General features: G+C 37.5%; 1 protein-coding gene across 3 annotated transcripts; it reads right to left on the reverse strand.

Annotated features, from left to right (window-relative positions):
- Nucleotides 1-6,540: 6,540 nt before the first annotated feature.
- On the reverse strand, nt 6,541-43,002 carry SREK1 (splicing regulatory glutamic acid and lysine rich protein 1). 3 transcript variants are annotated; one of them, XM_050793745.1, is made up of 12 exons: nt 42,313-43,002; nt 33,592-33,725; nt 27,383-27,498; nt 24,775-24,939; nt 24,456-24,634; nt 23,131-23,261; nt 22,157-22,271; nt 16,724-16,843; nt 15,943-16,311; nt 11,869-11,964; nt 9,752-9,893; nt 6,541-8,715 (listed from the first exon to the last, which is right to left on the reverse strand). In XM_050793745.1, the coding sequence occupies exons 1-12, from the start codon at nt 42,471-42,473 to the stop codon at nt 8,566-8,568; spliced, it is 1,878 nt and encodes a 625-aa protein (XP_050649702.1). In that variant the 5' UTR covers nt 42,474-43,002; the 3' UTR covers nt 6,541-8,565. The 3 variants fall into 3 exon arrangements, with proteins under 3 accessions (XP_050649702.1, XP_050649701.1, XP_050649703.1); XM_050793744.1 differs by having other exon boundaries at nt 9,752-9,896; XM_050793746.1 differs by lacking the exons at nt 33,592-33,725; nt 42,313-43,002 and adding exons at nt 27,785-32,087; nt 33,134-33,563 and having other exon boundaries at nt 9,752-9,896.
- Between the last annotated feature and the right edge of the window lie 29,087 nt (nt 43,003-72,089).

Consider the following 72,089-nt stretch of genomic DNA (forward strand, 5'->3'; position numbering starts at 1 on the left):
ATTCCGTCACATCTTCAGGCTCCACTTCTAATTCTAGTTGTCATGCTATTTCTACATCTGCAGTGAAGTCCCTCACTGAAGTCTTAAGCCCCTCAAAGTCATCCATGTGGGTTGGAAGCAGCTTCTTCCAAGCTCCTGTTGATGTTTTTATTTTTATTTTTATTTTTTGAGACAGTTTCCCTCTATTGCCCAGGCTGGAGTGTAATGGCGCAATCACAGCTCACTGCAACCTCCGCCTCCCAAGCTCAAGCAATTCTCATGCCTTAGCCTCCTGGGTAGCTGGGATTACAGGCATGCACCCGCCACGTCTGGCTAATTTTTGTATTTTAGTAGAGATGGGCTTTTGCCATGTTGGCCAGGCTGGTCTCAAACTCCTGACCTCAACTGATACACCCACCTCAGCCTCCCACCATGCTAGGATTACAGGCGTGAGCCACCCCGCTTGGCCTCATGTTGATGTTTTATTCTCCTCCCATGAATCACAAATGTTAATGGCATCTGGAATGGTAACTCTTTCCTAGGTTTCCAATGTACTTTGCCCAGATCCATCGGAGGAATCGCAATCTATGACAGCTATAGCCTTATGAAATGTATTTCTTAAATAATAAGACTAAAAAGTCAAAATTACTCCTTGATCCATGGGCTACAGAATGAATATTGTTTGTATAGGCATGAAAGCATTAATCTCCTTGTACATTTCCATCAGAGCTCTTGGGCAACCAGGAGATTGTCAAGGAACAGTAATATTCTGAAAGGAATTTTTGTTTTTTGTTTTTTTTTGAGCAATAGGTCTCAAAACTGTATTTAAAATAGTAAATAAAGCTGTAAACAGATGTGTTGTTATCTAGGCCTTGTTCCGTTTATAAAGCACAGGCAGAATAGATTCAGCACAATTCTTAAGGACTCTAGGATTTTCAGAATGATAAATTAGCGTTGGCTTCAAGTCACCAGCTGCACTAGCTCCTAATAGGAGTCAGCCTGTGCTTTGAAGCTCTGAAGCCAGGCATTAACTTCTCTCTAGCTATGGAAGTCCCAGGTGGCATCTTCTTCCAATATAAGGCTGTTTCATCTACATTGAAAATCTGTTGTTTCATGTAGCCACCTTAATCAATGACCTTAGCTTCTAGAAAATCTACTTCTAGATAACTTGCGGCAGCTTCTTACATCAGCACTTGCTGCTTCACCTTACACTTGTTAGAGATAGCTTCTTTCCTTTAACCTCATGAACTAACTTCTGCTGGCTTCCAACTTTTCTTCTGCAGCTTCTTCACCTCTCAGCCCTCACAGAATTGAAGAGAGTTGAGGCTTTGCTCTAGATTAGCCTTTGGCTTAAACAAATATTGTGGCTGGTTTGATCTTCTATCCAGACCACCGAAAACAGCAATACAGCTGTTTTGCTTTCTTATCATTCATGTGTTCACCAAAGTAGTACTTCTAATTTCCTTTAACTTCTTTAAATTCAAACTCGGCTTTCATGCCTGGCTAACTGCATTGTACAAGAGGCTTAGCTTTCAGCCTGTCTGGGCTTTCCACATTCTTTCCTCAGTAAGCTTTATCATTTCTAGCTTTCAAGGGAGACACGAAATTTTGTCCTTTCCTTGAAAACTCAGAGGCCATGATAACATTATCAATTGGCTTAATTTTGATAATGCTGTGTTTCAGGGAATAGGAGACCTGAGGAGGGAGAGACAGAACTGCCGGTCAGCGGAGCAGTCAGAACACAAACATTTCTCAATTATTTTGCTATCTTATATGGGTACGGTTTGTGGACTCCCAAATCAATTACAATAGTAAGATCAAAGATGAATGACCACAGATCACCGTAAGAAAAAGTCTGAAACACTGCAAGAATTACCAAAACGTGACAGAGACACCAAGTCAGCACACGCTATTGGAAAAACAGTGCCCACAGACTTGTCAGATGCAGGGTTGTCACAAACCTTTAATTTGTAAAAATACAGTATCTGCAAAGTGCCATAAGATGAAGTATGTGGCTGGGCTCAGTGACTCATGCCTTTAATCCCAGTATGAGGCCAACGTGGGTGTATCACCAGAGGTCAGGAGTTCGAAACCAGCCTGGTCAACTTGGCAAAACCCCATCTCTACTAAAAATACAAAAATTAGCCGGGCATGGTGGTGCATGCCTGTAATCCCAGGCACTTGGAACACTGAGGCAGGAGAATCGCTTGAGCCTAAGAGGTGGAGGTTGCAGTGAGCCGAGATTGCACCACTGCACACTGCACTCTATCCTTGGAAAGAGAGTGAGACTGCATCTCAAAAAAATAAAAACAAAAAAATAAAAAACTGTATGCCTGTAACGATGGCAATGTGGAATTAGAAAAATGGTAGTGCTGGTGAAAGACAATAAACAGTATAGGCATACACTTGGGATTGGAAATTCAATGTTTTATTTGGAATGAGATGAGTTTAGAGTTCTAGCAAGATACCCAGTACTGTAATAGCTGATATTCAGTGAGTTCTTAGTGTCAGATAGTTGAAAAGGTGACTGAAGCTCAGGAGAGAGGGAAACATGGTACTGAAGGTCATGCCTATATAATTTATTTCATTTACCACCTCTCATCATCAATTGTGGCTATTACTACATTAAATACAGTAGTATACTTTTTAAAAGAGATACTTTTCTGCAAATCTTAGCATGTTCTTCCCAAGGTAAGAAAATGATAATTATAAAAACTAAATTACTATAATGGTACTCCTTAAGTAATTATGATTTGGTAGAAGTCTGCTGTTCAAAGCAGCTCCTATTCCAACCTGGCATTGCTTTTAAGAAGTCCTGTGGAGAAGGTCACACACACAAACCCAAACCCACTACCAGCAAGGGGTGCATTTTAAAGGCCTCTGCTCTCCCACCCCTACACATGCAGTTTAACACATCTGAAAACCAAAATGGCAGCTGGGCACGGTAGCTCACATCTGTAATCCCAGCACTTTGGGAGGCCAAGGTGGGAGGCTCACTTGAGGCCGTAAGTTTGAGACCAGCCTGGCCAACATGGTAAAACCCCATTTCCACTAAAAATACAAAAATTAGCTGGGCGTGGTGGTGGGCGCCTGTAGTTCCAGCTACTCAGGAGGCTGAGGAACGAGAATTGCTTGAGCCTGGAAGGTGCAGGTTGCAGTGAGCTGAGACAGCACCACTGCATTCCAGCCTGGGCAACAGAGCAAGATTCTGCCTCAAAAAAAAAAAAAAAAAAAAAAAAAAAAAAAAAAAAAAGAAAAAAAGAGAAAAGAAAACCAAAATGGCTCATGTCCTTTAGCCACAGAAGGCAGCTAAGATAGCTGGCCTATGTAGATAAATCAATATGCATAGCCTCAACATCTCTAGGCCAGCTAAGCCAACAGGTCAGGCAGGATTCTAAATTTATCTAACAGGTAATTTTTTTTTTAGACTAATAGGCTAATAGGCTGTCTTACCTAAGTGACCACCCTGAGCACACAGCTCTTTCACCAAATGGAGAGTTACACCTGTTATAAATGGGAGAAGGCATTCCACCTGCTGTTAAAAGACAAAGTGATAGTTTTCATTGTACAAATATCCTAGCAAGAAGCTGAATTTGTGGGGGCTGGGGGGAAGGGAAATTCAGAGAGCAGCTATCACTTACTTGGGTACTGCAAAATGTTTAATATGAAAAGCCTTGACTAGAGTTAACTGCCACAGAACACGAAGATTGCCCAGTATGCAAAACCTTCCATTTTTGGTAGTAATCTTGAACCCTGGAAAAGCCTATTATCCCCTTTCAGTTACAGAAATAAGATGTAAATATGCAAATAACTGTTCCAGAAATAGTTGAAATTACTACTCAACAGTGGCAAGATTTTAAGATTTTCATTTTATTAAAAATATAGCAACATAATAGCAGCATCATTTGATAAATCTTTACTAGTACCATTTAAAAGTAGTCCTACTCACAAATAAACACCACCTATGCAGCATGTTTATGTTTACATTCCAAACTCTTCCCTTGATAATCTAACACTGTTCTATTAACCTAATCATTAAGGAGGTAATTTTTTAAGCATTAAGTTGATCTACACAGCTACACAGTATACTCAAATTTCATACTTAAATCTACTGTAGAAATCAGAAATTCTTTAGTTTATTCCCCAACAGTGTGTTACCTACCAGTACCCTCAAAATGGTTGAAATCAACCTATTCTCTCAGTGCAATTTTTATGAATTTATACTTACATATATAGTTATGAAATTATGTCTAGCAAATAAAAATAAACCAAGAATACAAGGTACTACTCCTCCATACCAATCCTGGAAAAATAAAATTTAGAGGTAAAATATGTGAAATCTCCCAAAAGTTGGCAATTTTCAAAATTAAAATGTTAACTAGATATAAATTTAAAAATCAGGCAACAGACTTAAAACCTTTTATAAACATTATATTAAGAAATGTTATATCTGATATAAGCTAATTGTAACAAACTAATTGCTAGAAACTATAAAAGTACTTTAGAATGGAAGAAAGCTAGTTAGTAGTTACTAAATCCAACTGACTGAATATAACCAAAGTCATAAATGGCTTAGCGTTCACTTTTAAAATAATGTATTGCCAGGTGCAGTGCCTCACACCTGTAATCTCAGCACTTTGGAAGGCTGAGGCAGACGGATTGTTTGAGCCCAGGAGTTTGAGACCAGTCTAGGCAACATGGCAAGACCCTGTCTCTACAAAAAAATTCTACAATTAGCTGGGCATGGTGGCACATGTCTGTGGTCCCAGCTACTCAAGAGGCTTAGATGAGAGGATCATCCATGCCCAGAAAGGTCAAGATTGCAGTGAGCCATGATCATGTCACTGCACTCCAGCCTGGGTGACAGTGAGACCCTGTCTCAAAAAGAAAAGTAATAATAAAAACATATTACTCTTCACGCAAAACCACCAATAAAAGTGTACTAAAAACAAACTCACCCACAAACCCAAGACTAAGTAGGGAAGTCAATTTTATTTTAAAATTTTATTACATTTATACTAAACTCCTGCTTCCAGAAATATAATTTAGCTCTTTTAAGAGCACTAGCTTTTAAAATTTGAAAATAAACAATCTAATTTTAAGTGAAAATTACATTAGTAAATAAACATGAGAAAATAATATGTATGTAGTAAAAATAAATTTAAACACAAGAAACACATGGGCACTGCACATTTACTTCGTAGGAATGGCTCTACTTCATAATGCACCCAGTTAAAATCAGATACTGTCTTCCAACGAAAACATAAATGATTCACTGAAATCGTAAGTTATTCAATGCCATCCCTCCAAAGGGATTCATTTTAATTGCTAATTCAACAATAATTAAATCATGCTCTTTATTTCTAATAAGACTGAAAAAAAACTTAAAGGCCTATTACTCTACATTATAACTCTTGAATCTACACAGTATCTTCACTTGAGAGGGGAGTTTGATCAGGGTTCTAAGTTTTAAAATAAAGATAGCAACATAGACATAGGAATGACTGAAGGTCTTGAAAATTAATACTATCACAAAATAAATTCTCTTGGACCACCCCTCTGCCCCCCGCCGGCAAAAAAAAAAAAAAACCTTTTCATTATAAACGCCAGTGTTTATTTTTAATTGAGCATGTCAAAATTTAAGCCTCCGGCACTGCCAAAGATCAACATAGTAGGTACTGAACCTCTTGAAGAAAAGAACTTGAAACACAGAGATCACAAGCTGACTAGTGTTTGCAATTATAAGCTAATTAGATAGAAAATAACTAAGACAATAACTGCAGAACTTCAGGATTTGAAAGTTGTGACACAAAACCGATGCACTAGCTTATGAACTGATGCACCATCTTATGATACTAGTTCAGTATACGTTGCTGAAAGGCAACAGAATTTGTCTACAATGATAAATAGCAACTACAACTTAAGGAACAGAGTGTACTCTACGTAATCAAGCTAAAAAAAGATAATTACAGAAAGTATCAAGTATAAAATGTCTGTCTTCTTGGCCTTACCTCAAGTTTATCTGACAACATCTACCTGGGATTTAAAAAAAAGAAGTCTTAAAGAAAAAAACAAAATACCCTGAAAGAAAATAAACGAATGAAAATATGAGCTCTTTTAAGTCAACAGAGAAAGTATGTCTCAAACAGATACACACGTGCGCACACACATCCCTCTAGACCTCAGAATGCCTTGCTTCCATAAGCCCAAATAAGAAAATGTTAAACCCCAATAACAATCTGATTTGTTTCTCCAGATCTCTTGTATTCCTACTCATTCTTAGTTTTTACAAATCAGCGTTTCAAGATTATAGTAAGATTATTTTAAAGCTGAATAAATATCAGCAAAGAAAATAATTAGCAGCAGGAACCAAATTAAATGTTAATTACCGGCATAAAAAAACATGTAATAGGTCCAGAGTACAAGAAAACACTCATACCTTAAATGACTTGTTTTATAGACACCACACAAACACACACTCTCCACGTCACAACAATCTCAATGCCAACTAAAACAAGCAGGATAAAACTAAAATGCTTTTTTGAAATGCATAAACAAATATTTTCCTCTAAAATACTTAGCTTTATTAAAGAAATGGTACTAAAAATAACAGATTCCAACAACATTTGCTCTATTTCTACTTATATATCATAAATAAGACAGCTGTTGATGCAAGACACACTCTTTCACAATCTTTCCATATGCACCCAAGCATTCTTGTATCAGAATAAGCTGTTTACCAGCCAACCATATGTGGCTGAATGATTAAAATGACCATCTATACTTTACATAGTAAAGCATCTTCCAAAATTTTAATGTACACAGTGACAAAAAGGAAAAACAAACAAAAAAACAGTAATTCTGAACACATGAAGAGTGATTAAGCAGCTTCATAATCAAATCAGGCTTCATTACTTGCAATAAGGGCAACTCTTTCCATTCCCCACCAAATACTAAAGTTTCAATCTTATTAACATTAAAAGAAAACTCTAGTTGAAACCAAGTAACGAACATGCTATTCAGCTTTTTAGATCTAGAAAAGAAACTCTTCCCATGAGGTAAGGCAACTGAGTAATCTGATTGTATTAGATTGCATTAAAATAATTATACTTAATTTTTTAATACACTAATTAAAAGGTATTACTTTTTTGAAAATACAATAATAATGAGTTCAGAAACCACAAGTTATAGTACTGGGGAAAAACATTAGCAGTGTTGTCACTTTACTGTTTGCATACTTTCTGTAAAAAGTGAGCCTAAGAATGATGGATGACCTGTATCTTAAACTCAAGTAAACGTATCCTTAAACATAAAACCAATAACCTCCCATATACTCCTAAGTCCTTAAGTACAATTTCTGCACATCATTTATGAAAAGATGATTGAGAGGTAATAAGGCCATCCAATGTAGAGAACTAAAGGGTTTCCTTCTATTTAAGGAAAATAAGAACACGTTTCATTTTCAATTATCACAGTATAAAACTGATGGTCCCAAAGCTGCATGACTCTAATGTCATTCTTGAAAACAGGACTTCCTTCTCGTATCAGGTGAAATCAGTAAGAAGCTGTTCTGACATACCACTTACACACTTCTCTACAGGTATGAATGAAATATCCATCTAGATTCCGTATGAATTGAGAATGACTAGCACATATAAAATTCTAGAAAACAGTATACCACATTGTAGAAGGCACTAAAGCTTCAGCTTGTGCTCCCATAGCCCATTTTGAAAAGCCAGTTTTCTTTTTATAAGGGCACCTTTGCCACCTACAGCTGACAAGACACACTGCAATATTATTCATAATAAGCTTGGAAATGTCAAGAAAATTTAAAAAGAAATGCTCATTTTGCAGGTAGACCCAATGATTCTAAACACTGAATACTAATTCATCATTATTAGTATTCAACACAGTTGCTCTTCCTTTTGAAAGAGAACAGTAGCATGCATTGTCAGTTTTTGAATCCACTTATTTAAGCAATTTTAATCTGCAAAACTATTTTAAAGAAAAACTGTCCTAAACAGTGAGCCAAAGAAAACACAATAGTGAGAATTTAACACAATCACCATAAGTCCTGTGAAGTAAATGTTAAAACTTCTTACATACTTTGCACTTACAAGGGTGTGTATATATTTGCACCAATTTCAAGCACATCATCAAACTGTATATACTGAAATTAAAAAAAAGTAAAACAATACAAAATTCAGTAACTAGCATTTTTTAAAAGAGCCTCCAATGCTTATCTCCAGTCTTTAGGGATAGTACAAACTTGGATCTTTGATGTTCAATTTATTTGCAATGGTTCTTGGCAAACACTAACAAATCACATGACAAGTGTGTCAGCCACCATGGAAATACACAGATTTTTAGAAGATGAGTTTGGGTAACATCTGTTATTTTCATGATGTCCATGCTTTATTTTCTTACTCAATAACAAGATGGTCACAAAGTCATCTAACAACTGGAAAAGCTGTTAGATCCTATCTTTACGCTCAACTAGATTTCTTTCCTGTTTACATCTTGTTGAGAGAATTAAAAGCTTTGGATTTGATTCCAGCATTGAGTGCAGAGGTACACTTGTCGGTCCTATACTGCTTCTGTTTTGGTAGAGAGGTTTTCTTCACTCAGCTGACAATTCCCGTTGTGCTGTACTTTGTTTTCCTCAGTCCTTGGTGCATCCTTGTCATCTACTTCTTTGCTCACACTTGAATCTGGTTCTTTATTGTGCTCCTTCTCCTACAAAGAGTAATTAACGTATGCATTTACTATTTTCCTCAAGAACTGCCTCCTATTATGACAAAAATGTGAAACTTTATCTTTTGCGAATTAAAAAAACTGGGTATTATTTTCTCCCATTACGTTTTCACATGTAAAGAATACGCAAACACTATCAATTTCCCCTTTGTATTCTCATAAAAGATGGACAATCCATGGAAATTAAATTAGAATTGGTGAAAAGAAATTTTAAGCAAGTGCTCAATAAATGTTGCTGACAGACTTGAAAAAGTGAGACAGATCTATTGAAAGAGTGAAATAATTTCCAAGGATGCCAGGATATATTTTTAATCTGGAAACCAATGCAGCAAAAATAAGGAAATGTAGAAAAGGAAGTCATTATGCCTCCTGGAAAAGGCTGTTCAAGAACACTCCAATTTCTACCCTCAATTTAAACGAGAATTAAATAAGAACAAACAGTGCCCGGAACATCGTAAATGCTTAATAAATGTTATCAATGTTATTGATGATGATGATAATCCTCTATCAGTATTATAGTACATAAAACTGTAAGACAGATGTTCCAAAATTCATAATTTCAAAATACAAATATAAGTAAGTAACTTAATTCACAACTACTTATTTATCCAAGTGACAAAAAAGCTCACTTGGTGGAATGTGGTTTTCCATTAGGTATTCTAACACAACAAACCTAATGTTAACCACACAAAGTCTTTTCAAATTTGTTAAAACATAAATTGAGGAAAATGGCATCAGGCAGAAATACTATCTATATAAAATCAAATACATTTGTTACTGTTGATTTCTTAAATTTTTCTTGCATGCCACGTTATGATTTAATTTAGTTTTATTTTAGTTTTAATTGGCTCTTATCTCTTCAACATTTAGTTTTTTTAATTACCAATTAAATATTTTAAATATTTTAAAATGCCAACAATGTACAAGACACTGTTCCCCAAAGAGCTTTCAGTCTAAAACCATTTGTATGCAATAAAGAACAATCTCAAGTGCCAGACACCGAATGACTACTGCTTACTTTAAGTGAAGTACTGTTCTTCTCCAACTTCTCTTTCCCATCTCTATCATTAGAACTCTTTCTCATAGACGTTGAACGTTCTCTCTCTCTTCTTTCACTGATGTGGTCCCTTTCTTTTTCTCTCTTTTTATCCTTCTTATTTCTGCTATAAGAATATTGATATGTCAGTTAAATTCTAAGCAACTGAAGATCGATTATGTTCTTGACAAGATATCCTTTTCTAACACTGGATATCTAAAATAATGCATTGTTAATAAGCATTAACAGTAAGCTGGTTTGCAAAGTAACATAAATGAGACCTACAACCTGACCTACTCCACCCTTACCCCAGTTAGTTTCTTAAGGATACACAAGTCATTTTGGCAGAGGCACCATACATTCTCATAAAACACTGTTTGGTATAGCCTATTTAATAGTTTTCGAATATTCAAGATTTGTTTATGTATTGCAATAAGGAGAAAATAAAACCAAATGAATATGTATCTGCCTCATTTTGCAAAGAGAAACAAAGAAAAGACAATCAAATGATTTGTCAATTACACAGGATGAATGGGAACAAGGCAGAAGGAATGGAGACAGGAGTGACATTTTCTGAATGTATCTTTTTGTGTAATTTCAGTTTGTAAGACAAAAGTTTTGACTTTCCTGGGTAAAGCATTTGTTTCAAAAATACAAATATGACCTGCATCTACAGTATCCTAAGCCTTCCGTTATTCTCACAAAAGCCAAAAACCTATATAAACAAAAGATCCCTCTGCTGGAAAATCACAGAAAATCATCTAAAAAACCATAATCAATTAGTAAGGCAGTGGGATTAAAAAAATAAATATACAGAAATCAATAACTTTCCTACGTACAAACCTAACCTCCAATTAAACATAATGAAAGAAAATACCTCATTTCCAACAGCAACAACAAAAATTTCTAGGAATTAAGACATGCATAAACCCTGTATGAAACAAACGCTGAAATACTCCTGAAAACACTAAGGATGGCCTAAATAAGATATACCACATTCCTTGTCTACAGCCATTATCACCCTGAACGTGCCCAGTCTCATCAGATACACCACATTCCTGGACAGAAGACTTGTCATCATAAGTCTATAAAACCACAAAAGTTCAAGAAAAACAAAAAGTTCTATCATAATCTTGGAATAGGAAAAGTCTTTTATCAGTTTTTGACTCACATAAGAAGTCATAGAAGAAAAAGAGAAAGTTATTTTAAAAATGAAAAACCTTTGTAAAATCAAGTCTCACCATTTTTTAAAAGAAACAGCAAACTGAGAATGATATTTATAATCACATCACTAAACAATAAACTCCCTATAATAAAAGAGTTCTTGGAAACAGAAAAGGAAACAAAAAGGCCAACAGAAAAATGGTCAGAGTATACAGACAATTCGCAGAAAAAGAAATACAAATGGCTTTCAAATGTATGAAGTGGTCACTTCTCTCATAATTAAGACTGCAAACTGCTGCAAACCCTTGTAGAGGATAATTTGGAAATAGCTCTCAAAAATTACAAACATGCTTATTACCTAACCTAACAATGCCACTTCTTCAGATTTTTCCTACACACATGCACACTAAAAACAACTTAAGTCCAAAGTTATTAATTATAGCATTACATAATTTATGGTAAGAAAATTCAAAAAAACCCCTTCTACTGTAGCCTAGTTAAATAACCAAGGTACTGCCATACAATGGAAGCCTATGCAATTATAAAAAGGAATTGAAGAAGCTCTCTCTGACCTCGTCAAGTGACAAAAAGACTTCCTGGTAGTTAAATGACAAAAGCAAGTGCACAACAGTGTGTATTTTGTGTTACTTTTTGTATTAGAAAAAAATGATACATGCTCATCTTGTTATCTGTATATGAAACTGGAAACATATACAAAAAAACCTCATGAAGTCATTACTTATGGGGACAGTGTAGATGGGCACGAGTGGAAATTAAGACTTCCTGATATATAACTTTTTATCTTTAATTTCTGAATGATGCATATATATTATTCATTCAAAATATAAAGTTAAAAAATAAAGAGATAAATTTAAAATATTTAAAAATATTTCTTGCTTTCTCCTGTTTAGTTTTAGCACAAGTTTCCAACCTACCTCCTAGGGGACGGAGATCTAGAAGATTTCCTTTTTATGGTTTTTGACGTTCTTGGTGATCTGGAAGAACTCCTGCTCCTCCTCCTACGCCTTTCCCTGAAAGCCAAAAATACATCATTTTTAAAAACAGCAATTAAAATAAAGGGCAATTCAAATATACAAAAGCAAAAGGGTCCTTGATATTCTCATATGAACAGTATTTTTTAGAGGCCAGTTTAAACTTATGTCCTTTATGAACATGTTCAATTACCTAACTTTAGAGTGGGTCAAATTATGAATCATAAATTTTACAGACTGATGAAAACATCATCTAAGACTTCATATTAGGAAGGGTAGAAGACCTCCTCCTTTTCACCTCATTTATTCGAACAATTTCTTCAGTAGAAAAAATATTAATGGTGTTTCTGCTTCTCTCAAGTATGTTCTTTCTCAGTAGCTAAAACATGTTTTGTTTATCAAATACTTTGTCAGGTATCTAGCTCCTCACTGCCCCACTGTGGATTATAATGAAGTAACAGGCCCTTTTCAAGAACTGAAACATAAATTGGCTTGTAAAATGTGAGCTTTCTATACCCAATTAACAATGTCTACTTTAAAAAGCATTTACATTACTATCATTTTAGAGAAATTGTTTTTCCCTCCAACCTCCTATCATTTCATTACTGTTGTTCTATTAATTCAAAATTTAGTGTAAAAGCTGCTTAGATTTAAGCAAAATAGTTACAATCTGAGATGTAAGTATGACAGGAATAATTATAAAATAGATTACGTTTTTATTATTAACCATTTTGCTTATCAGACTAGCAAATGATACATATTCTAAACTACTTCAACTCAAAAACAAGGAACTTCACTAGGTCTATAATTTAAGGGATATGGTATGAGGACATATCCAATGATCTATCTCACAAGTTCTGATAATCAGTGACCACATAGCTGAAAAACCAAATCCTCTGGAATTCATGTTATCCTTACCATCTCAGGAAACTGATTCTAAGAGACAATAAAATATTTTCAAAGTTTTTCATTTCTAAAATAAAAAACACTCACACGGTATATATAATAAGACATTAAAATACAAAGTTCAAGAACTCTGAGAACAGAAGTCAATTCTACCTCTACCTAAGACTCTCTCCTCCACTTTTATTCCCAAGACACTCCAAAATTACACTTCCTAAAATGGAAATTAGATACCTTATTTCATTACATCAATGCCATTCTCTTAACAGCTCAGCCTAAGAACCAAAAATACTTTTTACATAGCATGTGAATGTCAGTGTATTCCAGACTTTAAGATTACACAAAATGGCTCTGCCTTGATCAGTGTAATTGTTTTACTTATTTGTTCAGAAAGCAGTATGTACAAGTGGATGTCTAATACCCACTAGCTGATGGTAAGGAGAGGAAAGTCCCCATAGACAACAGCAAGCTAGACAATTACTTGAGAAAGAAATAGTATTAACAGCTAAAGTTGGTGAGATTTAGACTTAAATTTGAGTTATACACCTTACCCAGCTACACAACCAGGATCATATTACTTAACCTAATCTGTTTTTTCAACTGAAAAATAAAGACAATTAATAATTTAAGTCTTACGAGGTTGTTGAGGATTTAGGATAAAATCTGTAATGTACAAAGCATAGAGTGTGACACAGAGTAGGTGCTCAATAAATACTGTTTTCTCCTTCCCTTTCTTGGTATCACCTTTATTGACAGTAACTTTTAATCATTAAAAAATTCTTTAATATCATTTTCTTTAAAAGTATAAATTAGGAGACAATGTTAGAAATAAGAATATTAACTATTTTTTGAACAGTTAAAATATTTTTCATTTAGTAACAAATCAACATCTGAAATGCAGAAAAATGCTAAAAGACAAGAAATTGTAACTCTTGGCTTGGCGCAGTGGCTCAAGTCTGTAATTCCAGCACTTTGGGAGGCTGAGGCGGGTGGATCACCTGAGGTCAGGAGTTTGAGACCAGCCTGGCCAACTTGGTGAAATCCCATCTCTACTAAAAATACAAACATCAGTTGAGTGTGGTGGTACACGCCTGTAATCCCAGCTACTCAGGAAGCTGAGGCAGGAGAAATCGCTTGAACTGAAGAGGCGGAGGTTGCGGCGAGCAGATATCGCACCACTGCATTCTAGCCTGAGTGACGAAGTGACACTCTGTCTAAAAAAAAAAAAAATTCAAAGAAAGAAATTGTAACTCTTTACCAAGCTCTTCTGAAAGCATGAAATATTCCAAATTGCTGCCTTTATGAACTAATGTCAGTCATCTTTTATTCTCAAGGCCCCAGATGTTATTGAAGAATACATTTGAGCCAGGTGCGGTGACTCACACCTGTAATCCCAGCACTTTGGGAGGCCAAAGAGGGCAGATCACTTCAGGCCAGGAGTTCAAGATCAACCTGACCAACATGGTGAAACTCCGTCTCTACTAAATATACAAAAATTAGCCAGGCATGGTGGTGCACACCTGTAATCCCAGCTACTCTGGAGGCTGACGTACGAGAATCACTTGAACCGGGAAGGTGGAGGCTGCAGTGAGTCCAGATCATGACACTGCACTCCATCCTGGGCAACAGAGCAAGACATTGTCTCGAAAAATATATACATATATATTTAGGAATGAATGTGAACACTTGAACTTTCCTCTACACCAAACAACTTAAAATGGCCCAAGAAAAAGTTAAATATTCCCATGTCATCAGGAAAAGTAAATTCAAGTTATTAAAAAGGAATTAAAATAGTATTTGGTGCTGTGAAAGGTAATGTCTAAACAATCACAGAAACACAAAGGCACGTGTGACTCAGAATCAACAAAATCACTTTGCAGTAAAGGTGCAGTTACAAGGCTCAAACCGATACCCACAGCAAATGAGGTTACATTAATTCTTCAATTTGTGGTTCAACGTGCTGAAATAAAGCAGTGATCTGTTTATTTTCAGCCTTGTTTTAACATATACTATTGCTTTCAACTTTGCGCTTCTGAGGTAGTCTTTAAAAGTAAGTACCAAGTACTAGTGAGAGAATTCTCAAACTTAATCTCTAAAATAAACTAAAAGGATTACTATATTTCTTGTACAGAGCGTCAGCTTCCTCATGTTTTAAAACAGCGATGATAATAATCTTCTCCCAGGCCTGTTGTGAGGATTAAACAAGGTGAAACATGAAAAAGTCTGCTGACATGATGTCTGGCATATAGTAAGTGCACAATAAAGGTCTACGATTATCTTTTATTATCTAGTCAAAGGCTGGTATTAAAAATAAACTACTAAAGCACAAGTTTTAAAAACGGGAAACATATATTCCTTTATCTCAAATTATTTTCTATTAAAAAACCATCTTAAGAATATCTTTAAAAACGTGCTAATATATATTTAATATTTTTAAGATAGTATAGTACAAGTTAGGAACTTCCATTTATAGTCATGGTATCATCTGAAGTAAAGGATGTAGGTTTAGATAATCTCAAATCTCAAGGTTGTTCTCATTGTTCAGCTGTTACTATGGCAACCTGCTGCCACCTGGTGGTAGTAAACCTATTAATAAACTGAAATCACAGTCCTAAGGAAAAACTCCAACCTCTAAAACTGACAAAATAAAACATAACCAAAATTTAAATGTTATGCACTTAACAAAATAAGGATAAAAATTAACTTAGGTGACAAAGAAGGCTAACACTGCAACTTCAGAAACCATTTTACATATTAAAATTAATCACACCATTCAAGAAAAGTCCAGGAAAAAGCCTAAGAGGCAAATTCTTACTGTGCATTTTTTAAAAAGTAACCTTTCCCTGCCATCCCACCTTCTAAGAAAATAACAATTATTATTACTCTATTAAAATAGTGGTTACAGAGAATAGCTAAAACTTTTCAAATAATGTCCAGTATCATCTCTTTCTCCACTCTGCTAGAGAAATGTTTACTCTGAAATTAGGAGAAAACGTTTTTATATTACTTTACAGGTTCCACTTGCATACAGTAACCTTTTCTCCCTCCGTAAAAATTTTTGTTTCCAATTGTCATCAGCAAATCCCTTTGTAAAAATTTTAAGCATCATCAAACCTGCTGGAACTACGAGATCTTCGCGATGCATTATAACTCCTGGGTGGTGTTCTGGATTTTTTATCCTTCTTTCTTTTTTCATCTATCTCTTTGGATCTGTCTTTTTCTCGTTCCTTTTCTTTGTCCTGTTCCTTTTCCTTCTCTTTGTCTCGATCCTTTTCATGCTCTTTTTCCCGTTCTCTCTCTCTGTCCTTTTCCTTGTCTTTTTCCCGGTCCTTTTCCCGTTCCTTGTCCCGGTCTTTATCTTTGTTTTTACCCCGTTCCTTTTCTTTTTCACGTTCCTTTTCCCTCTCTCTCTCTTTTTCCCTGTCTTTCTCTTTCACTCTTTCCTTTTCCTTGATCTTTTCTCGAGTGTCTTTTCTCTTGTCCCTTTAAAAACAAAAATAAATAAATTCGTAACTAAAATAATTCTACCACCTCCAAAAAGACCTCTCTCTTCAACAATTACCAACACAAGACAATTTATAGCAGCTACAGATATTTACATATACATTTTCATGAAACTCAGGTGTACAAGAAGCTGCTAAACAAAGCTATTAATATTATACAAGCTGAAGTGAGTAGTTTGGAAACCTCATGAGTCACACTGACATCAGATTCAAATCAATAGTAATCAATACTAATACTAGATTACTAAAACAATAAAAAAGGTTTCATTTCTCTCATTAAAAACCTAAACTACAACAGATTTTTAACAAATGAAGCCAATTAAAATATTATCCCTGAGCACTAATAGAACTCTGAGGAAAAAAAAATTATTGTTAATTTCTCTAAAACTCACCGTGAACGCGAACGACTCCTTGACTTCCGTCTCTCCCTTGATTTAGAGCGTTTTTTATGTGGGCTCTTAGATCTTCGTCTGTCTTTCTGTCTTGAACGTGATCTATTATGGGATCTACTTCTAAAGAAAAACAAATTGTTAGAATATCAAAACTTATTCTTAGAATTTCAACTTTTAAGAATTTACGATCCTTCAAACAAGAAAACTTAAAATCTGTCCTAACAGTATTTGACAATATTTTTTAATTTTCTCTTAAATAATACTTTAGTTACATAATCCCAACGTTTATTGGAAACTTTCCTGGATATTTCACTGTCTGGAACAGAGACAGAAACAAAGAATTTAACAGTTATTTCGTGTAGTTTTAGATGTGGCTTTTGCTAGTCATTTTGTGCCTCCAATCAGTATAGAAGATTTTTCCCTGTTGACTTGCATGTAATCTGGTCATAACACATCATGATAGGGAGTAGTGGTTACATGGTTCAGTAGTTCCTGTGAATGTGTACTGTTTGTCAACAAACAAAAAGAATATATAAGGAAGCACAGTCCTAATGACAGCGCTACTGTGACAGGAAAATAAAAATCATTAATCATAAGTTAAAACTAGATATAATCAAATATTGGATTTACAATGCCTTGATTTAACTATATCAAGTTAAAAAATTATGTGTAACTATAATCACAGCTACCGGTTGAGTATCCTTTATGTGAAATGCTTGGAACCAAAAGTATTTTGAATTTCACATTTTGGGAGATTTTGGAATATCTGCATTATATACATACACACGTGTATAAAACTGGTTGAGCATCCCAAACACACAACTGAAAAATCCAAAATGCTCCAGTAAGCATTTTTTTGAGCATCACGAAAGTGTTCAAAAAGTTTTGGATCTTGAAGCCTTTTGGATTTCAGATTTTCAAATTTGTGAGTCTCAACCTGTATGAAAAGAAACCTTTAACTGCAGGAAACATTCAATTGCAGGGAAGGTAACTGTTATTTTAATTTGGACTAGGCCCCCTTTCTCACTGAAAAAATGTTTTGAGAATTTGATTTTTTTCATAATGAGGTATACTAACTACTTACTAAAATGTTAACAAAACAGACGCACACAACTTAAATAGCAAAGTGATTAGACTCAACAGCTTTGGAGTCTGACAATCTGGCTCTGAGAGTCAGCTCTGCCACACACTACCTGTGAGAACTCCGGCTAGTCACTTAACCTCTCCAAGCCTGAGTTTCTTCCTCTATAAAGTAGACTAGGAATCATACCTACATCTCTTAGGGCTGTCATGAGGATTAAAACTGATGATGTATGTAAAACTGTGGAGTATTCTCTAGCAAAAAGTAAATGTTTAAAACTCTTAACTCTCAATGTCATCATTATTAAAAGTTAACATTAAATGTAAACTTTTTATCTTTATGTATATATTCCAAGGAAGCTGAATGAACTTCCATAAGTATCCTTTATACAGCTAAAACTCATCTTGATAGTCATGTTTTAATAAATTAACTTAGAGCAATTATCAGTAAAAGAAATATAGTTGGGCTGGGCACAGTGGCTCACACCCGTAATCCCAGCACTTTGGGAGGCCGAGGCAGGTGGATCACTTGAGGTCAGGATTTCAAGATCAGCCTTGCCAACGTGGTGAAACCTGTCTCTACTAAAAATACAAAAATTAGCTGGGTATGGTGACATGCACCTGTAGTCCCAGTTACTCGGGAGGCTGAGGTGGGAGAATCAATTGAACCCAGGGGGCGGAGGTTGCAGTGAGCCAAGATCGCGCCACCGCACTCCAGCCTGGGCAACAGAGTGAGATTCCATCTCAAAAAAAGAAAAGAAAAAAGAAAAAGACCATGCTTTGTGGTATGCTCTGAACCAGAAAAACCTCCAAATAATCCTCATTAATAACAAAATCATTTTTTGTTTTTAAACACATTTTTCAGTTTAGTCAAAATGTTGATTAAAATACTAATCAACACTACAAATCAAAATTTCAATAGCTAATTTCCATTTAAACTACTCATCTACTATTTGGCTTTAAAAATAATATACAATTGTCTTCATTCCATATATATTTTTTTAGCCTCATTTGGTTCAACATACATTATTTTTCATTTTTTTCCAAAGACCCTAGATAAGAAATCATATACCACGTTTTTAATACAAAAAGATAATTCATAGCTCACTGAAATCTTTATCACTAGTAACTTAAGAGCCATGAAGGTTAAGGAGTAGATGTTAAGGCAAAACCGAAAAACTGAGAACATTATTAGTCCATTTACAGATATCCACACAGGGTAATCTTTTAAAGTGCCTTTGCTTCTATATACTTAATAAAAAGTCTTACTATAAGATTTGTTTTAAGCTGTCCTTGCTAAAAATACAATTCTTTTGTTTTCCTCAAAGCAATGCTCTCCAACCTTAAGCAAAAAAACTTACTTTAAAAAATTAAGTATAACTCTCATAAATAAGTTAAATAAAAAGCACTGATCACTTGGCTTCCAACCTTACCCTGCAGCTGAGATGTCAAAAGACAGTGACTAAGAGTAATTATTACATTTTAACTGTGACATTAAATATTTTCATGTCAATCTTACCCACTAGTAGTTTTCTGATTAAGAATGCTAAAAGCAGTCAAGAGCAGATCTAATCTAACTAAAGATTTATCACTAGTAGCTCTCATTTTTAATGAGAAATTGTATTCTGAAAATGTAAAATCATATTTTTAAATTAAACTGTAAATAAACAACAACTTACCATTATGCTGCAAAGTTCATTTGTAAATCAGTTGTTTTCCATTAAAATATTATAAAATGTCTAGTAGTTCCTGTGCTAATCTATAAACTTAAAATTATAACAATTATAGTACTATCCATCTTTTCTATGTCTCAATAAATAAAACAGGCATCAAAACTTGGACAAAATGGAAACATACCTCCCTAGTCCTAGCCAAGGTCACAGTGACAAGAAACTCCTTCCTCTCTCTAACCATAAGAAGGGGAAGGAACAGGGAAAGGCTGTGGGGGGAGGGATGGGAGGTAGGAAGCATGGCTCTAGAAGCATTTGAAAATGGTGAAAAAGTAGAAGGTGGGCCTTTAAGTTAAAGGGTTCCTGCAACCCACGCTCGTGCTAAGACTAATAGGTCAGGGTGAGATTCAAGAACATCAACTTCCGCTAGTAGAGGAAGAAATGACAAGAAAGGCCTATCATCCCCTTCCTGATTTCTGGGGGATAGCGGGATCCTTCCAGGTCAGAATCTTCAAGTCAAATGTTTTTAGGTAAGGAATTTTTTTTTTTTCTCATTTAAAGAGAACTCATTCTCTTTTGTATTTGTTCATGAACTTAAGGCTACATTTCCACATGCGTGCACAAAAACAGAATATGCTGACAAAAATATGTATGTATGTATACATGCCAGTTAAGAACATGTATACCACGCCTGTAATCCCAGCACTTTTGGAGATGAAGGCGGGAGGATCACTTGAGCTCAGGAGTTCGAGACCAACCTGGGCAGTACGATAAAACCCCGTTTCTACAAAAAATACAAAATTAGCCAGGCGTGGTGGTGCTTGTCTGTGGCTCGGCTACTCAAGAAGCTGAGGTGGGAGGACCACTTGCGCCTGGGAGGTGGAGGGTGCAGTGAGCCCAGAAAGAGCCACTGCACTCCAGCCTGGGCAACAGACTGAGACTGCATTTAAAAAAAAAAAACAACAAAGGAACATATATACATTATTTCTAATGCTACGTAGACCTTTTGTGTACATTTGTATAGACAGATCTACACAAAAGTACTCCCATAAATAAGAATACTAATCAACAAATTTCAGTTTAGACTGAATAACCCCTCCCCCACAAACTCTTGGAGGGGGGAATATCTGTATATACTTAAAAACAAAAACCTCACAGTAGATAGCAAAATTATTTGCTATAATTTCAAAAAGCACATAAAACTTCACTTAGATCATCAAAGAAACAACAATGTTATTAATCATCAAGTTTCAACTCGTTTCAGTCTTGGACATTAGCTCTCTCTTACAATCAACACAATGAGATTCAGGTCATCAATCTTCCTCAGAAAAGAAGTTGTAATATTACTCTTCAGACCAATTCTATTATTTCCTTGATTTCCTTTACCCTCACCACATCCTGTCAACGTATGGAAATATCCACAGTCTAGTACCACTGCAGCTTCTGTTGCACTATCCTTTCCTAATTTGGCCTCTGCTGCACTGCCTTATTTCTTGTACATGAAACAACCTCCTTCACTTGGTTCTGAAAGTGCCTTACTGTAAGTCCTTGGATAAAGGCAGTAAAACCAAATTCTAAAGGAGATTTTGCAAACTAAGGATAGACAAGTATACACTAGAATATCTGGTGTATACCTGTTTACTAGAATCTAAGAAAGAACATCCTATTTTTCCTCATTCTTTGAATCTCCTTGATCAACACACACAAACACACAAAAAAGTAAACTGAGCCTGCTGGTAAAACAATGGACAATAAACTGGTTCCTTTTCCCTCCCCCAAATCCTTTCTCCTTCTTTAAAACCCCAACATACGCAGATATACTCTTCCCTCTCTGTTCTCTCAAGGCATATGTATGAGTACATATGTACATATAACATGCAATTAGAATCCACTATATATATTTTCACATTTCAACAACAGCCCCTCCGTACCTTAAAAAACACAACAAAATTTGTAACTTTAGTAATGATCTTTAGGGTACTTCCAATCAAGATGGTATTGCCAAGTTTGTATTTTGAGGTTCCCTTTATACCAAAGAAATGACAGATAAAGAAAATCAAAAGGACAAAGCTATGATGAAAAATAAGAGAGCTTAAGCAAAGTACTATAACTGAAGTTGAAACTGCATGTTACTCCTGTGTTTCAGGTCCAAAAGTGGGCAGAGGAGGCTCTTATCACCAGCAATACCAAGGACTCAAAGTGTTCCTTTGGACACATGGTACTGAAAATAGGGAACTGCGCGAAACTAAGATCTGGGGTGGTGTTCCCCAGACCTGGAATAGACTGGGAAAAGAAAACAAAAAAGCTGCAACTTGAGCAATTATTTTCAGCATAGTCACTAAGTATGTTCCCTTTTCTCGACATGAAGAATGAAAACAGCTTTTGTCACTTCTATATAAAGACTAGTTTACTCTTAGAAAAATCTGGAATAGAGTATCTTTAGACACAAAACTAATTTCTAAAAATAAAAATAAGTTCAAATATTTAAAAATTAAATATCATTAGACAAAATTTCATTCTCAACTACAGAATTACAATTAGAACAGTATTTAATGGTGATCACACTTCAGGTGTACACTACTAAAATTTCTAAATTCTGATATTTTGACAAAAACTCATAAACTCTTAATATTTTAAATACAAAACTAAAATAAAATTTAAATATGACAGCAGAAATTCTCACCTGTGCTTTGATTGTGATCTTTTCCTTCTAGAATGCGATTTTGAGCTAGACCTGGATTTTGAGCGAGTATGGGAACGAGATCGACCGCCTTTTCTTTCATTGCTCTTTCCAGACTCTGGGAGGAAAAAACCACTTTGCAGTGTAAGCTCAGAACAATTAAAGATCCCAGTTAATAATCAGGCACAAGTGGAATGTACCACATATAGTGCAAGGGGCCTACTCTCTGTACATCCTCCTCCTTCAGAAACATCCAAGAAAGTCATTGCATAAACTCGTTGAGTGCAGCCACCCTGCAGCAGTACATATAAACCAGATGATTATAAACAGCTGTTCGTAATATTATGTTGCTGCCGTAACGTACGATTATAACATGTCTGTAATTCCTGTGACAGTGATTTTAAGTCCTTTCTCCACTTATTCTGCTAGAATTGAAGCTTAAATTCCGAGTGTTGATTTAGAAAATCTGCTCAAATGTAAACCACCTAGATGTTTTTAGAATGGGTTTTTAAATTATTTTCATTAGCAACACAAAAGTTTGAATAGGCGTTCCTTTACCTTGCTAAAATACAGTATCTGTATTTTTTTCTAAATCACGGGCTCTCTTTTCTATTTTCAGAATTAAAATGTTGAGGAAAAGTAAACCTGCCGAATCATAACATCTTAAATATATTTACTCTTTTTAGCCTTGCAATAACATTTTTGCTTTCAGCAAATCATTTTTGAGCACTGATTTTGCTATGAAAATTCAGGGCTGATTAGCTCAGACTAAAGTGCCTCAATTCAGTATCACGGAAAAGAATAAAATATGTGCTAAGTTTTTCTTTGACATGAGTACGCTACTTACTATTTCTTGAGTTTCAGTCTTCTTGTTTGTAAAACGAAGAGACTGAACAAGATGATTTCTAAAATTCCTTCCAGTTCTAAGATTCTATGATCTTTAAACTATGACCTATGTAACAACGTTATGGACTTACCTGGTTCAATAGCTGCTGAGATAAATGACTGAGCTTCTCGTACTCGCTTCATTACTTCTTCTAACTCCTTAGCTGCAGCCTGAGGTGTCATCTCAGGGGGTTTTACTATTGCATTGTTGGAGTGATTTATTCTAAATTAAAAATATTAGCATATCACAAATACACACATTTTATAAAACAAACATTTATATGATACACATATTTATAAATTTGAGGACATCTCAGAAGCACATGAGAATGATATAAATACAGAATACCCAAAAGCAACCTCAAAACCATGATTAATCTCTCATCCCCACTTCCTATCATTCCTTGCTAATACAACCAAAAACGGCAGAAAAAGAAAATTGGACCCTAGCTAACTTAATTCAAACAGACAAGATTAAGTGCTTTTCCACAGCTTAGAATTAAAATAAATTAAAATGCTGATACCAATATAAAAATGAATTATTTGTATTTTCAGATCAAAAGATCTTATTGATATCCTGTACACTCTAGAAGAAGGGAAAGCTATCTGTATATTATCATATTATGTACATCATTGTAACCAACCCTGAACCATGGCTGAGTCAGACATAGCTTTGAATGTGCAAGGCACATTCTTCCTCTACGAGATAAGAATGCCTTCTCTGATGCACATGAATGGATGTCATGTGTCTTGCTTTACCCCTTCCACACTGAGAAGACAAGTACCCACCAACAACAATTAGTTATCCTTTAACAGAAAAATCCTGATCAAATTGTGTAACTAAAGCAATCTATGAAATTCAAGCAAAACTACATTTGCCTCAATAATCTGCATGAAATAGAGTATCCGGTCTGGAGTTCATCTCGAAGGCTGTATCAACGTTTTACAAACAAGGATGTAAGCAAACCTTAAAAGTCAAAATGTCTGGTTTAAAACACTTGTGGGCACTTATAATTTCCTTCCGGAGATTTTGAATTTACCACAGTTATTACTGGAAGTACTATAGTTCAACCTACATGTTAAGTTGCTCAATTAGTCTAGAGTCATAATGTAAAACTAACCTGACTTATTAAAGTCTATGAAAAAGACCTACAACTGTTGTGCAAGGTATATAAATAATGTTAACATTGAATTACAACCTAGAAAACAGAAAATGAGAAAATAAATGTCTCTAAATAAAGGAATTTAAAGACTAAAATGGTAAGTATCTCATGTATTCATTTATACTTAACACAAAGTCTTCCTTTCCACAAATTGCCAATTACTATTAAAAAGAAAAAAAAAAAGCCTTAATTACATCAAAAATACTTTAAATTTTTTCAAAATCATTAAAATTTCTTTGTTTAGGATTTCTTACTTCAGTGGCCTGTCTCCAAACATAACTCCATTAAAAGCAAGGGCCCTTGGTACAGAATTTTGGTCTGCAAATTCCACAAAAGCAAACCGAGTTGGCTGAGTCTCATCACCTGCCATCCGTACAAACTTCACTTCTCCAACTTGTTTAAAAAATTCAAGTAGCTGATCAGCTGTCGTTGTCTAAGGAAACAAAGTGACACTTTGATAAAATACATCCATTTAAAAAATCAGGTAAATATTACTGCATCCACTGATACGATTTTTAAGAAGAGAAAAAGAATAAGGGCTACTGCTGCTTTGTTTCTTCCTAAATTAGTTACCTGGGAATTCAAATTTCCAACATAAACCGTTCTCCTAATTTCATCTATTTTGGAAGGATCCACGTTTCCCATAAGTGGTGGCTGTGGTATCTCTCCAAGTGTTGCAATGTTGGGGTCTAGTGCTGCTGCTGGTATAGCTCCCAAACTGCTAAGTGAAACACCAAGCTATCGAAAGAAGAAAAAAAACACACAGAACACATATTTTCTATTAGTATCCAAAGCTACCATTCTCTAATCTTGAAAAGAATGAACTCAACGAGAATGAAAGGAGACTAGGGACTCCAAACTTTAACTCATATATATGTCTGACTTATTAAAATAAGGTCACATTAGTTTTAAATGTAATTCAAAATGTATTTTACTGTCTGGATATTTTAGCCACTTTTAAACTTGACCCTAAAAAACAGGCTGTTTCTCATTACTTGAGGTAGCTATGTTCTATAGTTTCCACAAACAATGAATTATTGAATATTGAACCATTATTCCCAGGGAAAATACAGGGTGAAGTTCCTATGAGCCTCTGGTCACATTTACATTAACTAATAAAATATTTAACCTTATTTTATATGTGCTTCTGTTTAAAGACACCTTATCTGTTATATACTGTCGATTCATTAACACTGAACTCACAGCCAGCAGCACCACAACTCAGGCCTGAATGAAGCTTATCTAATACATGTATTTAATATTTTCTCCATGAGGCACTTCACAATCTTCCTGTACTTAGGAACACTAGACAGCAGTTTGGCACTACACTTGTGGGCCCATCTTAACAGTGAAATCACCAACAAAAAGCACAATTCGAAGAACATAGCACTAAACAGACTACGTGCCTGTTTACAGCCTGAGTGCCAAAACAAGAAGATTTTGACCTCCATGCATATAGACGAACCCAAATTTTTCATCACTCTGTGTATGTCCACAAATGACCACAAAAGTGCTGCAACTGTTGATGTGGGGTTTCAAAAAAATTTTACTTACTAAGTGAATTCGAAAATACAGAATTCACAAGAATGAGAATAAACTGTACCTTGGTCATTGAAAAACAGACTATGCGTTCCTAATAGTCAACAATTATCATAGCATCGAATTTAACTGAAGTAGTAACTTAATCCTCATATCAACCCTAAGAAATGGATATTATTATCATGCTGAAAGTTTACCTAAGAATATATATCTAAAATATTGAGCCCTTATTTATGCCATGGTAGGAAAAGGACAAAAACCTTAAAAACTTTGAATGATCTTTCTGTAACTACTAAATTCAATTTTTACTTTCAGCATTAAGGAACGTATCATTTTTAATGTGAACATAAACTAGAAGAAATACAAGATCTCAGAATTTGAAAGCAGAAAAAAATTTTTCAGAATTAAAAGAGCTTTCAAAAAAAAAAGACAACTCTTTTCATTTCCACTTTGCTATTAGAGAACATTTTGACCATTAATGACTATATATACAAACATGGCGCAGAACTAAGATTTAACAACTGTTAAGTAACGGCACTTCCTAAGCAGAAGTTTAAGAAATCAATGTCACTTATTATCGCAGCAGCCAGTCTGATCTTTTTAAAACATGTCAAATCATGTCATATCCCTGCTTAAAACCCAGGAATGGTTTCTAATTACCTTAAGAATAAAATTCAAACCCCTCTTTCGATGGTCTAAAAAGCCCTACCATAATCTGTGTCCTATCTATCCCCTCCAATCTCAAACACTCATGACCCTCACTCACTATGCTTCACCCATACTGACCACCATTCTGTTCCTTGAACACATAAGTTCAATTAAAAAACATTTCCCCCCAAGAATCAGAATGTAGGTCTTTAGCATAGCAATGTTATGTAAAAACTACAAATCTAAAATTTTGCACTTCAAAATTTCAGGAACCACTCTTACAATCTAGATAAATTAACTACAATCACATAGTTCATTTCTTAATTCAATCCCTATCCAACACCACAAAGCTAGATTCAACTTCCAATTAAGGAGAGCTTTCTATTTTGCTTTAGGTTGCCTTTTGAAGAAAAATGGCACTTCTTTTAAAATAAATATGGCCAGAATTTTTTAAACAAAAACCAAGAGCCAGTAACAGTAACATCCTTTTTAAATCCCACTTGGAAATCACTAAGGAAGCATTACTAAATTATGATTTAATTCTGCATAGTTAATGGAAAAATATTTTGCCATGTTTTCACCTTATCACATTTTCTCAATATCAGACAAAGGCCTATTTTTTCCCATTACCAAAGTTGTGGATCATTTCACATATTTTAAATGGACTTAGTCCTCATTAACTGAGAAATACAGTTACCAAGATAATCTATGCTATTTAAAATATTGAGTTTTAATAACTGATTTTCTAATGAATAATGTATTTGGGTTCTCAAATTTAAATGAATCCCCTATTACTTCAGGAGTAAATCCAAAACACAGTTTAAGTCAGTGATAAAGTGAGGGGAAAAAAAAAAAAGTTTAAGCAGTGATTTTTGAATCCTCTCCATTTGAAAAAAAAAAAAAAGATCCAAATGCAAATAATTTGAAGCTCTCTATTCAACTGGTCACATAGTTTAACGTTCACCTCTTTCATAAGAGGGCTTATAGTACTTACAGTAGTCAAAGGATTTGGGGTCGGTATTGGAAGCAATCCTGCACCAGGCATCAGACTTGTCATGGTTGGAGCAGGAGCCAATAAAGAGAGGGCTTTGGATTCCTCTGGGATTTTACCTGCAGAGGCAAGTTCCAAACATTACAAAAAGCAGAAACACCACACAAACTTTACACTATGATTTTATAATTACCCTTGCAGTTAAAAAATAATAATAATAAATGTATCTATCTATCAGATCCGTATAAAGAAATAAATAAGAACTTAAGTCTTTCCTTTTATCCTGCTCTACTAGGAAAAATAAAAGTGAGCAAAACTTCAAATATTAACAATCTCATTAATGGAATATTATTTTAAAAACTGAATAATGTAGACAATTATTTAACACTTTGAGCTATGGGTCACCTGTACTGGAAACTTAATGTTCATGAACCAAACGATATCAAGCATGGACGCTTTCCCAGGACGGTGTTTTCGCGGTGATCGAAAGTTGTGTTACACATGACAACCGTTCGTGTTGGCTGCATCACTAATAGCACACAGAACATCAGATACAGAAAAGAAGAACATTTTTTAAAGTTTAATCCCCAGAAATGGCAAATAACCAAATTAGTCAAAAAAAAGAAAAAGAAAAAACAAATATGTGCGAATTGAAATTTCTTAATGAGTGCCCCTATCCTGTTACTGAAACTACCTATTTGTGATGCAAACAATTTTGATAACCCTCCAACAGATTCCATTTAATTTCAAATAGAAAACAAAAACTTACTCCATGTAATCAACTCCAATGTAAAAGGAAGCCTACATCCATTCAGTTAATAAGGCATCTCACCAACGTCGGAGATGCCTAAAAGAATTCAGTTCCAAAAAATATGCCTTGGGAAACTACTAAAAATGTTTTAGGAAACAAAAAAGTTCCCTGGTTTCAGAAAACTTCTTAAAATATTAACTTTTAGAACCAATTTAGAGCTTGCTTAAAAACATTTTAACTGCCTAATAAAAATAGTAACACTAAAATAATCTAATAACATTAACTAGGAAAAAAAAATCCCTACAACCTAAAAAAATGAAAAACTTACTCTGAAATAAGTACGATTTGTCATATTCATTTCTGAATTCTAACCAATTACTTCTGATAAGGACTGCAACTTTCTCATTATTTTTCCTTATCCCCTTAGGCAAAAAAAAAAAAAAAAAAAAAAAAATTCTTAAATAGTTGACTACATGTGGATATATTTAGAAGAACACTCAGGCGGTAGCTGGTGAAGCATTTCCATTATTAATTCTCCAAAAGTGTTTTAAAAGACAATGTACAAAAGCATGCTAAACTGAAATATAGCATATGTAGTAAATTTTCACAAGCACCATGCCTGGTTTCAGTTGTAAAAATATTTAAAACAACCAGATGTGCAGAGATAAATCCCTAAACAATATTATCTGAATATATCTCTAAACATGGATGTAACTCAAGTCAGAATTTAAAACTTGATTTAAATAATGGCTATGTCTTCTTTATAGGAAGCAAATAAAAATTACGTTTTATTAGCTTTAGCAAATGCCTACTATTTTCTAACTTTGCAGCTTCTAAGTTTATGTTATTTTATTAATTTCAAAAACAAAGTTATCTTTATTATTTCAGTATAAATTCTGGAGAACAGATTTCTTAACATGCATCAACAAAAGGCAGGTGGGCCTTATGGAAAACATCAAATAACAATAATCTGCTTTATATGTATTAGTTATTGATAGTAACACATGTATTTATATATACCCACATATACACTATACTATTTATATTGATTTCACCTGTTTTATCTGTTATAAATTGGTATCTTAAAAGGTTTGTAAAACCTGAACATTCTTGATAAATTGAGGTTTTGAGGCAGAAACTCCATCTTCACTACCTTAATGTATGCACCTAAAGAAACTAAGAGTTCTAATCTAGTAATGTTCCAAATTTAATATTACTTGTCCATTAACAAGCAAAACTACCTATTGAAGACATTGTAGAAAGACTATACAAACAAAAAGGGTATTCAACACCGGCCAAAAGTTGACTATTTAGTGTTATGAAGTCTTTTACTTTTAGCTTAAATAAAATATCAGTAGGTTGTCAGACTCTCACTGCCTTTCACAAGAGTAATAAACTACTATAAATGTATAACTCCACTATAAGCAAACTTTTAAACAAATTAACTGTTAATTACCATTCTAATTACTCTATATACTTATTCTAATTACCTAAAGGTAATGGTAAAAGTACTTTAAGAAAAAGCTCCATTGCTTAATTTCCAAGACAGAATTCTACCAAATTTACCCTCCAAATAACAGAGTTTATAAAAGTATAAAACAAATAAGCATTTAGCATTTTTCCCAAACTATACTCCTCAAAATCAACTGAGGAAAACATCTCTCACTGTATTAAAGTAATAGTCCTAATCTCAGAATCCATTTAGAAGCTAAAAACCTTTGAAAAATATTCAACGAAAAATTCAAGCTAACAAAAACCTACATGCAAGTAAGTTTCTCAAATATCCATTCCCCACATAGGCAACAAAGTCTTCGTAAGTCAAGGAAATAAGTTCTATAATAAATAACCATTATAAAAATGAAAGGCTCTTCTCCTCTACTCCCAGATCGTTATATTTACTTATTTTCCTTGACGATTTTGTATGCCTAAAATTTCAGGGGGAAGGACAAAAATTAGAAGCTATCAGTTTTTATGAGAGATGTATACTAGGGGAAAAAAAAAACACTGGAAAAATGTTGCGCTGAGATCAGAAAGTGTTCCTGAGATACTTATCAGTGTTTTAATGTTTCAAAACAAAATGTACCTTATCAGTCCATACACACGAATTAAGACTCACACTGAGCTTCACAACACTGTATCCTAATTTACCACATGAAAATTTGCTTTATCTTAAGGTTGAGCTCTGCTAATCATCTCCCAATATAATTTGCAACACGTTATGAACCCTTAATGAAATACCATTTACAAAGAACTGGGAAAACCAGCTCACAAGTTAAAGTGAAAGAGATTTAACAAAACAAAAACAAAAACAAAAAAAGGGACAAAATAAAGAAAAAGAAATGAAATTAAAGTAAAACAATAAAAAACAGAGACAGGGCGTCCATCTTCTGCGGTTCAGACTCCGATCTCATTTCCCCAATGAAGATTTCACTTGACGGCAGGTTTAGTGGCATGGCAAACAATGCCTAACTCAGGCAAGTGTAACAGGTCTGCCTTGGCCAGTCTAGTCATCTAATAATGCACAAATATCACATAGAGAAAACATACAAAACCAAATTAATAGTCAAAATCCATCTACTAGAAAATGTGGACATAAAGTTATGACTGATGATTAGGCTGACACCCTTGTTATGTTTGACCGTATCTTTTTCTACGTGTTAACATTTATAAAAAGAAATCTGAAATGCACGCAACAACAAAAAGAGGTCATATTTGGACAAGTATAATGAAAGCATATTTTATTTTGAAATGGCATGTTTTATTAACAAAGGCTAAGGCTTAATATGCATGAAACTGTTACACATCAAATGTTACTTTTACAACTTACAATCTTCTCACATTACTGTCTGCACTAAAAAACAGCAATTCAAAGAAACTGAAAAAACTTCTTAAAATTTTTTCTATGGTTTTTCTCACTTATGATGCTGTTTGTTCAACATCAAGGAAAGGATGCAGTCAGTGAGGTCAACAGAACACTGCTTGCGTATAGCACCACAGCACATCTCCTCTTACAGTACTCCACTGGAATACTTTCCTTTGGTTATTTCACACTCACTCTGCTATCTCTGCTATCTTTTTTAATACAATAATGCACTATTTCTTTGCTTGTAGTGCATAATCAGACTTTCAACAGCTCACTGTGAAATTCTCAAGGTTCCCTAAATTCATCTCTGCTGTATTTAACACAACTAATGAAAAACATATATCTGAATGTTTCACCAATACCAATTGCAGGTTAGTGTTTTAAAATATTTACTTACTTATAAATTGCAATAAAAGTATGCTTAAATTTTCCTGTTCAAAAACGGTAAAACTGTCCAAGTTGTAATATTAAAAATGTTAAAAAGGTACATCTGACTGTGCATTTATTCATCTCTATCAAGTAAAATAAACAATAAAAGGGACATCTACATACCCATAATCTTGAACATTTATAACAAAATACAGTAGGGCTTCTCAGATATATGAAAGATTCTATGGGAATATAGCAGTTTCCAACCAAGCAACACTGATAAAATTATTCCTTCCAATTAAGTAATAAGCTAACATAATAAAAGATCCTGTGTTATTGGTGGCATTAATTTTCTGATATAATTAATATTCCACTTTAATAAACCTTTTACCTGATTTCTTTTTTCCCAGGCAGTTTCTCAGTATGAAATTTCACTACAAAGTTCGTAGAACGAAACCATTAACCAGCTCCTTTCCCACCTCACCAATCTGGAGCTCACTGTAGCCTTACAGATCAGCAGATAAAGATATATTTGGCCAATAATGAACTTTAATCCATTTTTATCTTCCTTACCTACTCTAACCCCCAAGCATGGGAAAGACACTTCCAAGTTTATCTGAAAAATACTGAGAATGTCCTATTCTGGGACTTCAAAAATGCCAGCCTGGTACTCACTATATTACATATATAATAATGATCTCATAGTAACAATTAAGGTAAATTATCTTGAGTGTACTTGAAAGTATAAATTACAAATATTTTTCTTGTAAATATCACTTAACCCCAATTTGCCAAAATGTGTACATTGTTTTCATTTGTAATAGTATTAATGTTTTTGTAATGTTTTCGACGTCCCAGAACAGGCATTCTGAAATACGCATAAAACCTTGAAAGCGCAGCAAACTGCTTATTATATATTATTTTAATGGCAGCCTGGCCACTAAAAGAAGTTTTAAAAATTACATATGAAAGCCCATCAAGCCGGGCGCGGTGGCTCAAGCCTGTAATCCTAGCACTTTGGGAGGCCGAGACGGGCGGATCACGAGGTCAGGAGATCGAGACCATCCTGGCTAACACGGTGAAACCCCGTCTCTACTAAAAATACAAGAAAATTAGCCGGGCGAGGTGGCGGGCGCCTGTAGTCCCAGCTACTCGGGAGGCTGAGGCAGGAGAATGGCGTGAACCCCGGGGGGTGGAGCTTGCAGTGAGCCAAGATCGCGCCACTGCACTCTAGCCTGGGGCACAGAGCAAGACTCCGGCTCAAAAAAAAAAAAAAAAAAAAAAAAAAAAAAAGCCCATCAAACTGTTTCCCATAAACTTTTATGTTTAAAACAGTCTCAGTTACAATCATCCACCGGAGAAAATCTACTTAAAGACATTTTAATTTATAATAACCCAATTCTAAAATCCTGTACACACGCTAGTCAGTGCTCTGAATAAAAGTTTATTACACACCAGAAGTGTCAAAATTCAGCACAGTCTATTATACGTGAGTGGCTCTGTAAATAGAAGTTACTAAAAAATATTAGTAATAATTAGTTCTTAAAGCAGTTTAGGTCATAAAATTTAATGGATACTTTAAGGCCTTTGTTCCTATCTTCAAGAACTATTTCCTTTATGGAGGCTTTGGAAAATTGCTTTTCTTTTTTTCCAACACTCCTCCTGCCCCTTTTTGGGGCCAATAAAAGAAAAAATTAAATTCCAGTTGCAAAGCAAACAATTACACTGAATATAAAATAATGATCTCATAGTAACAATTAAGGTAAATTACCTTAAGAGTGTACTTGAAAGTATAAATTACAAATATTTTTCTTATAAATATCACTTAACCCCAATTTGCCAAAATGCGTACATTGTTTTCATTTGTAATAGTATTAATATTGAACACACAGGGTATATGCTTAATTACACATTTAAAGTAATTTCCCATATCAATTTTTTTTTTAATTTCAGAAAGCTTTCTTTGCAATCTGCAAATTGACTACAGAAAGCCAAAGCAAACCAGAAGCCAATTTATGAATGTTAAATTGTAAAATCTCAAATGTACATAAGTCATAAATTAACCATTTTAATAATACTATTAGGTAAAAATGTTTACCTTCTCCAAATTTCATTCTTACTTTCACACACACACCAAGAGTATTGTCTACTTGCCAATCTCTAGGAAAGCTAAAGGCAATAACAGACAGGACAGAAATTAAAATAAGAGGAAAAAAGTGAGATACCAACCTTCTGCACAAGGAACAACTATCAGAGCTCTGTCAATAAAAACCGTGTTAGTTAGATGCTGGGCCACGCCAACACTTGATGGATCACGAAACTTAACATAACATACTTTGGAGGAAAAAGCAAGAGGTGCGTTGCTGCAAGATAAAAAGAAAAACAATTGAACTAATAAACATTTGCTTGGTTTTATCATTTTCACTTAAAATTTCTTTCTTAATCTTTACATAATCTTACGAAATTAAGACTTTAAAACTTTTTGTTGTTAAGGATCATTAACACATAAAATAGTGAAACTTAGTCATTTAATGGTGATTTGTCTACCAAGACAGAAGGCAATCGAGGCAGGCCTATTGCGTTACTTGTAAAACTTGGAACTCGAATCAATCCTTAATCCGAGTGAAATGTAAAAAAAAGGTAATTTAACCCAAAAATTAACTCAAAAAGTGTATCATATGTAAGCAAAAATCCCTTTATAAAAGCTCCAATCCTCAAGATTTCAAATTTTATCATCATTCCAACGCTTCTTAAATGTGTTTCCCAAGCATTTAGATGACTAAACTTCACAAGTCTTAGAAACAATCAGGTAATATGGAATTTAAATTAAGGTCTTTTGCATACACCAGAGCTGTACAGTGATATGGTTTTCCAGACAAAAGATTTTACAAACAAAATCTTACATATTTTATAGGCAAAACAGCATAGACTCTAATTGGTCCTACTTGATTCAGTTCAACCCAGGCAGGCCTATAGTAAAAATGAACCAGACAGCACAAATGAAAGGAACCTTTCCTAAAATGAATACATCCTGTTAGATTCGAAAATACACTATCCTCATGGATAATCATTTTGTCAGCCTATCCATAATTACTTTTCATTAAAATCTGTAATTGTTTAGCAGGACGAAACTAAGTATATATGTAAACTGTAACATAGATTTTATCCTAAAATCTATTTGAAACATTTAAGATTTTTCACACTAAAAAAAGAAAGATCACTTGAAAAATACATGACTTAATCGTCAGTTACTTTTGTTTACAAAACAGGAAAGAAAACCGACTACAATTCTAGAACTAGTAAATGGCAAAGTTAACATCTAACATCTAATCATCTAATTCCAAACTTCATGCAACTGTAATCATTCAACTAATCAAGAATCTTTAAACCATTCTGATATACTATTAAATTAGCAATTCCACAGTCATTTTTAAAATCCAAAAATCCAGATTTCTTTGTAATTCTTCACGTTCAGGAACAAATCCATCTTTAAACAATGTAGAATAACCACATTAATAATGGTTAAATTTATATACTTATGCTATTAACCAAACAATGTGATAATAAAATGTATCTGCATTTAGAACTTAAAACTATTAACATTATTAACACAATTAGTAAGGCCAAAGTTGAAAATAAAAGATGTACCTCTTAGCATCCAACTCACTTCTGCCTAAGGGCAACCAATTCAGGATTCACATCAGCCCTCACCGAAAATCCCTCCTTACCCAACCCAACACCTAAGACAAATCAATTTGTGTACTGACACTGAGGTAATCATATCCACATCCAGACTTAACTCACCACCTTTACATGACCAAATCGCCAATTCAGGCCTCTTGTGAGCTCTAGACTCCCAGGTCCAAGTGCCTGCTGGAATATTACACCTTGACGGTCACTAAGTAAGTCCAAAATATATTCATCAACCTCCTTCCTTACCAGTCTTGCCCTCTGTCCCCTATATTCCATATCTCATCATATTACCCAAGTCTGAAAGATACCATCATATTACCCAAGTCTGAAACCTAGGAGTCACTAGAGTGACCGTCCTAAGCGCTGCCCACCAACTACTTCCAAAGCTCTTTCCAGGTACACAATAAAATTTCCTTTTTCTGTTCCTTTAAGTTAGGTGTGGCCATGTAACCTGCTTTGGTCAGTTAAATATGAGCAGAACCAACATGTGTCACTATTATGAAGAAGCTTTGAGAACCACTATTTGGCTCTTTTCCTCTGCCACAATGACTGGCAACATTCAAAAGATGGTTGGGACTCATCAACTTCATCCCAGAATGAATAACCACAATGAATAAAGTTCCCACCCCCACGAATTTAGTCTTAAAAATAGTATTTTGTCAGCCAGGCAGGGTGGCTCATGCCTGTAATCCTAGCACTATGGGAGGCAGAGGCAGGCAGATCACCTGATGTCAGGAGTTCGAGACCAGCCCGGCCAACATGATGAAACCCCATCTCTACTAAAAATACAAAAATTAGCTGGCTGTGGTGGCACACGCCTGCAATCCCAGCTACTTGGGAGGCTGAGGCACAAGAATCGCTTGAACCCGGGAGACAGAGGTTGCAGTGAGCTGAGATCATACCACTGCACTCCAGCCTGGGCAAGAGAGTGAGACTGTCTCTCAAAAAAGAAAAAAAAATTGTCAAACTACAAAGATTTGAAGTTATTTCCAAAACTCTACTTATTCTAACTGAAAAATTATCCTTGACCCTTCTGTCCTCCTCATCCAACTGGTCAATAAATCCTGCTTAGAGTACCTTCTAAATATTTGTCACATTAATTTTTTCATCATTCTCATTACCAATGCCTTAATTCAGACCCTCATCATTTCTCATGTGGATTACTAAACAGCCCTTAACAAATTACACAGCACCCAATCTCAAATCCTTATTAATGGTCTTCCACAAAAACTCCCACAGTGATCTTTCTAAACACTAAATTTCATTGTGTCACTCCACATATTAAATTTCCTTAAAGTACTATTCTGTTCTTGCCTCATCATGTAAATGATGATAACCAAAAATTATACCTGTGGTTCCAACAACACATCACAAACATAAGGATCTTCATATATGCTGTTCCATTTGGTTATGGTAACCTAACTCCCATTTGGAATGCTAATTCCACTATTCTTCAAGGCTCAAATTTCCAAGTCTTCTGGTAAACCATCTTAAGATACCACAATCATTAGGTACAGCCTCCTACATGTGCTACCAAGACGTTCTATATTGCTTCGGCACAGGCCTTAGCATGGTTTCCTTATGTGAAACCCTCAACAGATCCTGTAAGCTTCTCTAGCCACAAGTGATTAGTCACCAGTCTCAAGGGCCCATTTCCCTGGCTGACCAGCAACCTATAATTTGGGAAGTCAGGCTCAACCAAATGCACTAGATCAATCAATCAGGTTCTCTCTATTGGGCTGGAAGGTGATTTACAGTAAGCTGTAAGCCAAATGATGAGTACAGAATAGGTATGCAAAGAAATAGAGTAGATAGAAATAAACCGAATTGATAATAAACACTGGAGAGAAAGAAGCAGACAGTCATCTTGATTGCTGATACCCTTTCAGTTCCCAGTCATAGTTCCCATGAGGCCTGGCTGTACTACAATCTTTATTTTTCAATGTAGTGAAATCTTTCTTTTTAATAATAATGTCTCTTCTTGATCTACCTTGGGTAACACTGTTTCTGTCCTTTGTAACCGAAAGCAGTCTATGATTACAATAACCTACTAAAGCCCTAGCAATTCCAACAAGAGTAACTCTTTTGCCTCTGAAACCTTCAAGAGCCTGACAGTCATCACTGAAGCAACAATTCCTAAATTGACCAATCCTTTGGTGAAGGAATGTAAACGTAAGAACTACTGAAAACTAAAACCACATTTCCAAATACCCCTAGTTGAAATCTACTTCATTTCAAATTTAAAACATCCACAGAAATATGCACTCTGAGTCTGGATTGTAATGTAACTATACGTGAAGATATGCCACCAACATTTCACAAGCCTGGGAACTAGTTAAAAAAATGTTGGTCTCTTCTGAACAGCATTATCATGGAAGTATGGATACTAGGTATGGCTACTCCACTAATTTAAGCAACGTTTTTTGTTTGTTTGTTTTTGTTTTGAGACAGAGTCTCACACTGCCGCCCAAGCTGGAGTGCAATGGCGGGACCTTGGCTCACTGCAACCTCTGCCTTCCACGTTCATGCGATTCTCCTGCTGCCTCCCAAGTAGCTGGGATTACAGGTGCACACCACCACACCCAGCTAATTTTTTGTATTTTTAGTAGAAACGAGAATTCACTATGTTAGCCAGACTGGTCTTGAACTCCTGACCTTGTGATCCGCCTGCCTCAGCTTCCCAAAGTGCTGGGATTACAGGCGTGGACCACTGCACCCAGCCAATTTTCTTAATTTTCATTTCCAATTACCTTCCTTAAAATAGAATAAAGATCAACTTACATTTACTTTATAAAAATACAAATATTTGGAATTTTCAGGAAAGGTAACACTATTTTATTTTGACCATTATAAACTAAAATTATTAGAGTGGCAAGCCAACATACAGACAGCTCATCAAACAAATGTGTACTTGCTTGTGCCCAGGAGTTCAAGACCAGCCTGGGCAACAGAGGAAGACCTTGGGGAAAAAAATAAAAGGGGGTGACATATTCCATTTGGTCTAAATGTATGTATCTATAGAAACAAGCAGGCCAGGCACAGTCGCTCACATCTGTCGTCCCAGCACTTTAGGAGGCCAAAGCAGGCAGACTGCTTAAGCCCAGGAGTTTGACTCCAGCCTGCGTAACATGGTGAAATCTCTCTACTTACTAAATAAATTAAATAAATAAAATTTTAAAAATAAATTTTAAAAAAGAAAGTAGTAGTACCCAAATTTAGCAGATTTTAGTTTGATCTCATTTGTTGACTTAAGTTTTGGTTTTTTAAAATACAAAATCTTACCAATTTTTCAAAAACAATTAAAACTTCTCACTGGGTAGTAAACGCAGAAACCAAAGAACCAACTTTTTGGGCATCAATTAAATTTCTTGGCCCTAATGGGTTATTTTGTCTTTTATTAAACATAATAATAGCACTATACAGTATTTTTAAAGCTAATGAGGTAATAATATGTCCAATATTTTATCAGTACATTAATATATACATCCTTTAGAGGACAGAGGACCTACCAAAAAAGATACGCCAAAACATGAGCAAAGTATACAGTATCATGTACAAAAATATTAGTTGGTGCATTATTTATAACAGGGTTTCTCCACTGGGCTTCAGTGGCCCTATGGATTAGCACAATTCCTCCTGCTTAAGACTACTTATGCATTGCTAACATTTACCCACTAAACGCCTACAGACCCTCCAATCATTGTTGACAATCAAAAATACACACCTACCGATGTTTCTAGCTAAAATCCACTAATTTGAAATACCAAAAAAAGCAATCAAAATATCCAACAATAGAATTTCAAAAACACACAATACACTCAGAAATTACTAATCTCTAAATATTATTACTATAAATAAAACAGCAATATGGAAAATGCTTATGACAAATTAAGTGAAAAAAGTTTAAAATCACAGTGTATGATTCCTTTGATTACACTATATTACATATGTTACATAATGATAGCACTATACAATTATTTTTAAAACCAATGAGGTAATACGTCCAATATTTATTAATGCATGTGAAAAGGACCGCAGGGAAATACATGGAAATGGAAAGAAGCTTTGATAGAGTGGTGGGATCACAAGTGCTGTTTCCTTTTCTCTATTTTCTATAAAGTGGTTTTAGTGGTTATTTTTTTTTAAACTAAATAAACTTAAATAAGTAGTTGACAGATTTTTCCATTCTTTCTTAGAACTTTTGAAGACCAGTGAAGGAAATCAAGCAAAAAAAATTAACACAGGAAAAATATCTAGTGTAACAAATCAGGATAGGCTTACCCTTCAGGGTTTAGTTATCTGAAGGGGGTCACGGGGAACTTACAGGGTGCAGATAATCCTGTGTGCTGGTTATACAGGTATATGTCTACTTTGTAAAGATTCACCAATCTGCGCTTACCATCTGTGCACTTCTCTGTAGGTACATTAAACCTCAAAGAAAAATTTACCGAAAAAACAACAAGGATTTCTTACTTGTGTAAGGAAGTTTTCACAAGCTGTGAGATTGATTTATCGTACAAAAAGTTAATAGTAATTCTACATATTTATCAACTGGCAGCACAAAAAAAGGATGACAAATTGCAAATAAAAATTAATGCTTACAGTGAATGTTCGCAAGAATTCCCTAACCTTAAAAAATTCTTAACGTTTAAAATATAAAGATGAAACTCAACCACTGCATCATGCCAAAAGAATTAAGTTTAAAATCTGAATTTTCATATTAGCAACTTAGTCATTTTTTGTTTTTAAGAGATAGGGATCTCAATATGTTACTCAGGTTGGAATCAAACCGTGGGCTCAAGCTATGCTTTCACCCACCACAGCCTCCTGAGTAGCTGGGACTATAGGTGCACACCACCACACCTGGCTCAATCATAAAATTTAAATGAGAAACTATTTTCACATTCTATTACTGTATTTCCAATATACTTGGAAATATATATATGGAAATAAATATATGAATATATTTCCAATTTTAAAACGATTTTCTACTCGGTTCTAAAGATGTCATAAAATAATTTATGTGACACTGTAAAACAATATATTTTCAATACAACTACTACTATTGCAATTTTTATCCATTTCGGTCCAAATCTGCAAACACGTCTTCTAATATAAGGACCAGGCAATGACAACTTCATTACGAAGCAGAAAACCTGTGAATAAAGCATGTTAATATTGCTTTAAAACATGAATGAGGGATCTAGTATTGCACTTACGGAAAAACTAGTTAAGGATTTTGCCTGGCCTATATATGTTACATGTATGCAATAATTTTGTTTTATGTGTTACAGTTTGTGACACACACTACCGTAATCTTCCATATGTTTAAGTACTTTTTATTCTCTTTGACTTTTAAACTCCAAGTAATAACACCTGATATCAAAAAAGTAGCCCATTACTGTCAGTTAATAACTGGTAATGTGTTGTCACCCAAACCCAGGTTTCAACCAAATAAATGTTATGTTGATAATGAAGAACATTCTGCAATATATTTCTTCTACCTATGAGATACCATATTACCACAGCCTTGAAAGCAAGATTTACAAAGGTTCATGTACAAAATATTTTACTGATTGATTCCAATGCCTGCAGGATACGGCACTCACCCCATATAATTCTCAATTATTAAGAAATGTTCTGAGAGCTTAAATTGAGATGGCTGAAAGCATTTCCAAAAGTTAATTAAAGCAATAATGCCATGGTTAATCAATCAAAATGTATGTGCGTGCACTTATGCAGTATTCTCGTCAAAAATGTACTACCTGAATCTCGTCATGAAGAAATATAAAGAGAGAGAGATATATATGCACATATCTCTATATATCTCATCTATATAAACTCAGATTATGGGTCATTTTACAAGACAAAATGAACTACAGAACAAAATGTCAATGTCACGACTTTCAAATGTTTTAAAAGGTGACGGGACTGTACTAGATTAAAGGAGATAACTATTAATACATGGATTACTTGGCATATTCAAGGGAGACAGTATATCTAATTATATACTACATCAAAAACAGACAAAAAAGCATTATTAGAATAACTGGGGAAATTTTAATAATCAACTGTAGCCAAAAAAAGACAAAATGCTCGTGAAGGGAACATGGATGTTCAATGTATTACTCTTTCAACTTTTCTGTATGGATGAAATATTCCAAAACAAAAAGCAGACAAGAAAAACTTAAAAAGTAAAAAATAACCACACAACTTTTACATAGCTATGCAGCAGCACTGTTATAACCTAAGATAGAAAACTAAAGAAAAACAGGTCTAAATGCATCACTAGGAAATAAATCAATTTCTTTTTTAAAGAAAGAAATCTTGGGTAACAATTACCCCTTCCCTCAAAGGATTTTGATATAACGAACAAAAAACAGAGGATCTTAATACTGTAAGATCTACTATCAAAAAAAAAAAATGTTTATGTGTGCAAGAATGTGAACAACCTGCAAACCCCTTGCGAGTTTTCTAAATAGATAATATCGTACGAGGGAAATTTTACCATTCCAAAATATACCATCTGGGAAGTGGCCGCGAGCCGTGAATGCCAGCCAAGATCTGGATTTTAAATGTATACGGCAGGGATAACCCTGCACCGACTGACACTTTTTCTGAAAGCTCTGGGACAGTGTGACCTTTCAGGAGAAAAATTTAATCTGTTGCCAAAACGGCGAACAGACATATCTTTGGGAACATGGATGCGCTCGGTTAGATAAATCAAGATGCTAAGTTTTGTGTGACCGTCCTGGGAAACAAATACAGCCCCAGTTCCATCTTGTCATCAGCAGCAGGCTTTCTCGTCAGCAAAACGGCCTGACACCAAGGCCTTAAAAACCGGACAGTGGCTCACGCGCGGTCTCCGCGATTTTCACAGTGCAAAAACGCGATGAGGCGTTTGCCATAGGGCTGTTCCGGGCCCACCTGCGGCCATCTTAAGTTCGGGGGGAAATGAGGAGGAGGGGGCACGGAATTCGAAGACCCATGAGCTAACACAAGTCCCGGAGGCACGGAAAGGGCAACCATTCTAAATCCTTGGTAAGGGCTCCGTGCAGTAGTTAACCCCCCAAATCCGACTAGTAAGGAGAGCCGGACGGCGGAACCCGGTGCCGTAATCAAATATGGGCACTAAGGTAAGCCCGGGCGATCACGTGACACGCACCGCGCGCCCGCGTCCGCGCTCTCCCCCACGCCTCGGCTCCCGAGGTCTCTATGGCGCCCGCGCCCCTCCCCCAGCCGAGCACCAGCACTTACTCCGGGGGGTAGAGCCGCAGCTCCTCGATTTCTCCTAGGAAGGAAAAAAGCGTCCGCATCTGCTCACTGGTCACCGCCGACGACAGATTCGTCACCTGAATCACCGACGTGGGGGTGAGGCCGAAGCCTAAGCCCAAACCGAAGCCGCCGCCGCTGTTCATCCCGACCCCGCTGCCGCTGCCTTCCCGCTCCCCAACGTCTACGACGCGTCAGCGACGGAACCGGGAAAGCGGAGAACGCGCGGCCGCGAGCGCGCTCCCGCTGGCGAATTCACAGCGCCGGGCAGATCTAGCCGCCCATTTCACAACTCCCCTGCTCCCGGGGCTGCGCGCGCCAGCCGGAAGCGTCGCCCCGGCAACCCGGCGGGTCTCGCGGGGCTGCGGCTTCCTGCCCCGGGTGCCTGGGGCTGTTGCTGCTGCTGGTTTCTCCGCGAGTGTTTTGTTTTTCGGTGTTTTTGTTTTCCCCAAAAGTCGATGCGAATCTTGTGCTCCTGTCTACCCGGTTCCTTCCGGTCTCGGACTGGGAAACCAAGCGGCCTGGCCTGCTGGTGCGGGACTGTAAAGGAGGAATGACTCTTGGGTAACACAGAAAAACACTTGACCAAACTATAGGGCATCCTTATCACATACAGGCAGCACCCCAACTCCAACTATTTAAAAAAATTGGCAAGCGTCCTAATTGTGAAAAAAACAAAATTTTACAAAATGTGTAGGTTCAGGTTGAATTAAGGAAAGAGGCAGTAAGATGAAGGTTTATAACCTGTATTTACTCGCTCTTTCCACAGGTATTGATGTTTATTGAGTGCTATGTCCCAGGCACTATGAGGCAAGGGCACGTAACAGACAGTTACAGACAGTTCACATAGAACTTGCAAGCTAATGAGAGACAACAGTAGTGAGTCCAGGGCAGCTGCTCCCAAAATGCCCTCCGCAGATCCCTAAGGGTACCGAGACCTTTTCAGTGGGTTGGCAAGGTCAAAACGATTTTCATAATAATATTAAGAGTTTGTTGACCTTTTTCACTTTGTTGACATTTGCACTAGTAACGTGAAAGATTAAACTGCTGACACCTTAACAGCAATCAAGGCAGTGGCGCCAGTCTGTACTGGTAGTTGCATTTTGTATTCTTCACATCATACAACATTTCAGGTTTTAAAATATGATAGTTTCACTTTAAAAATGTCCTTCATAAAGAACTAAAAATTATATATATATTTTCAAATCCATCCTTGCATACACGTCTTTTAAAGAATATGTGTGAAAAAATGGAAACTACTGCCGCTACATGCCCAAGTGAAATGGTTGTCTCCGGAAAAAGCACTAGTGTAGCTCTGAATTTTCACGGGAAAATACAAATTTTGTTACACTTGTATCCACCAACTTAAGCTTGACAGCTTTCCAGTACTTAGAGACTTTTCTAGTAAGAGAAGCATGATATTAACAATTTATTTTTGACATTATATAATGAAATATGTCAACATTTTTGTGATTTTTACAACTTAGTGGACACCTATTTTTCAAATGGCCAGTGGGTGCCGTTACAAAGGCAAAAAGATTCTGGTGTGTGCAAGATAGACTGTTGGATTTCAGTACTTAATTGAAGTGGTTTCAGATTCAGTCCACACTGCAATGCAGGCTAAGAAACTACCACATGTAAGTTTGGTACAGTATCAAAGAATAATATCTAGAACTACTTGGAAAGGCTATAAAATAGTTTTCCTTTTTCCAACACCTTATCTTTATGAGATCAGATTTCCCCCATATATTTCAACCAAAACATATCACAACAGATTGAATACACAAAAAACTCACGATCACAAAGAAGGAAACATCAGACACTGGTCTACTTGAGGGTGGAGGGTGGGAGGAGGGAGAGGAGCAGAAAGTTATTGAGCACTGGGCTTAATACCTGGATGATGAAATAATCTGTACAACAAACCCCATGACATGAATTTACCTATGTAACAAACCTTCACATGTACCCCTGGATCTACAATAAAAGTTAAAAAAAATAAAGAATACATACATAGGAGAATTCAGCTGTCTTCTATTAAACCAGACATTAAAAAGGTTTGAAAAATGTAAAACAATGCCACTCTTCTCACCAATGTTTTGGGAAAATATTTTATCATTAAAAAGCATCATTTTTGCCTTAGGTCTCAGTTTCTTTTTTTTTTTTTTTTTTTTTTTTTTTTTTTTTTTTTTTTTTTTTTTTTTGAGACGGAGTCTCGCTGTGCCTCCCAGGCTGGAGTGCAGTGGCATGATCTCGGCTCACTGCAAGCTCCGCCTCCCGGGTTCACGCCATTCTCCCGCCTCAGCCTCCCAAGTAGCTGAGACTACAGGCGCCCGCCACCACGCCCGGCTAGTTTTTTGTATTTTTAGTAGAGACGGCGTTTCACCATGTTAGCCAGGATAGTCTCGATCTCCTGACCTCGTGATCCACCCGCCTCGGCCTCCCAAAGTGCTGGGATTACAGGCTTGAGCCACCGCGCCCGGCCTAGGTCTCAGTTTCTAAGGAAAAAAATGCATTATTTATATTAACAAAATGGGCTTATAATTATTTTTAAATGAATCTCAAAGTACCAAATTTCTCAGGTTTAATTTCTAATATGGATAGTAATAAAAGCATTTTAGAGTCCTTAATAATTTTTAAGAATGTAAAGGGACCCTAAGATCAAAATGTTTGAGAATTATTATTACCATAGGGATAAGCATGGGGGGATTCAAAGCACACAGGAGGGCCTCTTAAACTGAGTTCTAATGGAAGACCCCAGAAGAAATATTGCTTGAGCTGAATATTGAACAAATAGGAATTACCCAAGCAGGGAGGGAAGGAGGAGCAGTGAAGAGCATTCCAGACGGAGCATGTACAATATACAAAGGCAGGGAGGTAAAAGAGAGCTCGAGTGAGGTCCAGAAGATTCTAAGTCTATTATTGCTGGGCTGAGAATGACTAGAGATGCGTGCACAGAAATAAGCCTTTATGAAGGATATTATTTGTCGTGGTAGAGGTTGCTTTATCATAAGCAGGAACACCTTGGAGCTGAAGAATGACCATGATCAGATTCACGTTCTAAAATGATTGGCCATGCGCGGTGGCATATGCCTGTAATCCCAGGATTTGGGGAGACTACTGCAGGAGAATTGCTTGAGCCCAGGAGTTTGAGACCAGCCTAGGCAACAAGGAAAGACCCCGTCCCTACCAAACAAACAATAACAGCAAAAAATTAGCCAGGCATGGTGGTGCATGCTTGCAGTCCCAGCTACTGGGGAGGCTGAGGTGGGAGGATTGCTTGAGCCTGGTGGTTTGAGGCTACAGTGAAAAATGAGTTGTGATTGTGCCACTGCACTCCAGCCTGAGTAATAGAGTAAGACCCTGCCTCAAAAAAGGAAGGAAGGAAAGAAAGAGATGACTGTCACTGCAACCTGGAGATACATTGGAAAGGGTGTAGACTAGAGGCAAAGAAGCTGAGTAGGTTATTGCAATAATCTGAATAAGCTATAATGAGGTCTTGAACAAAGGTAAGAGGTAGTAGTGATGGGAAGCAAGGAACAGCCCCAAATTTGAGAATCATTGAACTCATTTGAAGACAAAAGGAATAAAAGTTCTCCACTGAGAAAAATATATATGGGCATACACTCAGTTTTAGCTACAGTTACTGATGCTTTCTGATCCTCCTGAAGTCCAACCATAGATCTCTCAGATTAACAACTAGTTTTGAACAGTTCTCAGACTTCAGTGTGCATCAGAATCAGCACGTCGGCATGTTACAACAAATTGCTGGCCCCATCTCCAGAGTTACTAGTTCATTAAGTCTGGAGTGGGGCCTAAAATTTTAAATTTCTAACAAGTTCCCAGGTGAGCTCCTTCTTGTGGTCTGCAAACCCCATGTTGAGAACCACTGGTTTAGAAGGTTGTAAAAGCAGTATTCTTATTGGACTTAATCTACTCTTGACAGTAAAGCAGAAAGAGGAGTTTAGATTTATGTCTTGGAGGATTAAGTAAACAGTGCATAATTTAGGTCCAAAAATATGAAGGAAGAGCAGCTGTGGGAGGAAAGAGCAGAAAATATTGAGATCCATTATGGACAACATTCTGAAATGAAATTTAGGAAAGATGTCTAGAACTAAGATATAGCACTTGACTTAAGATTGAGATGAGATACAGATATGCCGGGAACATTTGTAGCAGGAAAAGTGCTGTGGACAACATTAAACAGACAAATACAACAAACAGCCAAAAAAAAAAAAAATCAAGCCACAAGAAAAACTGGGAGGGAGGATAGTCACAAAATGTAAGGGAAGAAAAAGTTTTTGGTTTGGGGGAGGGGAGTGGTGGTGGTGGTGTTATAGAGATGAGGTCTCACTATGCTGCCCAGGCTGGTTTCAAACTCTTGGGCTCAAGTGATCCTCCCACCTCAGCCTCCCAAAGTATTGAGATTCCAGGCATGAACCACCATGTCTGGCCAGGAAGAAAACATTTTAATATGGAAAAAGTGAGAAATGGGGGGGAAAGAATGGTGAAAAGTGTCAAATTCTGCAAAGATGACAAGATTAGGGAAAAAATATGCCCACTGGTAGATACACTGTGACTGCTGAGACAAAAGCGACATGAACATGTGTGGAGAAGAAGAGGTAACAGTATCCCTCTATAAATCCCTCAGGGAAAGTTACCAACCCTGGGCCTATCCCAGCTCTGCCACTCTGGCCAATGTGACTATCCTACCATGGACTTCTGAGATACATTTTAAAATTCCAACCTCCATGCCATGTTCTGCTTCCAAACTCTGTAATCATTCACATGGCTCCAATTTTCGCCTATTTCTTTATCTCCAGGCCTCTTGATTTCATCTGCATGCTGACCTAACACCTTCAAAAACAACATCATGGGACCAGTAATGGCAAAGTTTCAGTGAAAAAAAATAAAAAGAGCTCCTCACAAGGAGGCTCAGGCCCATAAGAGCCAACCAGAAACCAAAAATTCAAAAAACTAAACCCCAGTAAATGAAGCAACAGGAAAAAAAAACAAGAGAAAGATATACATTACAGATTTTAGGTACTTACCAGACTGAGAACCAGGAGGTGACTTTGGAGAAAGCAGTTCTTGGGTGTACAGGGACAGGAAGAGAATGCTAGAGCTAGGAAAGTATGTAAGATAAGGGTGGGTTGTACGTACAAGAAGAGGCTTTGATGACTGTTAGTCTTCTTGTTTTGGTTTTGAATGAGTGGGATCTGCTATGAATCTACTCTATGGAATCTGAAAGGAAATTCTAATAGTAGGGAATAATTTAACAGTAATTTCAGGTAAGGAAAGATCTGTAAGTAGTCTTATGTTTGAAAGAAGAGTGCTGATTATATTCTTAGGAAGAAAGCTAAATAAGTTGTACTAGAAATAATCAGAAAAAGAGTGAGAACTGTGCATACATAAGTGTGCATGTGTGTGTGTGCATGCACAGGTGTAATGTGTTTTGGAGTAGTACTCTTCCAAAACTGAAGCAGAAACTCTTCAGTGCTCAACCACATGACCTTTGCCTTTCAGGATCCAGAACTCTCAATCTGTGATGTCTCTAGTGGGCTAGTTCTGAGACCTTATCATTGGCATTACTTTTTACTACTAAAGAAATGACTCTAACTTAAACCGAAAAAAAGTGTACACAATGATGGCAAGGGTATTTCATGGCATGGAAGAAATAATTGCACAACCAAATCTTGATTTGGGATGTGACTAAGACATGTTTAGAAACCTTAACAGACTTTGACTATGCAAAAGAAAACAAAATATATTACAAGACTAAAGTACCTAAAAGATTTGCAAGAAGAATTGCACAAATGTTAGAAAAGGAGGTGACCAGGGAACCTCTAAGAACTTTGGCAGCAGACATTCATAGACCACCTCAAGTGTGTTGATAAGGTAAATCAACTCCAGTAACACCCAGCTCCTGCAAGCACTGATAGGCTTTTTGTCTCTATCCATACATTTGCCTCTATCTATACATTTGCCTCGCTGGAAAGTGTGTATAAATGGAATTATACAATATATAGTCTTTAATGTCTAGCTTCTACCATTGAGCATAATGTTTTTGAGGTTCATTCATGTTGGAGCATGTATCAGTAGTTCATTAATTTTTGTTGCTGAATAGCAATCCATTGTTGAATATTCAACATTTTGGGTTTTATTCATCAGTTGGTGGACATTTGGATTTTTTCCAGTTTTGAGCTATATGAATAATACCATTGCAAACATTCACATACAAGCCTTGTTTCTCTTGGGTAGATATTTTTGAGGGGAATTTCTGAGTCTTATGGTAAGTTTAACTTTTTTTTTTTTTTTTTTTTTTTTTTTGAGACAGGGTCTCCCTCTGTCACCCAGGCTAGATAAGTGCAGTGGCTCAATCATGACTCACTGCAGCCTTGACCTCCCAGGCTTAAGCAACCTAGTAGCTGGGACCACAGACACCTGCCACCACCCCTGGCCTAGGTTTAACTTTTTAAGAAACTGCCAAACTGTTTTCCAATGAGGCTGTACCATTTTACATTCCCACCAGTGATGTGAGAGCATTACGTTTGCTCCATATCCTTACCAACACTTAGTATTATCATCCTTTTTGATTATAGCCATCCTAGTGGATATGTAATGGTATCTCATTGTGGTTTTCATTTGCATTTCCCTAATGGCTAATAATGTTCAGCAACTTTTCGTATGCTTATTGTCCATTCATATCTCTTCTCTGATGAAATGTCTATTCAAATATTCAAATGTTTTGTCATTTTCAAATTGAGACATTTATCTTTTGTTATACAGTTGTAAGAGCTCTTTGTAATTCTAGTTGCAAATCTGTAATTTTTGCAATTCTAGTTGTAATTCTAATCTTTGTAATTCTAGTTGCAAATCTGGACATATGACTTGCAAATATTTCTGCCCAATCTGTAACTTTTATTTTCATTTTTTAATGATATCTTTTAAAGAGTAAAAGGTTTTTATTTTGATTAAGTTCAAATTATCAATGTTTTATTTTGTGTATTATGTTTTTAGTGTCACAACTAAGCAATGTTTGTTTAATCTGAGGTCACAAAGATTTTATCCTGTGTTTTCTTCCAGAAATTTTATAGTTTTAGCTCTTATATTTAGGTCTTTGATCCCTTCTTGATTATATTTTGTGTATTTTGTGTCTGGATCTATATATTTTTTCCTTCATATGGTATCAAATTGTTCTAGCACCATTCATTGAAAAGACTATACATTCCCCCATTAAATTGTTTGGCGCCTTTGTCAAAATTCAATTGACCATATGTTGAAAGATTTATTTCTGGACTCTCTTTGATACACTGTCTTACTTACTGTAGTTCTGTTAGTTTTAGAATTGGGTAGTATAAGCTATGCAGATTTATTCTACTTTTCCAATTGTTTTAGCTATTGGGTTCTTTTCACTTTCTGGATCTGCTTGTCCATTTCCTAAGAAACTCCACCAGGATTGTGATAAGGATTGCACTGAATTAATAGGTCAATTTAGGAATAATTGTCATTTGACAATACTGAGGCTTCCTGTCTGTGAATATGGAATGTCTGTTTAGTTAGGTTTTCTTTCAGTATTGTGTTCTACTGGTTTTGCACTTCTTTGTTAAATTTATTCCAAAAGCATTCTTTTTGATGCTATTGGGAAAGGAATTGTTTTTTAATTTTATTTTTGGACTGTTTGTTAGTATATAGAAACCTACAATTATTTTTGTATACTGATCTTTGATATGGTTTGGCTTTGTGTCCCCATCCAAATCTCATCTCAAATTGTAATTCCCACATGTCAGGGGAGGGACCACGTGAGAGATAATTGGATCATGGAGGTGGTTTCCCACATGCTATTCTCATGATAGTGAGTTCTCACGAGAGCTGATGGTTTTAAAGTGTGGCACTTCCTCGTTTGTGCACACGCTGTATCCTGCCATCTTGTGAAGAAGGTGCCTGCTTCCCCTTCTGCCATGATTGTAAGTTTCTTGAGGCCTCCCCAGTCATGCAGAACTGTGAGTCAATTAAACCTCTTTTTTTTGTTATAAATAAATTACCCAGTCTCGGGCAGTTCTTTGTAGCAGTGTGAGAACGGACTAATACAGTACATTGATACCACTGGGAGGGGGGCACTGCTATAGAGATACCCAAAAATGTGGAAGCAACTTTGAAACTGGGTAACAGGCAGAGGTTGGAACAGTTTGGAGGCCTCAGAAGAAGATAGGAAGGTGTGGGAATTTGGAACTTCCTAGAGACTTGTTGAATGGTTTTGACCAAAATGCTGATAGTGATGTGAACAATGAAGTCCAGGCTGAGGTGATCTCAGATGAAGATGAGGAAGTTACTGTAAAGATTTAGCAAAGACACTGGCAGCATTTTGGTCAAAACCATTCAACAAGTCTCTAGGAAATTCCAAACTTTCCCACATCTTTCCTGTCTTCTGAGCCCCCCAAACTGTTCCAAACTCTGCCTGTTACGCAGTTCCAAAGTTGCTTCCACATTTTGGGGTATCTTTATAGCAGTACCCCATCCTTTTGTCCTGAGACCTTGTTAAACTAGTTCTGGTAGCTTTTTTGTTTATTCTTTTGGATTTTCTACATATAGGATCACATTGTCTATCAACAGGAACAATTTTCTTTCTTTCCTTCTAATGTGTATGCCTTTATTTTTTCTTTTCTCATTGCATTGACTAGAACCTTCAATACAATGTTGAATAGAAGTGATAAAAACAGACATCCTTGTCTTATTTCCAATCCTTGGGGAAAACAATCAGTGATTCACCATTAAGTATGAGTCTAGCTCTACATTTCACTGATGTTGTAGTTTTTAAGACACCATTTAATAAGTAAGGAAATGCCCTTATATTCCTAGGTTATTGAGGGTTTTCATCATAAATTAATCCTGGATTTTTAAAATGCTTTTTCTGCATCTACTGACATGATTATATGATATTTCTAGGATAAAGTCCACGTGATTATGATATGTAATCTTTATATGTTGCAAGTATATAATTTATATGTAAATATGCAATTTATAATTTGTTGTCAAAAAAGTGTTAAAATGCCTTATTATCCTTTCAATTTCTGTAATGTCAGTAGTGATGTTCCCTCTTTCAATTTTTTATTTTTTTTGAGACAGGTCTTGCTGTTGCCTAGGCTGGAGAACTGTGGCGTGATCATAGCTCACTGCAGCCTTGAACTCCTAGGCTCAAGATATCTTTCCACCTCAGCCTCCTGAGTAGCTGGGACTACAGGGGTGTTCCACCATGCCCAACTCATTTGTAAAATTGTTTGTAGAAACAGGGTCTCACTATGCTGCCCAGGCTAGCCTTGAACTTTTGACTTCAAATGATCTTCCCACCGTGGCCTCTCAAAGTTTCTTTCAATCTTAATATTGATAATTTGTGGTTATTTTTTTCTTTGGTTGATCTAGATAAAGATTTATCAAATGTGTTGATCTTTTCAAATAAGTGACTTCGAATGTCATTGAATTTCTCTATTTTTTTTTTGTTTCTATTTCATTGATTTTAACTCTGATTTTATTTATTTATTTATTTTTTGAGACGGAGTCTTGCCCTGTCACCCAGGCTGCAGTACACAATCTCAGCTCACTGCAGCCTCCGCCTCCCATATTCAAGCAATTCTCGTACCTCAGCCTCCCGAGTAGCTGGGATTACAGGAGCCTGCCACCATGCCCAGCTAATTTTTGTATTTTTAGTAGATACAGTGTTTCACCATGTTGGCCAGGCTGGTCTCGAACTCCTGACCTCAGGTGATCTGCCTGCCTTGGCCTCCCAAAGTGCTGGGATTATAGGCATGAGCCACTGCACCCGGCCTGATTTTATTATTTCTTTAGTTCTGCTTGCTTTGGATTTAATTTGCTCTTTTTTTCTACTTTAAGGTAGAACTTACCTTGAGACTTTTTGTTTTCCGATCTTGTCACTTAAGGTATGTATTTTCCTCTAACCACTGTGAGAAATACTTCATTTATTTCTCATAGTGTTGGGCAAAACTGCTTAGAAGTAGAAGTCTCACCAGAAGCCTATGATACAGGTCCAAATTTCTTTTTGTTATTGATTTATAATTTGTGTTGGTTAGAAAACGTACTATGTATAATTTCAGTTCTTTGAAATTCGTTGAGATTTGTTTTACAGCCTAGCATATGTTCTATTCTGAAGACTGTTCTGTGTGCACTAGAAAAGAATGTGTATTATGCCGTTGGGTGGAGTGTTTTTAAATGTACCTCAGGTTGACAATGTTGCTCAAGACTTTTATATCTTTGTATGACATTCTGTGCAGTAGAGATTCTGTGCAGTATCCCAGCACTAGAGAAGCTGCCCAAGCTACAGAAGAGTGGTGATAGGCAAGCGTGTACACTACAGGGGCTGTATTCTGGTGAAACCATGCATTCTACCGGAGCTGCCCAGTGAAAGACACCACAACCAGGAAGGAAAATCCTTTCCTGTTGTAATGATTCTCCAGCGCCTTCTACTGACAAATTTTGACATTTTGCCATCTGGCAAAGGAAAAATATTTAAAGTACTCAGATTCATTCTCACAGAGCTGACATTCAAGGGTGAATTTGAAGCCAAGAGGCAGTAGACTGATAACCGAACCTGCCTCCCCTGCGGTGTGTGGCCATTAATGTCCCTGCTATGTTTTTTAAAAAATATTTCTCGTATGTTTTAACTTGCTTCCTAGGTGTTGTCCCTCGCATAACCTGGCAGTCAGCCACTGATCAGTCTGAGGCTGTACCAAAATTCCTAAAGCCAATAGGGTTTCCAGCCCCCATCAATGGGTTTATATGTGAGTTTATGAGTACATTCAAATTCAGGCAGTTTTGAAGTCTGTCCCAGGTCTTAATTCTTACTAGGCCCTCTCAGGTCTCCCTGTACATGCATGCAGTCCACAGTCAGCCAGAGATGTGTGGTGTGGAGAGCTTGTCCAGTCTCTCTTGGCTCTCTTATTGCCAGAATATATCACTATTCTATTTCTCGCTAGTCTGTGGGTCTCCTACTCATCCCAACCAGAACCAGAAACTAAGATTTGTAGAATTGTGGACCTATCCCTTTCACTTCTTATCAGGTTTGCTACTTTTATTAACTACACTATTAGGTGGTGTCTTCTGCCCTTTGCTCCAAATCAAGTCAACCTCCTTTGGCAGTGAAGCTGCCACCCTCCACAGTCAGTCCCACCCTGCTGGAACCTCCATGCCACTGGAGCATGGATGAAAATGGGAGTAGCCCCAGGCAAGAACCCCACAGACTCCCGCTGCTCGTACCTGAGATTTAACAGTGCTTCAGGAATAAGCACTTCTCAATTTGTCTGCCTTTAGTCAATTTTCCAGAGCGCTTGAATGTCTGGTTCTGACCATTTCATCCAGTTGTTTGTTAGGAGAGCATTTGCCAACATCTTTACCTCACCATGGCCAGAAGTCCCTGCCACTGGACTTTAAAAGGAACATTATGGACAACTTAAAAGGGAATTTAAAGGGGCATTTATTCACTTCTGGGAATAGTTTCATGATAAATACTTGTCATTTATATGAGAGTCCCAGGGAGGACCCTGCCATATGACCAAAGCTCTAGAAAGATGAATTGTGGATTTAAATGATACAAATTACTCTCATTACTTGTCAAATTTTCTGTGATTTACAAATGAAGGAACCAAAGCACAGAGAGTTCTACTCAACTAACATGTGTTGAGCATAGAATGTGTCAGGCATTATTCTCAGTGCTGGGGACACACCAGAGAGCAAAACAGCCCCTGCCTTCATGGTAACATTCCAGCGAATTAAATTCCAGACGCTAAGAAGCTTGTCCAAGGTCACCTAGCCAGTGAGTGATTACTCCAGTCTGTTTGACCCCAAAACCCTTTTCATTTTTCCACGATGCCCCTTAGTAACAACTCAGGTGGGAATGATGCTTTTCAGTATCAAGTGAACTTTCAACATTTCAACCTTACTTAATCCTCGGAAGAAATCCATGAAGTAGAAGTTTTAATGAAAGTTAATCTGAGGTATACCTGAGTAACTAGATCTTGAATTAGAAAAGTTGAATTAAAAAAAATTGCAAAGTAAATTTCATGTGGACTTTTCCCTTTGTACCCTAAGGGAAGCCAAACTATTCCACAAAACAAACTTAAGTTTCTCTACCTCTAGAGGCAAGAATGTATTTGTTTGAAGCAAAGAAAACCAAGTTAATCACTCTGGAAACAGAAATTCAATATGAAGTTTTTAGACCTGAGTTTAATTAAGACCTAATTATTTTTAGCACCGAATTATCTAAGAGTTTTTAAAATAAGGAATCGAGATGGGGAATAGGAAAAAGCGGTGATGTTTCTTCTCTAAAAGCAACATTTATAGGCCAGGTGTGGTGGCTCACACCTGTAATGGTATCACTTACTTTGGGATGCCGAGGGGGAGGATCACTTGAGCCCAGGAGTTTGAGACCAACAGGGGCAATGTAGCGAGACCCTGTCTCCACACACACACACACACACACACACACGCACAAATGCTGAGTGTGGTAGCACATGCCTGTGATCCCAGCTGTTTGAGAGGCTGAGGTGGAAGGATCACTTGAGCCCAGAAACATGAAGCTGTAGTGAGCCATGATCTAGCCTGAGCAACAGAGTGAGACTCTGTCGAAAAAAAAAAAAGAAAGAAAAGAAAGAAAGAAAACATTTATGAAGTCTGATTACAAAAGTAATATATCTTTGGGCCAGGCATAGTGGCTCACATCTGTAATCCCAGCACTTTCTGAGGCCAAGGAGGGAAAATTGCTTGAGCCTGGGAGTATGAGACCAGCCTGGGCAACATAGTGAGATCCCATCTCTGAAAAAATAAAAAAGGTAATACATCTTTGATATTTTTAAAAATATATAGAAGCACAAAATAATTCATCTAATGTCTGACCACTCAGAAGATTTAACATTTTGTTGTATATACATTTAGTATTTTGTGTATGTGTATGTATATTTATATTATACATTTTATATATGTGATATATAAACAATACTGTGCCAGTCCCCTGGATTGGGTTTTGTCCTTACTGCCCATCTTTCCTCTATTGTCTGTCTTAGCTTTCTCCCTCATTTTGCTAGAGTATATCCCTAGGTAACTTCCTAAAAGAATTTGTTTCACTAAAATTCCTGAGTCCTTATATATCCAAAAATGCTCTCTTTATTTGACAGCTTGATTGGTGCTTGATGGATTGCCTCGGTGGTACAGAAAATTATTCAAAATAATTTTGGAATCATTGCTCCTTTCTTTTCTTTTTTTTCTTTCCTTTTTTTTTTTAATGATCCAAAATGTAATTTATTTATTGAAGTAGTATGATGCATTTTAAAAGTCATAGACATGTAAATGAGATAATTATCATTTTTAAGTGACAGGGCTAATTATTGATATTATGATGAATTTTATATTCGGAGTACATATACACCTGTAACAAAAGATTATCTTTCCTTGCAATAATGATTTTCACTTCCTTTTTTTTTATTTATTTATTTTTTATTATTATTATACTTTAAGTTCTAGGGTACATGTGCTTAACGTCCAGGTTTGTTACATATGTATACTTGTGCCATGTTGGTGTGCTGCACCCATCAACTCATCAGCACCCATCAACTCGTCATTTACATCAGGTATAAGTCCCAATGCAATCCCTCCCCCCTCCCCCCTCCCCATGATAGGCCCCGGTGTGTGATGTTCCCCTTCCCAAGTCCAAGTGATCTCATTGTTCAGTTCCCACCTATGAGTGAGAACATGCGGTGTTTGGTTTTCTGTTCTTGTGATAGTTTGCTAAGAATGATGGTTTCCAGCTGCATCCATGTCCCTACAAAGGACACAAACTCATCCTTTTTTATGGCTGCATAGTATTCCATGGTGTATATGTGCCACATTTTCTTAATCCAGTCTGTCACTGATGGACATTTGGGTTGATTCCAAGTCTTTGCTATTGTGAATAGTGCTGCAATAAACATACGTGTGCATGTGTCTTTATAGCAGCATGATTTATAATCCTTTGGGTGTATACCCAGTAATGGGATGGCTGGGTCATATGGTACATCTAGTTCTAGATCCTTGAGGAATCGCCATACCGTTTTCCATAATGGTTGAACTAGTTTACAATCCCACCAACAGTTGTTGGGGTCCGCGGGTTTCCTAAACAAAGGAATGAACACACAAGACAACACAAGACAAGACAAACATGGCAGCCGCCTCGAATCGCACGCTCTGCTTTATTTTATACAGTCGTTTGTGGAATGTTACCAAGTCACAAGACACATTGTTGTTTTTCTGACCTTTCCCTGACTTCGTTTGCAAGAGCAGGACTTATGGGGAACGCCCTGCTTCGTTTGCAAGAGCAGGACTTAAGGGGAACGCCCTGCTTCGTTTGCAAGAGCAGGACTTATTGGGAACGCCCTGCTTCGTTTGCAAGAGCAGGACTTATCGGGAACACCCTGTTTGCGAGCACGTAGTCCTCTACATTTCCCCTTTCCTTATTTAAAAGTTCGAATTTCTTTTAAAACCATCATTACATGTTGGGCTCGCTGGGATTCAGTGTTTGCCCTTTGGCACCGTCTCCAGCAGACTGTGAAAATGACAAAGGCAAGAACAACAATCCATACATTACTAGAGACAGAGGTCAGCAAAGTTTTTACAGGACTCATAGGGTTCAAAGACGTCAAACTTTGTGCAATACCAGTCATCAAATCTGCACAAGTCAGCAACGGTAACTGATTACAAAATGTTTCAGAAATGTTCTGTGTTAATTCTTGTATTTCTAGGGAAAGATTATTATGACCAATTAAAAGTCTCTTTATCTCAGTGCAATTATGTACAGTGCTGTTAAAAGGAACAGGAGTAATACAAAATTGGGTAGTGTTCCAATCACATTTCAACAAAACTCGGGTATTGGCCCCCACTCTCTTCTGGCTTGCAGAGTTTCTGCTGAGAGATCTGCTGTTAGTCTGATGGGCTTCCCTTTGTGGGTAACCCGACCTTTCTCTCTGGCTGCCCTTAAGATTTTTTCCTTCATTTCAACTTTGGTGAATCTGGCAATTATGTGTCTTGGAGTTGCTCTTCTCGAGGAGTATCTTTGTAGCGTTCTCTGTATTTCCTGGATTTGAATGTTGGCCTGCCCTACTAGGTTGGGGAAGTTCTCCTGGATGATATCCTGAAGAGTGTTTTCCAACTTGGTTCCATTTTCCCCCTCACTTTCAGGCACCCCAATCAGACGTAGATTTGGTCTTTTTACATAATCCCATACTTCTTGCAGGCTTTGTTCATTTCTTTTTCTTCTTCTTTCTTTTGGTTTCTCTTCTTGCTTCATTTCATTCATTTGATCCTCAATTGCTGATACTCTTTCTTCCAGTTGATCAAGTCGGTTACTGAAGCTTGTGCATTTATCACGTATTTCTTGTGTCATGGTTTTCATCTCTTTCATTTCGTTTATGACCTTCTCTGCATTAATTACTCTAGCCATCAATTCTTCCACTTTTTTTTCAAGATTTTTAGTTTCTTAGCGCTGGGTACGTAATTCCTCCTTTAGCTCTGAGAAGTTTGATGGACTGAAGCCTTCTTCTCTCATCTCGTCAAAGTCATTCTCCGTCCAGCTTTGATCCGTTGCTGGCGATGAGCTGCGCTCCTTTGCCGGGGGAGATGTGCTCTTATTTTTTGAATTTCCAGCTTTTCTGCCCTGCTTTTTCCCCATCTTTGTGGTTTTATCTGCCTCTGGTCTTTGATGATGATGGTGACGTATTGATGGGGTTTTGGTGTAGGTGTCCTTCCTGTTTGATAGTTTTCCTTCTAACAGTCAGGACCCTCAGCTGCAGGTCTGTTGGAGATTGCTTGAGGTCCACTCCAGACCCTGTTTGCTGGGGTGTCAGCAGCAGAGGCTGCAGAAGATAGAATATTGCTGAACAGCAAGTGTACCTGTCTGATTCTTGCTTTGGAGGCTTCCTCTCAGGGGAGTACTCCACCCTGTGAGGTGTGGGGTATCAGACTGCCCCTAGTGGGGGATGTCTCCCAGTTAGGCTACTCAGGGGTCAGGGACCCACTTGAGCAGGCAGTCTGCCCCTTCTCAGATCTCAACCTCCGTGTTGGGAGATCCACTGGTCTCTTCAAAACTGTCAGACAGAGTCGTTTGCGTCTGCAGAGGTTTCTGCTGCTATTGTGGTTGTTTACTGTGCCCTGTCCCCAGAGGTGGAGTCTACAGAGACAGGCAGGTTTCCCTGAGCTGCTGTGAGCTCCACCCAGTTCGAGCTTCCCAGCAGCTTTGTTTACCTACTTAAGCCTCAGCAATGGCAGGCGCCCCTCCCCCAGCCTCGCTGCTGCCTTGACGCCGAGATCGCAGACTGCTGTGCTAGCAATGAGGGAGGCTCCGTGGGCGTGGGACCATCCCGGTCAGGTGTGGGATATAATCTCCTGGTGTGCCTGTTTGCTTAAAGCGCAGTATTTGGGTGGGAGTTACCCGATTTTCCAGGTGTTGTGTGTCTCAGTTCCCCTGGCTAGAAAAAGGGATTCCCTTTCCCCTTGTGCTTCCCAGGTGAGGTGATGCCTCGCCCTGCTTCTGCTCTCGCTGGTCGGGCTGCAGCAGCTGACCAGCACCGATTGTCTGGCACTCCCTAGTGAGATGAACCCAGTACCTCAGTTGAAAATGCAGAAATCACTGGTCTTCTGTGTCGCTCGCGCTGGGAGTTGGAGACTGGAGCTGTTCCTATTCGGCCATCTTGCTCTGCCGCCCCTTTTTTTTTTCTTTTTTTGAGTCGGAGTCTCACTCTGTCACCTAGGCTAGAGTGCAGTGGCTGGATCTCAGCTCACTGGAAGCTCCACCTCCCAGGTTTATGCCATTCTCCTGCCTCAGCCTCCGGCGTAGCTGGGACTACAGGCGCCCGCCACCACGCCCGGCTAGTTTTTTTGTATTTTTTTTAGTAGAGATGGGGTTTCACCGTGTTAGCCAGGATGGTCTCGATCTCCTGACCTCGTGATCTGCCCGTCTCAGCCTCCCAAAGTGCTATCAGTGTTGCTAAGGATGAGTCTGTTATCAGCATTCACAGCATTATCAGCGACCAGATTTTTCTCTATACAGGATTTTAGAATTCACTAAAAAGCATCTGAAGTTTTTTTTTGTTGTTTTGTTTTGTTTTGGTTGGGGTGGGTGAGGGAGAGAAGAGAAAAGGCTTTTAAGTACAAACTATTTAATAATTTAATAGTTATAGAAGTATTCAGATTTTATATTTTATATTTATATTTCTTCTTGGGCCAGTATTGCTAAGTTGTATATGTGTATGTGTTTTAGGAATTTGAACATTTATTAAGCTTTGAAAATTGCTTGGCATAGAGTTGTTCTTAATATCCCTTTATGATATATTTAACGTTTAAAAGATCTACAATGGTGTCCCCTTTTTTGTGTCCAATATTGTAACTCTTCTCTTTTTCCCATGATCAGTCTCACAAAGAATGTTATAATTTGATTAGTTTTTCAAAATTTTTTTGTATTTGATGCTTCTCTATCTTAAATTTCCTTTCTCCTCTTTCTTTGGGTTTAATTTGCCATTCTTTTTCTACTTTCTTCAGATGGATGCTTAAATTGATTTTTAGTTCTTTTTCTCCTCAATTATGTGAATTTCTTTTTTTTTTTTTTTTTTTTTTGAGATGGAGTCTCACTCTGTTGCCCAGGCTGGAGTGCAGTGGTGTGATCTCAGCTCACCGCAACCTCCACCTCCCAGGTTCCAGGTTCCAGCCATTCTCCTGCTTTAGCCTCTCGAGTAGCTGGGATTACAGGCATGTGCCACCATGCCCGGCTTTTATATATATATATATATTTAGTAGAGATGTGGTTTCACCATGTTGGCCAGGCTGGTCTCGAACTCCTGACCTCAGGTGATCTGCTTGTCTTGACCTCCCAAAGTGCTGGGATTACAGGCGTGAGCCAAGTGCTGGGATACAGACAAGACCCATCATGCCCAGCCTCAATTATGTGAATTCTTTTTTTTTTTTTTTTTTTGAGACAGAATTTCACTCTTGTAGCCCAGGCTAGATTGCAGTGGCATGATCTCAGCTCACTGCAACCTCCGCCTCCCAGGTTCAAGTGATTCTCCTGCCTCAGCCTCCCAGGTAGCTGGTATTATGGGCGCTCGCCACCACGCCCAGCTAATTTTTGTATTTTTAGTAGAGATGGGGTTTCACCATGTTGGTCAGGCTGGTCTCAAACTCCTGACCTCAGGTGATCCACCCACCTCGGCCTCCCAAAGTGCTGGGATTACAGGTATGAGCCACCACACCTGGCCATGAATTCTTATAACAACCTCTCAGAACAAGATATAAAATACATTCAGCATCCCAAAAAGCTACCTTATGTCTCTTCTACTTAATAATTCCCCAAAGGTAACCATAATTTTTACCTCTATCACCACAGATTAGTTTGGCCTCTTCTAGCTATTCATATAAAGGAAGTCATGCTCTTTTATGCTTAATATTGTGTTTTTGAGATCGATGCATTTTGTTGTGTTATAGGATAGATATATATCTAACTTTGAAAGAAACTACCAAAGAATTTTCCATTTGATTGTACCATGTCATAGCCAACAAACAATATTTGAGAACATTCACGGGCAAACAAGAAAGTCCTAGATGGAAAAGTTTTTATTTTTCTTGGGTAAATGCCTAGGAGCAGAAATTCTGGATCACATGGTTAATTCTTTAATTTTATAAGAGTCAAATTCGGAAGGTGGACATGTGAGTGTGGCAGTGTTTCTCTATCTCTCTGCTGCTTCTATTAACAAGCTGGTTATGGAGGCACAGAGTTGTTTGTTGTTTCCCTCTTCTTTTTTCTTTCTTTTCCTTCTCTTTCCCTTTCCCTTCTTTCCCTTTAACTTCCCTTTCTTTTCTTCCTTTCCTCCTTTCCTTTCCTTCTTTCTTTCCTTCCTTCCTTGCTTCCTTCCTTCCTCTCTCTCTCTCCCTCTCCCTTTCTTTCCTTCCTTCCTTCCTTCCTTCCTTCCTTCCTTTCCTTTCCTTCCCTCCCTCCCTCCCTCCCTCCCTCCCTCCTCCTCCTTCCTTCCTTCCTTCCTTCCTTCCTTCCTTCCTTCCTTCCTTCCTTCCTTCCTTCCTTCCTTCCTTCCTTCCTTCCTTCCTTCCTTCCTTCCTTCCTTCTTTTCTTTCTTTCTTTCTTTCTTTCTTTCTTTCTTTCTTTCTTTCTTTCTTTCTTTCTTTCTTTCTTTCTTTCTTTCTTTCTTTCTTTCTTTCTTTCTTTCTTTCTTTCTTTCTTTCTTTCTTTCTTTCTTTCTTTCTTTCTTTCTTTCTTTGAGGTGGGGTCATGCTACGTTGCCCAGACCACTCTTGAACTCTTTGCCTCAAGCAATCCTCCTGCCTCAACCTCCCAAAGAGCTGGGATTACAGGTGTGAGCCACCGCTCCCTGCCCATTGTTTGTTTTTGTAGCTGCATAAAACACCCCAAGGAACATGCTCCAAAGGTGTTGAGAAGAGGGACACAGGGTGTTCATTTTTTTAAATGTAGATGGAGCAGGTGTAGCATGGCTCCATAAACGTTCTAGCAGCAGATTCCTGGTCCCTGGATTATAGTTATGGTATTATAGTTTGTTCCTGGAGGTGGTAGGTTTTGTGGCAGTTCCAATGCCTAGAATACAGATAAGGTGGTGAATTTCTAGAGCCAAGAGCTGCAGGGGTAGCTTTCAGATCCAACAGCTCATTACCAGTTGTGTTAGAGACAGCACTTCCCCAAGTAGGCTAGTTTTGTTAGATTGTTTTGAGAGTCATTCCAGGGAGGTGTACCTTACAGCCTGATCCTCCAGCCCTTACAGAGATTTATAAGTGCTAAGGTCCCTGTACTGAATTCCTTTCTGCTGAAAATAATTAAAACAGTTTCTAGTATCTGATAGATATATTAACTATATACTGAACATAAATAAAGTGACATAGAATGTCTAAAAATGATAACGTTGGCTAAAGAAAAGCAGAGGTCATGATCTTTGTATTGGTTAAGGCTGAATGCAGAGCAAGAAGCAATAACAATGAAATAGAATTATTATATACCTCAAATATATAAAATCAGACTTGTTCAAAATTATAATGGAAATTACAAACCACAAGTTTACTTGGCACCTAATAAGATTCTTTTAGTGGGGAAGTTGTTGACCCAAATACATTTGAAAATCTGAAGCGCTGGGTTTGCCCTCAATCTTTGAATAGAAAATAAACAATTAATGTTAAAATATATTAAATTGTGTTTACTATAATTTTTTTTTTTTAGATGGAGTTTTGCTCTAGTTGCCCAGGCTGGAATGCAATGGCGTGATCTCAGCTCACAGCAACCTCCACCTTCCGGGTTCAAGTGATTCTCCTGCCTCAGCCTCCCAAGTAGCTGGGATTACAGGCATGTGCCACCATGTCCAGCTAATTTTGTATTTTTAGTACAGATGGGGTTTTTCCATGTTGGTCAGATTGGTCTCAAACTCCCGGCCTCAGGTGTGTTTACCACAAATTTTAAGTTAAACCTATACTTGTTCTTTATTTGGCATCCAAAATTTAAGTTTCTAAATGATTTTACAAAAAAAAAAAAAAAAGCACTGAGAACTTTCCTGTAATATTCAGAGGTTTGTGCCAATAAGTATTTTCCAAGGACTACTGACCTGCCCTTGGAGTTACATAGATCCGTTATAGGTAGCCACATTTGTTAGTATGCTTGTTTAGTGAATTGTTTTGTTCACATACAGTTCTAAGTTTGTTGGCATGAAGTTTTTTATATCTTTATTATTGTTATTTTATTTGATGGAGTTTTGCTCTTGTTGCCCAGGCTGGAGTGCAATGGTGTGATCTCAGCTCACTGCAACCTCTGCCTCCTGGGTTCAAGCAATTCTCCTGCCTCAGCCTCCCAAGCTGCTGGGATTATAGGTGCCTGCCACCATGCCCAGCAAATTTTTGTTATTTTTAGTAGAGACGGGGGGTTTCGCTATGCTGGCCAGGCTGGTCTCAAACTCCTGACCTCAGGTGATCCACCTGCCTCAGCCTCTCACAGTGCTGGGATTACAGGCGCGAACCACAGCACCTGGCTCAAAGTTGTTTATATCTTTATAATGCTTTAGCTATTGCTAAGATCTGTAATGATGTTCCATCTTTCATTTCTAATATTTTGCCTTCTCTCTTTTTTCCATAATCAATCTCACCAAATCCAAGAACTTAAAAAAAAGGAAAAAAACAAGTAAAATGAAATGATAGCTACTCACATTGTAGTCAAATTACTGAAAAAGAATGATAGAAAAAGTAAAAGCAGAGACAAAAGGCATCTTACACACAGAGGAACACTAATAAGAATAATGGCTGATTTCTCATCAAAATTAATGCAAATCAGAGAGAATGGGGGATATTATAGTATTGAAAGAAGAACAAATGACAACCCAGAATCTCATATCCTATAAAAATGATTATAAAATGAAGGTAAAATAAGACATTTTTATAGAAATGAAAGCTGAGGAAATTGTAGCCAGCAGACCTCATTCTTTAAAATACTTCCCTGAAGTATAGAATTCCATTCATACTGCTACTTTTTGGCTTCCATTTTGGCTGCTGAAAGTCAGCTGTCAGTCTGCTTATTACTTGCTTAATGATAACCTGTTGTGAGATTTTTTCTGGCTGCTTTTAATATCTTCCCTTTTATTTTTGTGTTCTAAAATTTTATTATTATTATTATTTTTCCTGCTTGCATTTCATTTGGTTTCTGAATCTGTAGATTTGTGTCCATACAGTTTGCTTCCCTGAGTGCCCCTCCTCACTTTGGTTTTGGCCTGGGAGTTGAGTCCTTCTTTGCCAATTCATAGATGCATTTAGAATTTTTTTTAACTTTTATTTATTTATTTTTGAGACAGAGTCTCACTCTGTTGCCCAGGCTGAAGTTCAGTGGCACGATCTCAGCTTACTGCAACCTCCACCTCCTGGGTTCAAGCAATTCTCCTGCCTCAACCTCCCGAGTAGTTGGAACTACAGGTGCCCACCACCACACCCAGCTAATTTTTGTATTTGTAGTAGAGATGGGGTTTCACCATGTTGGCCAGGCTGATCTCAAACTCCTGACCTCAAGTGATCCACCTGTCTTGGCCTCCCAAAGTGCTGGGATTACAGGCATGAACCACCATGCCTGGCCATAAATAATATTTTATCCAGAATTTTTTTTTGGCGACAGGGTCTTGCTCTGTTGCCCAGGCTGGAGTATAGTGGTGCAGTCATGGTTCACTGTAGCCTCAGCCTCCTGGGCCCAAGCGATCTTCCCACCTCAGCCTCCTGAATAGCTGGGATTACAGGCACTTGCCACCATACCAAGCTATTTTTAATTTTTTTGTAAGACAGTGTTTCAATATGTTGCCCAAGTTGGTCTCTTAACTCCTGGACTCAAGTGATCCTCCCCACTCACCCTCCCTAAGTGTTGGGATTATAGGCATGAGCCACCATGCCTGGCTCAGAATTTTTTTCATTATGAAAGTTTGACCAGGGACCTAATCTATTGCATTAACCCAGGTAGAGGTCTTCTTTGGATATTTAATTTCAGCAACCATATTTTAGATATCTTAAGATGATTTTTTGTTTTCTGTTCTTTTTATTATAGCATATCATTCTTTCTTTTCTTTCTTTCTTTCTTTTTTTTTTTTTTTTTTTTTTTTGAGACAGAGTCTCACTCTGTTGCCAGGCTGCAGTGCAGTGGTACAATCTTGACTCACTGCAACCGCTGCCTCCCAGTTCAAGCGATTCTCCTGCCTTAGCCTCCTGAGTAGCTGGGACTACAGGCACATGCCACCACACCCAGCTAATTTTTGTATTTTTAGTAGAGATGGGGTTTCATCATGTTGGCCAGGCTGGTCTCAATCTCTTGACCTCGAGATCCACCTGCCTCGGCCTCCCAAAGTTCTGGGATTACAGGTGTGAGCCACCGTGCCCGGCCCCATATCATTCTTTTATGGAAGCACATCTTCAAATAACTTAGAATTGTTCATTTGTTTTCCTTTTATTGTTCTCCTTTTTATCTTTTCTTTCAGGGCGCTGGCATATATCTTGTAATTCTTTGTTGTCAATTTGTGTATGTGAATGAAAGACTAATGACTATTGTGATTTTCCTCAGGTGCTATGTAAGTAGGCCTGTTTCTTCACGGCTGTTTGCCCAGCTTAGAAAGTCAGCCTGGAGTTGTTGACCTACAGACAGACAGCATCACCTACAGACCTACAGACAGCATCACCTACAGACCAACAGACAGCATCACCTACAGACCTACAGACAGCATCACCTAGAGACCTACAGACAGCATCACCTGCAGACCTACAGACAGCATCACCCTGTAAGTTTTACTATTGTGAAAAAGCCGTGAGGCTGAATGCCAGAATGAAAAAACCTTTATGCCTAGAATAAATATGGGGCTACTGGCACTTGTGGCCCAAGAAGGGAATGGGGGTGAGATCAATTGTTCAAGTAGAGACCTTCAGTTAATTTGGACCATCATGAGATGGTCTGATAATGTGTTGTTGCCATGGTAATCCGGCTCAGTACTCCAGGCACAAACATTTGGTGTGTGTGCATGGCTAAGGAACCAATGGAGTGAAGCTGCCATCTGTGAGATTATAACTGAGTGCCTCTAGGTCAAAATCCTGCCTAGGTGAAACAATAGTATTTTCACTGACCAGATGAGGCAGGGAGTTGCGTCCCGAAGGAATCTCATTCCTGATACTAAGTGCCTGGCTGCAGCAGCTGGACATGACCTGTTACATAGACAGTGCCAGATGGGAAGTTTGATTGGGACAGTACAACTATAAAACAGTAATGGAGGTGTCCTAAGGCAAGCTCAGGGAGGAGGGAAGACAGAAGCTTCCTTTGTTTGTATCATGAAAGAGCATTGGATTTTGTTAGATGCTTTTTTTCTGAATCAGTCGAGGTAATCATGTGGATCTTTCCCTTTATTCTGTTAATTCAGTGTATTCCATTGATTAATTTGTGTATGTTGGCATTTATTAACCTGTTTTCCATCTCTATAGCTTCGCCTTCTCCAGAATATCACATAAATGAAATCATCTAGTATATAGCATTTTGAGACTGGCATTTTAAATCTGATATAATGCTTTTGAGATTCACCCTTGTGTTCCTGGGGTAAATGTCACTGGGTCATGGTGTCAGATCTTTTTATTATGATGTTGGACTCAATTTGCTAATATTTTGTTTAGGATTTTTGCATCTACATTTATAATGATATGGGTCTATAGTTTTCTTATCTAACTGTTCTGTTCTCTATTTTTGAAAGAGTTTGAGAAGAATTAGTGTTAACTCTTCTTTAATCATTTGATAGGATTCATCAGTGAAGCTATCTGGTCCTTGGCTATTTTTCTTGCACATTTTTTGATTACTGATTTAATGTTTATTTGTTATAAGTCAAGATTTTCTAGTGACTTTTTTGTGTTAACTTGTATCCTGCAACATTGCTATTATATAATCACTTATTAGTATCAGGAGGTTTTCTGTTGATTCTTTGGGATTTTCCATATAGACAGTCATGTAATCTATGAACAAAGACATATATTCTTGCTTTCTTCCTTTTCAATCTGTGTACCTATTCTTTTTCTTGTATTATTGCATTAGTATGACTTCTAGTGGTGAGAGGAACATCTTTGCCTTGTTCTTTTTTTTTTTTTTTTTTTTTTTTTTTTTTTGAGACAATGTCTCCCTCTGCCACCCAGGCTGGAGTGCCTTGGTGCAATCTTGACTCACTGCAATCTCCGCCTCCTGGGTTCAAGTGATTCTCCTATCTCAGCTTCCCGAGTAGCTGGGATTACAGGCATGTACCACCATGCCTGGCTAGTTTTTGTATTTTTAGTAGAGAAAAGGTTTTGCCATGTTGGCCAGGCTGGTCTGGAACTCCTGACCTCAAGTGATCCTCCTGCTTTGGCCTCCCAATGTGCTGGGATTACAGGCATGAGCCGGTGCTCCTGGCCTTTTACCTTGTTCTTGATCTTAGCAGAAAAGCATCTAATTTCTCATGATTAAGTATGATATTAGGTGTAGGTCTTTTATAGATGTTCTTTTAAAAAAAAATTGTAGTGGAAAATTTCACACCTATACAAAGTAAACAGAATAGTATAATTATCCTCCATGTACTTGTTACCCAGCTTCAACTGTTATCTACATATTGCTATTCTTGTTTCAGCTATATCTCCATTCATTTTCCTATCCAGCACTCAACTTGTGACTTTTCTAAAATTGTAATTTATTTTTATTTTACATAAGATGAAAATCACTTTTTGGTGTACAGATCTATGAGTTTTGACAAATGGAGAAAATGGAGTCATGTAACCCCACCCCAACCAACACACAAACCAAACCAGTTCCATGACCCAAAAAATCCTCTCATACTGCTCCTTTGTAATCAAGACCCCCCTACTCCCCAGTTCTTGGCATGCATTAATCTGTTTTCCATCTCTATAGTTTCACCTTCTCCAGAAGATCATATCAATGAAATTATCCGGTAGGTAGCATTTGAGACTGGCTTTTTAAATCTGGTATAATGCTTTCGGTTCACCTACATTATTGTGGGTAACAAGAGTTTCTTTTGTGTCCGGGCGGGGTGGCTCATGCCTGTAATTCCAACACTTTGAGAGCCCGAGGCAGGCGATCACTTGAGGTCAGGAGTTCCAGACCAGCCTGGTCAACATGGTGAAACCCCTACTCTACTAAAAATATAAAAATTAGCCGGCTGTCGTGGCACACTCATGTAATTCCAGCTACTTGGGAGGCTGAAGCATGAGAACTGTTTGAACCCAGGAGGCAGCAGTTGCAGTGAGCTGAGAGTGTGCCACTGCACTCCAGCCTGGGTGATGGAGTGAGACTCTGTCTCAAAAAAGTAAAAAAAAAAAAAAAAAAAAAAAAAAAAAAATAGATTTTTATTTCTGAGTATTCCTTTGTATGAATGTACTAGTTTATTTATCCAACAGTTGAAGACTATTTGAGTTGTTTCCTATACTGTTATAAGTAAAGCCACTATAAACGTTTGCATACAGGGTTTTGTGTGAACATAAGTTTTCATTTCTCTTACATTGATTTTCTTTTTTAATTTTTAAGAGATGGGCTCTTGCACTGTCACCCATGTTGGAGTACAATGGTGCAATCATGGCTCACCGCAGCCTCAACCTCCTGGAATCCAGTGACCCTCCCATCTCAGCCTCCCAAGTAGCTAGGACTACAGACAAGTGCCACCATGCCCAGATAATTTTTATTTTTTCTGTAGAGGGATCTCACTATATTGCCCAGGCTAGTCTTGAACTCCTGGCCTCAAGGAATCCTCCTGCTTTCACCTCCCAATATGCTGGAATTACAAATGTGAGCCACTGCACCCAGCTTACACTGATCGATTTTCAAATGCTGAAATAGTCTTGCATTTCTGACATAACTTTCACTTGACTATCTTGTATAATCCTTTTTATATATTGTTGAATTTTTTCCTTAAGAATTGGGAATGTTTATCTGGTTCTTTGTATGTCAAATAATTTTAGATTACATCCTGGGTATTTTGAACATTATGTTGTGATTTGTGAAAGTGTTAAATCTGGAGTGTGTGTGTGTGAAGTTTGGACTGCAAGTTATCTCTCACTTTCTATGAGTTTTGAGTCCAATGAGTTCAGTTTTCAGAGCCTTTGCTCTGCTGCACTGAATTTGTCCCATGCTTGTCCCACTCAGGGGTTAGGCTGGGACTCAGGCGTTCTTTTGTTGTTGCTGCTGCTGTTGCTTTTAAATCACAGTTCAGGTTTTGGGGGGGTTTTTTTTTGTTTTTTTTTTTTTTTTGAGACGGAGTCTCGTTCTGTTACCCAGGCTGGAGTGCAGTGGCCGGATCTCAGCTCACTGCAAGCTTCGCCTCCCGGGTTTACGCCATTCTCCTGCCTCAGCCTCCCGAGTAGCTGGGACTACAGGCGTCCGCCACCTCGCCCGGCTAGTTTTTTGCATTTTTTTTTAGTAGAGACGCGGTTTCACCGTGTTAGCCAGGATAGTCTCGATCTCCTGACCCCGTGATCCGCCCTTCTCGGCCTCCCAAAATGCTGGGATTACAGGCGTGAACCACCACGCCCGGCCCACAGTTCAGGTTTTAAAGCCTTTGCTATCCCGCTTTGCATCTGTCTTGCTTATGCGTAACTCAGGAGTGGGGCCTGAGACTTGTGATTTCAGTCACAGAATTAAAGGGTCCCCTTCTCCAGCTCTTTCCTCTCCATGTTTTCCTCCACACTCTCCAGTCCTCAGAGCCCCACTTTTCTGGTCCTCTGGCTAGAAAGATGGGTTTCTCCTGGGGTTGTAGCTGTCTACACTGCCACGCAGACCTACATGACTAGAACCACCCTCAGAGTAATGAGAAAAAATGATTCCCTTCACACTTTTTGGACTCAGGATTCCCTTTCTCAGGTTTACCAGTTTCTCTGGTCATAAAGATGAGTTTTCCCTTGGAGTTTTAAGTCCCTGCACCTTCACCACCTCAGTGCAGCTCTGTGACTGGGGCCACCCTTGGCACAAAACTGAGAGAAGTAACAGGAAAAACAAAAACAAAAAAACAGCAATTGCCACACTCTCTCCAGCTTGCAGGGGTCCTGTTTTCCTTCCTCAGGACAGAATAACAGGGTTTCCCTCAGAGTTCTTGCTGCTTATGCTTGTTTCACATCATATCTGCCTTCAGGTTAAAGCTGGAAGATGGGAGTCAAGGAGGCAGGAATTGTGGGACTCACTTCTGTACAGGCCGTTTTTCAAATTTTGGCTACCCTCTTGTACTGCCTGGTGTTGCTAACTTTCCACAGAGCTTCTTTGTGTATTTCTCTCACTTTTCCTTCTTCTTCTTCCTCTCACTTTTTCTTCTTCTTCTTCTTCTTCCTCTCTCTTCTTCTTCTTCTTCTTCTTCTTCTTCTTCTTCTTCTTCTTCTTCTTCTTCTTCTCCTTCTCCTTCTCCTTCTCCTTCTCCTTCTCTCCTTCTCCTTCTCCTCCTTCTCCTTCTCCTTCTCCTCCTCCTCCTCCTCCTCCTCCTCCTCCTCCTCCTCCTCCTCCTCCTCCTCCTCCTCCTCCTCCTTCTTCTTCTTCTTCTTCTTCTTCTTCTTCTTCTTCTTCTTCTTCTTCTTCTTTCTTCCTCTTCTCCTCCTCCTCCTCCTCCTCCTCCTCCCTCTCCTTCTCCTTCTTCTTCTTTTCTTCTCCTCCTTCTTCTCCTTCTTCTCCCCCTCCTTCCCCTCCTTCCCCTCCTTCCCTTCTTCTCCTTCTTCTCCTCCTCCCTTCTCCTCCTCCTCCTCCTCCTCCCTTCTCCTCCCTTCTCCTCCCTTCTCCTTCTCTTTTTTTTTGAGGCGGGTGTTATCTCCCTCTCTTACCTACCTACTGTCAGCACTCTTCATTTTACCTGTCCTTATCTGTCTTTAATTTTTTTTTTTTTTTTTTTTTTTTTGAGACGGAGTCTCGCTCTGTCGCCCAGGCTGGAGTGCAGTGTCAGCATTCTCCTGCCTCAGCCTTGGGACTACAGGCGCCCGCGATTTTTTTTTTTGTATTTTTTAGTAGAGACGGGGTTTCTGTCCTTACCTCTGTCCGCCCGTTTCGGCCTCCCAAAGTGCTGGGATTACAGGCTTGAGCCACCGCGCCCGGCCATCTGTCTTTAATTTTTATATACTGAGATCTTCCGATCAGTATCTTCAATCCAGACCCTGACCTTAGATGCTTTTTGTGTTTTGTTCAGTTTTTAGTTGTAATCTGCAATACAGACAGTCTGTAAACAGCTTACTCCATCTAAGCAATCATTCATGTGATTTTTTTTTTTTTGAAACAGTCTTGCTCCATCACCCAGGCTGGAGTACAGCGTCATGATCTCGGCTCACTACAACCTCTGCCTCCTGGGTTCAAGCAATTCTCCTGCCTCAGGCTCCCAAGTAGCTGGTAATACAGGTGTGCACCACTAATTAGTGCCAGCCAATTTTTGTATTTTTGGTAGAGATGGGGTTTCACCATGTTGGTCAGGCTGGTCTCAAACTCCTGACCTCAGGTGATCCGCCTGCCTTGGCCTCTCAAAGTGCTAGGATTACAGGTGTGAGCCACCACACCTAGCCTCGTGTGATTTTTTTATTCCACTTAATACTCAAGACAGAAATATTTCTTCTTAGTTTCTCTGGTCCTGTGGGTCAAGTTTTTCTAGTCCAGGAAGACAAGCATTTTGAAGCACTAGGCTCTCTACCAGGACACGGTTCTAGTTCCCTCGAATCCCATGGCTAGGGCCACATCTCCTGCCTGGTGAGGTTGTGGAATCCCCCACTTGTCATTCTCAGGATCCTACAATTATTCACCACCATGGAGAGCCATGGTATTTGGCTACCCATAGCAGATTCCTCTGTCTTCATTTCTGTAAGATTTGTGTTCCTCATTCCTTTCTTCGTCTTTGACTATTCATTTGGGATCACTTTCTGTTTGAAAAAATCATTTAATTTTTTTTTTTATTTTGGGTCTCCTGATAGTGATTTTAAAAAAATTTTTGTTTGTTTGAAAATCTTTCTTCAAGTTATTTCTACTGACTGTATGATCCTGTATTGACAATAATTTTCTTACAGCTCACTGAAACTATTATTCAACCATCATAGCTTTCACTGTTTTGGTTGACACATCAGCTATATATTGAACTACAGCTCCTGTGAAGAGGTAACTTTTTCCTAGCTGATTTAAAGATTTTTATCTCCATTTTCAGTTTTCTGCAGTTTCACTATAATGTGTTTAGCTGTGGATTTCT

This window comes from Macaca thibetana, chromosome 6, assembly GCF_024542745.1.
Source record: "Macaca thibetana thibetana isolate TM-01 chromosome 6, ASM2454274v1, whole genome shotgun sequence".
In the NCBI taxonomy this organism is placed as follows: Eukaryota; Metazoa; Chordata; class Mammalia; order Primates; family Cercopithecidae; genus Macaca; species Macaca thibetana.

Excerpts from the sequence above, each read along its gene's own strand:
- SREK1 (XM_050793744.1), bottom strand. The coding sequence starts at position 42,473 with ATGAACAGCGGCGGCGGCTTCGGTTTGGGCTTAGGCTTCGGCCTCACC. Across the intron at positions 24,940-27,382 it reads CCCCAAATCCTTTGACTACT|CTTGGTGTTTCACTTAGCAG; the intron begins GTAAGTACTATA and ends TTCTTTCGATAG. Across the intron at positions 16,844-22,156 it reads AGATCACAATCAAAGCACAG|AAGTAGATCCCATAATAGAT; the intron begins GTGAGAATTTCT and ends GTTTTTCTTTAG.